General features: G+C 40.0%; 1 protein-coding gene across 1 annotated transcript; it reads right to left on the minus strand.

The window, feature by feature from the left end:
- Window positions 1-2,425: 2,425 nt before the first annotated feature.
- On the minus strand, window positions 2,426-60,538 carry SLC16A9 (solute carrier family 16 member 9). Its single transcript, XM_024561326.3, has 6 exons — window positions 60,224-60,538; window positions 33,404-33,630; window positions 22,850-22,993; window positions 10,542-10,637; window positions 4,960-5,880; window positions 2,426-4,569 (listed from the first exon to the last, which is right to left on the minus strand). Exons 2-6 carry the CDS (start codon window positions 33,597-33,599, stop codon window positions 4,391-4,393), a joined length of 1,536 nt encoding a protein of 511 aa, XP_024417094.1. The 5' UTR covers window positions 33,600-33,630; window positions 60,224-60,538; the 3' UTR covers window positions 2,426-4,390.
- Between the last annotated feature and the right edge of the window lie 8,629 nt (window positions 60,539-69,167).

The raw sequence follows: 69,167 nt of genomic DNA on the forward strand, positions 1-69,167 counted from the left end.
TTGACCTTCAGGCAAATATATGCCTTTCCTTCAGGAGGGGACCCTGCCCAGCAGTTCTCAAAATGGAACCCTCCCAGCAGCCTTAGAGACAGTATGCAAATGAGTGCTGACACTGGCCCATCATCTTTTAGAGGTTGATTTCATCAGTCCCACTTGGTCTGCTTTGTTGCTAAGGTCCTAGAGGCATTTGGGCTAGTTTTAGAAACTCCTTATTAAAGCTGTAGCTGTTCAAGAGTTTCAGATCTAAAGTGGAGAAATTACGACTTGCCTTATCACATTAGGAACTTTGCCTGGAAGAAAAAAGCTGGCGTATCTCTGTGGCTACGTAGTTTCAAGGTGACATATAGCAGGACAGCAGTTTGACCATCATTAACCAAAGGTTTTAGTCTATCACTTGGAAGAAACTGATTAAACTTTAAAATATATATACATACATATTTTTAAATCTTTGCAAGGAGAGAGAATAAAAGTAAATGACTCTTTAGAACATGGAATGCATGTAGGAAAAGGAATTAATGTCACGGAGACCTGCTAGGAAGAGAATCCCAGAAGACCTGGCGAGGAATTACACTCCCTCAAGAGTAAACCTCAAAGGCATGCTGGGAAGGCAGTGAGGTGAGGGCCCTGACCTCATACTAATTAGTGCTCAGTAAACAAATGGGAGCATTTTGTTTTCTCCCCAACTTCAGGTCTGCCTTACATGAAGCTGGGGGTAAAAAAAACAGTTCAAATTCCCAGAGCAATTCACTTTACAAAGAAGATTCTATGTGATTTGTGGAAGAACAGCCTGTGTTTTGTGTCCCAGCTTCTGAATGGCCATTCCAGAAAAAGAAGGGCTGAGTCATGAATCCTTAGGGATAAAAGATCTTGATGTGAACGTGACTGGGACCGTGCAAGAGCTATGGCAGTTATACCTGGTAGGGTTAACAGAAGGCTCCTTATTCCTCTTCTAAATGAGGCCCTTCAGTGCAAACATTTACCCCACACTTGTGCCCAGGAGCGCTTGACACCTCCCTCGGGTACTGGGAAGGCACACACTAAAGAAGAATAGCAAAAATAGTAATAGCAAACATTTACTGAGCAGGTGCCAGGCATTTATATAGGTTAGCTTAGTTAATTCCCACAATGGCCCTGTGACATGCTTGACAAGTGTAGACACTGGGGCTTTGACAGATGAAATAATTTGCTCACAGTCACCCAAGTGGGCTACAATTGAACCCAGGAATCACACCCTGGACAAGTATACATACTGCATCTCCGAACATTAGCCTTGTATTCATAGATTTCTGATCACTTTACCCACTTGTGGTTCAACTCATTATTTAAAGAGGCATCCTATTAACGGGCATCCTTCAGACACAACTGACTAGAGCAAAATGCCCCAAGATTGCTATTTATGACATATATTGTGTATTTTACATGTTCAATATAATGCTCATTCTAAGTAAAGGAAAAAATGAGACACTCTTTCCTTAGAGTTCTCTTTATTTCCTGGAATGTCCTGAGTTAAGATAATCCTATGTTCAGAGCTGAAGGCTCTCTGAGGTCACAGGACTTTCCAGCCAGGGAAAGGACTGACATACCATTCGGTCAGGACCTCCCAGGCCTGGAACTCCTGGTTCTTGGGTATTGTTCCTACTGAGGCCTTCAAAAGTTGGTGTCTGAACCTTATCCCCTGATGGCACGGTCACCCTACAGAAAATCAGATCACCAACTGACTCCTAGAAAAGAGAGAGAAGCTGAAAAGAGAAGTGAGGAAGCATTAGAGTCAGGGAGGAGGGTCCCCAGCAAACTGTCTTAGTTTATTACACCTTCCCCAGCTCAGCCCAACGCACTTGCAATGTCCAGAAATACCTTTTGAGTCACAAAAGATTGTATTCTAATCAATATAATTTCATTAAGTGTGTTTTTAAACGACTAATTCTTAAGAAATGGGCAAGTTATAAATATTTATATAAACAAGACATCTCTATACAACACTCCCAGGTAGGCCCCATATCCTAGCCATGTGAGAAAGCAAACCTTTTTCATTTTGCTTTTGGAATTGACCTACATATGTTGTCCAAACCATGACAATTATGTTTTGAAACATACAGCGACCACCATAATCCCCATCTCACAGGGCTATTAGTAGGGATAAACAATATTGCATTACTGACTGACAAGATCATCATTAAGAATCTTGAAATCTGTCCCCTCTTCTTCAAAAGAATTCTGTAGGACTGACATATTAGCTTTTCAGAAGGCAACAGTTAAAATAACTTAGCAAATTGACTTTTGCACATACAGATGTCCAATCATCAAATTCTAGAGACTAAAGTAGACAGCAGGTAAGTTATAGTTTACGTTCAAGGGAAGTTTCACTTTATGTAACTTGGGGGTGGGAAGGGAGACTGGCTAAGAAGAGAAAAAGCAACCAAACTGGTGCAAAACAAACAAAAAATATTTTATTGTTCCTTAAAATTCATTCCCCAGACAATGGATAACGCACACATTGGATCACCCTAATACACACAGTGAAGATGCATTTGGACAATTATCAACATTGATGAACATGAGGAACTCATAAAAGTTCAAACTTTATCAGGTTATTGGATTTTCTGAATATAACATTGGCAAAAGGAACTTTCAACACACGAAACATTTAGTTTTATTTAATGTCACTGATTTTATCTACTATCTTTGACAGTGACTAAAAAATGAGGTACGGAAAACTTTCCGGAAGTCTGAGTAGAGAGCAGAAGTCCAAGGCACTTTGGAGCCCCGGTATTTCCTTACTGAGCAGGATGGACTCAGTTCTGAAACTCCCCGCACTCCAGGTTTACTGCATAGAAAAGCACTGTTGACCCACCTCAGTGAGGAGTTGTGGGGGTTCATTTTTATAAAGTGCTTCAGGTGCCTTAGAAGAAAGGCGACATAGAAGTATGAAATAATCTTACATATTTCAAAAATGAAAAAATAATTTTGGCACAATGGGAAGAGTGCCTCCTCTTTTAAAAACCACACCTGCCTATTTATAAAAACCCATCACCTCAATGGCTTCTTGTTTGTTGGTTGGTTTTAATTAAGAGAATAAATGTTTCTGTTGTGCCAGTTTTATAACAGTCTCAACCCAGGCTGTGTTATCAGAATCTCTTTAAGAGTCCGTTAAAACTACAGATCTTTGGCCCAAGCCTAGAACTACAAAATTAAAGTTTCTAAGAGTGGTATGTTTTTAAAAGGATCTATAGAGGATTCTGATGCATACAAAAGTTTTTAAAACATTTCTTTAGAAAAATGTCAATTTATTAAACACTGATTTTCTTCCTAGAACATTTTTCTTAAGAATGAATGAAGTTGGATCAGGGTATCAACATCTTATTGCCCTTTCCCCTTCCCATGTCCCACACAGACTCAGAACCTCTCTCTCTCTCTCTCTCTCTCTCCCTCTCTCTCTCTCTCTCTCTCTCACACACACACACACACACACACACACTCACACACACGCACTTTTTAGTGCTGCCCTTGAGTTAAAATGCAGTAGTGGTAAAATGTGATGGTAGCAAATAGATGGAGAAGATAGGCAAGGACTTGCAATTCATCCCCACTGTGCCCAAAGCAAATGGATGTTTCCCATTTGCCAGAATGGAATGGTTTAAATATGCATTTCCAATTTGGAAACAGGTAAAATCAGCACTTCCTGGGAAACATCAGCTTGAATAAATGCTGACAGACAAAAGTGAGCGAGGTTATAGCAGCCAACCCAGCCAACCCAGCCAACCGTGAAGAACTGCTACAGCAACTTCCCCTCTGTCTGGGGATTGCCTGCATCTCAGCAAACACACGATGCCCAACGGGCACCAAACGTGTGGTTGCTTCCCCAGGGTAAATGAAACAGAATGATGGAACTGGGGACTGTAATTTAAAGTGTTTTTGTTTTTTTTTTAATGATCAGTTTCTTCCACTGCAATTCTTAAGGCTGTTTTAGTAAGTACTTTTCATTTCTTGACTGGCTCAATGTCTTCTATTTACTAGCTAGTCTAACTTAGAGAAGAGAGTGCTCGTCCCTAGAGGCCATCACACATAACTCATCATGCCGCCTGCAGTTCTGAAACAGAGGAGTCCCCCCAGGGTACCTTGCAATGAAACTAATGGAGCCTTCAGAGAAATTATTTCTTTACACAGAGGAAGTCCTCTGAGGATGGCCAAAATTTTTACCATGTCAAGAACTCATGAATAATAGCAAAACAAAATAGTCCCACTTGTTGGGAAAAGAAAAAAGAAAAAAAAATACAGGAGATAGAGGCTACATAGAGAATAGGATATGTTTTGTTTTTTTAAACTCATTCAGAATCAGCCACAGTGAAATTTAGCTATGAAAAACAGTCTTGCGCTGCCTTCCAATGTTCCTCTAAACATGAGAGGCGACTTTGTACAGAAAGGTTGTTGGAGCTGGCTTGGGGAGTTGCCTGTTGCATGTTTCCCAGGGGGGCAAGGAAGCCAGCAGCAGAACAAAACCTCCCAGCAGGACGCAGAAGCCACTAAAATAAAATGCGATGTCATAGGTCTGGGTCCAGTCATAAAACCAACCTGGAAAGAGAGTTAAGAAAACAGCAGGTTTGGTAAAGATAGTAGGAATATGCAGCCCTTCCTCTAATTTCATCAATTCTATATTCCCTTAGTGTTAGAATATATATTCCATCTACTCGCACAGTGGCCACCTGGGAATTGGAAAAGGAGAATTTCTCAAGAATCTGCACAAGCAGCAGGAATTCAGGGTTTCTCCCCAAGTAAAGCATAAACACAAATCCCTGAGCAAGAATATTGGCTTTTAAACTACAGCAAAGTGATTCTGAATAACCATGACCCTGCAGATTTATTTTGTGCAGATCTGTGATGTTATTACAACCTCAATTTCTGTATCTGGAGAAGTCACAAAGAAGAGCAGTAAGACGGTTGACTTTAGGATAAATAACTTACCAACAATTGGTGGTCCAAGGCTATTTCCAAGTCCAGCAAAGAACATTAATATCCCATAGGCATGGGCTAATTTTTCAATTCCCACAGTCTTCGTGGTCACATATGGGAAAATGGACCAATTACCAGTAAGAAACCCTAGGATCCCAGAAAGTATTGCCAAGGTGACATAAGTTTTGGCAAAAGGAATAGCACACAAGGCCAGGCCCGTGGCTAGCAGGGTAGCTATGTACAGATACAAGGTGTTAATCCACTTGAAGTCAGCCAGTATCCCCAAAAGGAGTTTACCAACAGCGGTCATGATGCCAATAATGGAAATAAGAGGCATAATAAACTCTTCTTCTTTCACATTTGAACTTCTTGCTACATCTTCCATAAGTAATGAAGGTGGAAACCCTCCGATGTCAAAAAGAAAGATAGCGATGAAGAGGGCTGAGAATACTTTGTTTTTAAAAAGAGCCACAGTTTCTCCACAGTAGTTTTTATATAATTGCCACTTCCTCTTGGCAAGCTGTTTGCAAAAATATGTCTGTTCTGCAACTTTCTTTTTGTACGTCTCAGTCTCTCTCGTGCGGTGTGCCATTGTCGTCGGGTTTTTGTGAAGCAGGCCTTCCTGTTTCCAGTCACCGTTGGCTGAAGGGCTCTTGCATGTCTCTTCACTGCTGTAGCTCTTTTCAAGAATGCTTATGTTCTCTTCTAGGTTCTTCTCTTTTTCACTGTAAGTGGAGCATCTGTCTGGTACATTCTCTGGAGCTGTTTTTTCAGGCACAGGGCAATCAGAGGACGGGAGGGGTCTCATCAGACTGCCACAGGCTAATATATTTAAAGCTAAAGCACCCACGATCAGCAGGCACCCATCCAGTCCATAGGACTCAATCAGTAGCCTCTGCAGAGCAGCATATATAAAAAGTCCAACGCTTGAACCTAAAAAGGAAACGGAAACTGTTCAACCTTAATCTCTCATAATCTGGACTCTCAGGACAAGGATTTTCAGTATCACGGCTCAATTTCTTTTTGACACTGGCACTCACACGTGCCTTCATATGGAAATCACAGCGAGAACATTCAAGGTGATGTGATGGCAACAATCACAATAATACCGATAGAATATTTATTTTAAGAATTAGCATTCGTAGTTCAGACAGTGTTAAGCACTTTAGGTTGCACTATCTCATTGAATCCTGATAATTATGATATTGTGTAGGTCCTATAATTATTCCCAACCTACACATGAAGTGACCTGGGGCTAGAAAGGTTGAAAAATTTGCCAGAGGACACGAAGCTGTAAATGGCGTTAAGTAGGAGTCACACTCAATCCTGGAGCCCATATTCTTAACAAATACCTTATGCAACTAACTTTTTTGCACTTATTGTGTGCAGGCTCCATGCTATATATTTATTCCCTTTGAAAAAGCAAATATTTATAGTTTAGTTTTGAGATAAAGAATATATTTTAATTTTTAGGGGCTATTTGCAATGGTGTGATAGCTCAAATCCATTGCTGAATCACCAGAATAAATATTTCACATTATTAAACTATGAAAAGAGTAAGAGTAAAGTGGAATTTGATGGGGTATTTAAATCACAGAATATGCCTGGTTTGCACATCCTTGCAACACTGTAAATTCTTCAGGGTTTTTGTTTTTTCATTTTGCATAGATCGCCCTAAACACACCGGGAAGGCATGTTACCTCAGCCCAATGAATCTGAAATATTTTCATGTGATTCTGATTTCAACTTTTTAAAAATTTAGTATTTAAAATTTTAAATATTATTGAAAATGTCACACGAAAAAGCAGGAGAGAAATAATTATATCTGTTAAAAACAGATAAATAGGTTGATCATACTTTTAAACTGATCTGGGTCAAATTACTTCACAACCCCACAGGATGCCACGCTTGCAGCCAAAACCCATCTTACCAAAAATCCCTACAAACAACCAAATGACTTTGCCTTAGACTTGGAAGAACACATTTTTCTTTGGGACCATGGTTGTCCCTTTCTAACATTTTAAAAATTAACCTTTTAATAATCCCCCCAAAATTATTTGCTTGAAATGTTAATTAATAGCTTGTGTTAATGTAATAGTGGCTAAAATAATATCTTTTTGTGGCTAGTTAGATAGTAAGTATCTTCTTGGCTGACACTGAAAAATAATAAGTAGACAAATTTAATCCTCCCCTTATCTTTTTAAAAGTGGCACATACTTCAGAAGTTCAAAGCACTTCAGAAAATAAACTGAAAGAATGGAAAATAGCACTATGTCACATACTTCTGTACTGCGTTTACATCCATTCACTGTTAATTCACATTTTTGTCTAACACCATTTCTTTGTAGTCTAGAAAAGTGCCCTACCATCAGATACTTAGAAATACTAACAGCATTTTGCAAGTTCTATATTTTGACCTCAAGTTGAGAAAAATAAGCAAATTCTCCATTGCCCACCAACTAAGTGTAGCTCTCAGCATCATGAAATATAAGGAAGACATATTAAATCAATCAACTGAAATTTACCGACTACCTATGATGTGCTAAGTACGTGATGTGCTAAGTACACATTCAAATTACACATGAAACACTAGTTTCCTCAGCCTCCCACAGAAATGCAGCCAAAGCTTAGAAAGATGCAGGAATTCTTTCAGGGCAATAAGGGGTAACTCGAAGCTTTTTTGTGGAACTGTGTAAACTGAAAACTATCCTTTTTAATTTTCAAAAAGAAAACTCTAAGTTAAAAATCATCAGTGTAAAGGGTAAAGTGAAACAAAGGATGATTATGCTTCCATGCACATCTAAATTATATGTTATCGAAGTGGGACATATTAATAGATGTTCGGGGAACCTGAAATAGTAAAAGACACACTCATGCTTTGATTGACTATTCATACCAGGGGCCAATGATCTTCATCTATAAAGGCCCAGAGAGGGAATATGTAAGCCGTAGCGGGCCATACAATCTCTACCGCAAACGCTCAGCTCTGCCCTTCAAGCATGAAGGCAGCCAGAGAAGGGCTGTAAAGGAGTGAGCATGGTTATGTTCCAATGCAACTTTCCTTATGAGCACTGAAATCTGAATTTCACATAATTGTCCCTTGCCATAAAATAGTCTTCTTTTGATTGTTTAAAACTATACAGAAATGCAAAAAATCATTCTTAGCTTGTGAGCTGTCCAAAAACAGGCAGTAGGCCAGACGTGGCCCATGGACACTAGTTTACCAACCCCTGTTCACCATGGAGCAAGACCGAGTCCCCAAAACCTTCATTTCATGCCGGTGTTCCTTTCCTTTAACTAGGTCACAATATTTCAAGCATTTTCACTACTGGTTTCTTTTCCATTTAAAAAAATTCTACTGTAGTTTTATTTTGCTTGTCATCTCTTTCACTGAAGTTGGATGCTGCAGACTGAATGCTTGTGTTCCCCCTCATTTAAACAGAGCCCCCAAGGGGATGGTGTTAGAAGATGAGGCCTTTCGGAGGTGATGAGGTCACGATGGCAGAGCCCTCGTGAGTGGGATTATTACTCTTATAAAAGAGACCCCAGAGAGCTTCCTCTCCCCTTCTGAAGTCTCGTGAGGACACAGTGAAATGACAGCCATCTAGGAACCAGAAAGTGGGCCCTCACTGAACTTGCCGGTGCCTTGTCCTTGGACTTGCTGGCCTCCAGAACTATGAAATACATTTCTATTGTTTATAAGACACCCACCCAGTCTTGGTGCATTGTTATAGCAACCCCAATGGACTAAGACAGTGGATTCCTGCTTCTCCCTAATTTTGCTTTGCCTAGCTCCCTGTGATTTGAAACTGAAAACTCCTTAATTCCGCCAAATCTTGACTGTCCATGGTAGCTCCCGTTTGGATTCAGTGTGCCATGGCCCAAGCCCATATGCCCTCTTCCCTAGACAGAGTGAAAAGCAAGAGCACCGTGCAATTTCCAAAGTCTTCAGCACAAATAAACCTGGACATTCAGGGAAATCTAGGTCATAACTATAATAGCTAATACTTTTACAGCTCTTGACATGTGCCTTACACAATAACTCCTTCAGTTTTCCCAATAACCCAATGTAATAAGGACTATTTTATTCCCATTTCACAGTTCAGAAAGCTGAGGCTTAACAGTTAACAGAAAAGTTAACTAACTTGCAATCACCAGACAGTTGGTGGATGACACAGGCAGGATTCAAACCAGGTCTGGCTCCAGGGTCTGTGCTTATTAGTACATTACTGTGCCTCTACAGGAAATGTACAGTACAGGTAAGACCTACTGTCCTTTAAGTTTCCATACCTACTCTCACACTCCAGGTTCTTGAAACTACGTTTCAACTGCTCTGGGTTCTCTATCTTGTTTTTTCTACTTCTTCTCCTATTTCTACCTTAGCCATGTCTTCAGATGCTGGCCCTATCTCTTCCTAAACAGGTAAACGTACATGTTTTAGTAAATTTGGCAGCTTTATCTCCCAAGCAAATTCATAAAATACTGGCTACAAAATTTCTGATAAGTTCCCTAAACTGCTTAGGGGAAAAAAATCCATCTGAAAAGTAAAACACCACTTTAAAATATCAGAGAGAGTCCAGTAATTTTATATTTACATTCCCCCCAACCAGGGACCACCTCTTGATTATTAAAGAACAGCAGGAGTAAACAGCCGTCTTTTGGATGTGCGCATAGCTCAGGGACATGTATTCATAAATCAGCCCTCTCCACCTTTTTGTGGAGATTGTAAATTTCACAATAAATGGAGGCTGGGAGCTATCAGCATCAGTCTTTCTGACAGGGGCCTCAGGGGTCTCCATCCACTTCCCTTCCACTTCTCCCTCTTTCTCGGGGACACAGGCCTTTATGTATGTGCTCTCCACTTCTTCCAGCACCATTCTCGCCAGCATGTGACTCAATTTACTGGGCCCATAAGCCTTCTTTTCCTATATTATATTTGTGGACGAAGAAAAAGGGTTCTATGGAAAGTAACCTCACAGGGTGATCTGATCATAAATCCCTAACTGGGCAGGTCATGGTGGGCAGTCGCCCCCCGGGCATATTTCTTTTTAGTGAAAGGTGTATTTTTGCCTCAAGCAAGCTCTGCCCATTGTTTCTGTGCATCTGGGTTGACACCTTTGAAATAATCACCTTCCAAAAGGCACATAATCTTGATTAACTATCCCGTGATCCAATCTCCACACTGCTTTTCCTCCCACCTCCTTGTAATCTTCCTTACATTTCCTCCTTAACTTAAATGCATAAAAGAAGCTAAAAAACTTCAAATGCATAAAAGAAGCTGCAAAAAAAGGAACTTCCTAGAATATGTCATCACTTTAGCTCAAATAAACTCTTATAAAAATTCTCTACAGGTTTGGATGGTTCTTACTTCAACATACAGGAAATCTAATGCCCCAGATTTTTCCTATATGTATCTTAGGCTTTTCTGAAAACTACACCATATTTATAGTGGAAACTGAAATTTCCTTGCGTAAAAACATTTTGCCACCTGATTGGTAGCTGGGGAGTGGTTGATTAAACATATTTGTGTTTGGTAACTTTCAACTTTGATTAGAAGGTATAGTAACAATGCTGTACTTATGTTGAAAATCTACCTGTTGAAATCAGGCCAAGTGCAAGGCCTCGGCGGCTGTCAAAATACTGGCACGTGATGGTCACTGTTGCAGTGTACAGTAAACCGCATCCGAGACCTAAACAGAAGGAGACATTGCATGAATTAAGACAGACTATATTACTTCGATGCAAAAATAAATAAATAAATAAGAGGAATAATTGCAACAGGACATTCTGTTCCTGACTGGCTAGCACTCTTCAGAGCGTGGGTTCCTGGATCCCTTCAATAGTGGTGCGCAGCTCCAATGGACACTTGTGCAGGCTCAGTTTTCACTCTACACACACCCTAAGTTCAGGGTCAAGTTGAAAAACTAATCCAATTTATAAAGTATAAATGAAGAATGCAAATTTAAATTAAGACATTATGGAGAGAGAAAAGAGGTTAAGCCACACGCCAAATAGCAAACTTTAATCAAAAGTACCTATTTGATATCTCTCTCTTCCAAGTTCTGGTCCTTTGCTCAGTGCTTTTCCTCCTCCAAGTCCTCTGAACAATGTTTAAAATCCCTTTCATCATCCCAACCTATCTTGCTAGAGCTCAAAGCCTGCAAACCTCAGTCGGCAAAACAAAGACCTGAGGGCAGGTCCTCAATTGTCCTCAGATTAACACATCACAGTGAAATGTATACTTGTAAACATTTCAAGTATCTTGTAGAGCTGCAAAGTACTGTAAACAAAAAAGAGGGAGCTATGTAATAAATCTGACATGCTCAGTGACCTAAGGTGACCTCACAAGGTGATCTGATCATAAATTTCTATTGGGGCAGGTCACGGTAAACAGTCAAACCCCAGGCCTGTAACTCCCTTAGTAAAAGGTTTATCTTTTCCTTAAAGAAGCCTTGTCCATTGTCCTTGTGCATCTAGACTACCACATCTTTGACATGCCAGAGTGATCCTCTCTTTCAGACCCCTCAGAGGCATGTAACACGCCCGGCCAAAGGAGCACATGATTGTTTCCTGTGTACATCCCTATTTACTGTAACTGTTACATGGTAACTATCCTGTACCCACCAATGTAAAAGAAGTATTTCTCTCTCCATTTTTTTTCCAGCCTTGGAAATTTCCCTGACTCACTTCTCCCACTTCCTTAATCTACCAGAAGTGGACTTCATGTAATGTTCTTTATGCCCCCTCCTTTGACTCTAAATGCATTTAAAAACAAACAAACAAAAAGGAAAAACCCTGAAGCTGCCGTCCTCAGGAGCATTTTCTCAATCTGTTTTGGTCCTACTTCTAGGCATGTCCTCAGTGTGGCTCATATAAGCTCTTCTAACAGATTGGCCACTCTTACAATGACATTACCTTAGTTCTAAGTATTATAAAATGTCGCGATATTTTTAATTTAAAGTATCTTCACAAAAAAAGAGGAAAAATACAAAAAGTATTAACTACTGTTTAAGTGGAAAGCATAGAGTTGTTTGCTATACTATTCTCTACTTTTCTGTAAATTTAAAGTTCCCTTTCTTGAGCCCCAAGGGCCTCACCCGAGGACATGCTTATGGATTTTAGAGAGAGGAAAAAGGAAGGAAAGAGAAAGGGAGACAAACATCCATTGGCTGCCTCTCTATGCACCCCAACTGGGACCAAGCCCACAACCAGGCATGTGTCCTGACCAGGAATTGAACCCGCAACCTTTTGTTACACAGGATGACACTCCAGCCAACTGGGCCACAAGGGCCAGGGCTCCAAGGCTCTTCATTTGTTAGCCTAGTTTTGCATCCCTGGTAAGCACCTGATAACCCCAGTGTGTTTGCCATAAAATTTTCCTCTGGCTTCTAGCTCATAATTTTTTGCTTTTCTTCTGCAACATCATCTGTTCTTCAGGATCGCTCTATAAACAACACAAGCTACATTTTAAAAACTGAATTTTAACCATGGCCCATTAGATGAGTTATTAAGATCATTTTCATTACCTGTAATTGCTACCTGGACTATAATTAGACAGAATACATGGGCTTACCAAATATACTGCATAAACATTCTAGGAAATTAGATCTTAAAATAACCCAGGACGCAGGTGATCATCTTTGATTGCATAAAAATTCTTAAAGAAATGAGATGGATTAAAACAATTACATTTAAATAAATCTTTTAAAATAAAGCACCCGTTTGTATAAGCTGAAGGAAGAACACTATCCCATTAACTGAAACAGGAGTTGGACTGATTTATATAGTTATCACTACTACACACAGAACACTTGCAGACAGGAAATAAGACTTGTTTCGGAAAAATCAGTGTTGTGAAGTCAGAAGAGAGTCACTCTTTACTAAGACTCTAACTCAGAAATCCTTTGGAGGAGGAATGAATTTACTTTCCTTTGATTTGGTTGTCAGGGCTCTTACAAATGTTAGGCATTTTGAGACATGAAAAAAAAAAGACATATCCAATTACTAAATGCCAGTGTAGAAAAGTAGAAACAGCAACGTTTAATTTTAGACTAAAAAGAAAGTAGATTTAAAACATTATTTTAAGGCCATGGGTTTCAGATAAGATTATCTCACTTTTTTTTTTTAATGTAGCATAAATTTGAAATGGCTTTTCTTTAAATGTTTCAAAAAGCAGAAGGTGGCATGAGAAGGACCTTAAATCAGCACTTACTAATGAGAGGTCTCCAGAGTCCCCAGGATCTGTCATGTGGCCTTTAAAGTCAAAACTGTTTTCATAATAATACTAAGATGTCCTCTGTTGTGTTTATTCCTCCCACTGTGCTCACACTCATGCTGGTGGTTTCTCCCACTTGCTCACACTCATGCTGGTGGTTTCTCCCACTTGCTCACACTCATGCTGGTGGTGCATAGAAGACGGTGAGGAAAACCAGAAGAGCCTTCACACACATCACAGGACTGGCACCAAACTTTGCACCCCGTGTGCTTCACCCCCACGCGCTCACAGTAAAAACAAACCAGACTTTAACAAATGCTTTGTCTGAATTACCACAGTTGTTGCAAGGAAAAGCACTTATGCAATTGTTTCAGTCGTCAGCTAAAACAGCCCCTTTTGCTCATGTAACCCTGGTTGTATTTGAAAGAATATCTGACAAACTGCGGTTCCTCAGACTAGGGTATTTGGCAGGTGTTTCCTTGAAAACAAATTAACAAGGGAATCGACTGACAGCTTTCCAGCAAAACTAAGAATTTTGGATGTTTGTATCCATCGCCATGAATGTGACAGGTTTCCAACACAGAAAAATTTTCTGATGAGCCTATTGGTGGCGCTAACAAAAATGATTTTTTTTGATGTCGTATAATGAAATGTGTCAAAATTTTAAAATTCTTGCATAGCTCAGTGAATCAATATTTTTGAAATAACCAATTCATGAGGTGACAAAATCAGGTTTGAATGCAAATCTACTCAAAGTACAGAATAAACAATTGGATTTAATATAACAGAACACAAAGTCTATTGCTGCAGTATCAGGTTCCAGACTGCAATAAACCTTTGGAAAACTGTCTTTGCTGAGTGACAAAGAAGAATATTTACAACTACCTAAAAAGGCTGTTAAAAACTCCTCCATTTTCCAACTGCATCTTTGTGGGAGACCAAATTTTCTTCATACGCTCCAGTTAGAAAAACATATTGCAACAGATTGAGTACAGAACAGAGAGAAGAATGTAGGTGTTTTCTATGAAGCCAGACATTAAAGATATTTGCAAAAATGTGAAACAATGTCACTCTTCTCACTTAATTTTGTTTTGTTATAGAAAATAGAGGTTTTTCTCATAGTCTGTGAGTTATGTTAACATGTAGTGTGTTTGTTATTATCTTTAAATTAATTATTAAACAAATATTTTTACTCTTCTCAGCTTTTAAGACAGTAAATCTTAACAGGATAAATGTCGATAAGTATAATCTACATAATCAAAAGCTCCTTGGGTTCCTAAACAAAGGAGTATAAAGGCACCCAAAACTAAAAAATTTGAAAACCACTCCCTTTAAGCATTCTCTGGGCTCCAGTCACTTTTTATTAGACTCCTACCAGGGAAAACCAACCTCCAGTAAAGCATAATGGTTTTTAAACTAAGTATCTAAGTGCCCATCAGCAAACGAGTGGATCCAAAAACTATGGTATATTTACACAATGGAATTCTACGTGGCAGAGACAAAGAAGGAACTTATACCCTTTGCAACAGCATGGATGGAACTGGAGAGCATTATGCTAAGTGAAATAAGCCAGGCGGTGAGGGACAAATACCATATGATCTCACCCTTAACTGGAACATAATCAATAGAAGAAAAAAGCAAACAAAATACAACCAGAGACATTGAGGTTGGGAACAGTCTAGCAGTGGCCAGGGGGGAGTGGGGTGGGGACAGTGGGAAGAGGGGATTGCAGGAACTATTATAAAGGACACATGGACAAAATCGGGGGGGATGGTAGGGGTGGGGGAGGGAGGTGGGTTCAGCTGGGGTGGGGTGGAGGGATGGGGAGAAAAGGCACACAACTGTAATTGAATAACAATAAAAATTTTAAAAAAAACCCCAAAAAACTAAGTATCTGAACTACTAGCATTTCAAAGCCCAATCATTAGTAAAATATAATTGTTTGCCTTTACTTAAATAGGTAAAAAGGAAATATATTTACATCTTTTAACATTTCCTTTCCACACCTCATGTTCCATTTCACACACCTCGGGGTGAGACCACAACTTCAAAGGCCTTTTTGTCCCTCATCTGGTCACATCGACCCAGACATCAAGCTGTTTATGACACCTACTGCTGAAGTTATGACCACGCCTCTGCCTTTCTGCACGGCCGCCGCCTCAGTTCACCTCCTCAGCTTTTCTGACCTGAACTGTAGCCCCTCCATCTCCGTCTCAGCCCCTGGCGCTCTTCCCACCGCTCCACCTTCTAAACCGTGTCAGGCGACTCTCATCCCATCTCACTCCCACACTAGAGTCCACGCAAAACCCTGTATCACCGGCCTCTGTTACAACCATGCTCTCCCATGTGTGCAACTTCCCATATGTCTCATGGGTCCCTTACACAAACATCCATGAAAAGACTGCATTCCAGTTCATGGCTGTGAGCATTTCAACCCTTGGGATACCCTCTTCCCACCACTCTCATTCCCCTTCCACCTGACCACGTCCTACCGCCCTTCCAAGACTCAACTCAAGCACAAATTCCTGCACGAAGCCCCTTCAGTCTGCCGTCTCCCCCACACATACATACTTATAGGACTGAACCTTGGTTTCATTTTATTATTGCATTTTTTTACTGTGTCACAAGTTACATATTTACAAGTCTATCCTCCTTACTAGACAAAGAGCTACCAGAGGACAGGCTGTGTCTTATTCACCTGAGTATCCCGGTTCCAGGGCTGGGCCTGGCACAGAGTGAAGGTTTTAAAAAATGTCTATTGCACTTGCTAGAACTTGTGAGTGACAATGCCATCCGGCGAGAAACATACACTCCATAGTTTGGTACTCTTCAGTCTGGCTCTCATCACGAGTTCCGGAACGAATTAACGATGAGTACCAATGTACCACTGTATTCAAAGTGATGAAAAGCAAGGAAATACAACCAAAGTACTCTATCCAGCAAGGTTAAAATTGAAGGAGAAATAAAGAGTTTTCCAGACAAGAAAAAGCTCAAGGTGTTCATTACCAAAGCAGTGTCACAAGAAATGTTACAGAGACTTCTTTAAGAAGAAGAAAGAAAAAAAATAGAGAGAAGAGGAACATAATTATAAAGAATGAAGTAGCACGAAGTATGTACCTAGAAATAATTACTTTAACTGTAAATGGAGTAAATGTTCCAATCAAAAGACATAGGATAGATGAATGGATAAGAAAACAAGACTCAAATATATGCTCTGTACAAGAGACTCACCTCAGAACAAAAGATACATACAGACTGAAAGGGAAGGAATGAAAAAAGATACACCATGCAAATGAAAATTAAAAAAAAGCTAGGATAGCAATACTTATGTCCGACAAAATAGACTTTAAAACAAAGGCTGTAACAAGAGAATGAAGGACTCAGCAATTCAACTTCTGGAGATTTACCTGAAGAGACCAAAAACACTAATTCAAAAGATATATGCATTCCTGGGTTCACTGCAGCATTATTTACAATAGCCGAGATATGGAACCCACGTACGTATCCACTGATAGATGACTGGATAAAAAAGGGATGGTACACATACACAATGGACTATTACTCAGCCATAAAAAAGAATGAAATCTTGCCATACACAACAACATGGATGGACCTAAAGGATATTATATTGAGTGAAATAAATCAGAGAAAGATAAATGCCATATGATCTCACTTATATGTGAAATTGAAAAAACACAAAATAAATGAACAAACAATACAGAAATAAACATAGATACAGAGAACATTTTGATGGTTTCCAGATGGCAGGAGAGTTGGGGGGATGGTGGAAAAGGGGAAGTGACTAAGTACAAACTAGCAATTACAGAACAGTCATGAGGATGTAACATATAGCATAGGGAATATACTTAATAATATTGTAGTAACTGTGTGTGGGGTCAGATGGGTATGGATTCATTAGAGTGATCTCTCCACAAGTTATATGAATATCTAATCGCTATGTTAGCGATTACTAATCGAAACTAATATAATATTGTGTGTCAACTGTAATTGAAAATTACTTTTTAAATGTCTATTCAATGAACCTCCCCACAGAAATTATTATACTACCTTTTCTCATAAATCTCATTTGGGTCCCCCATATTAATCCCACTGACTAATTTCAATCATTTCTATTTCTACTCTGTCACTCTTTCTTATATTCCCCTCTTCATCTATATGTCATGTGTTTTCTAACATATAACAAATGCACACACTATATAGATTCATGTATGTGTATATATTTTTATAATATTTTGTCTGTTTTCCAATTAAATTATGCTGCTTTTTTTTACTTAGACCAAAAATTAAATCTTAGCTTAAAAATATTAAATATATTTTTATTTCACAGTAATTCATATAACAGGATAGCATCCTCAGAAATACAGTATTAGAATTATATGGCCTAAAATAATGTATAACTAATTTAAAACCGCTATGCATTATAAGATGGTGCTTTGCACGAATCACACTAAACTGCATCATTTACTCATTTTTCTCAATCCTTATCTATAAACTCAAAAATACCTGAATCAATTAAACTAATAAGAGAATTATAAGAAGACATCACTGAAATAAAATTCTGTAATATTGTGAAATGCTTCTTAATCAGAATATATAAAGCAAGCACCTCTAAGGAACTAGCATGTAAATAAAATCATGCAAATGAAATATTTTTCGGGAAGAGCAATAAAACATTTGAAATTATGTACACATTTTGAAAAGTATCATGAATTATTTTTAAATATCCTATCATTACATACATTTTTGTGTATAACTAAGCAGACACCTATTGAGCCCCTGCATTTATAATATAAAAATTTCTCCCTGCAATATTATTTTTATGAAAATAAAACATTTTCTTAACAGTGCATTCTAATATGGTGGTGACTTTCAATATTTTTCATCTCGTGGCACACATAAACTAATTACTAAAATTCTGCAGCATACCAAATATATTTATATTGCTTGGCGATCTGACAAAAAAAAGGTATAGTTTTGATTCATTTATACCAGGCAGCTATTATTGTGTTGGTGGTTGTCATTTTTTTGACAATCTAAGGGAAAAGAGGTCAGTACCCCTGTCTGCATGTTTTAAAAATTCTTGTGGCACACTGGTTGGAGAATCATTGTAATATGGGAATCTTAAGAAGCGATAAGTATACAGATGCTGGAGCTACAGCACACAGATGCTGTGGTGGGGGGAGGAGAGCCAACTCATTCAGATTCACCCAGGAATTTCCTGGTTTGACACCTAGATACCTCACATGCAGGAAAAGCCCTTAGTCCTGGGCAAACTGGGACAGTTGGTCACTACAGCATGGGGACCTGTCACTTGGTCATTTGGAAGAATTTTCTGTATATTCTGAAACAAGCATTTCAAAGCCTCTTTGAATATCTGAGCCAGGTTTATATTCCTGTTCAAAGGTTAGGATAAGCAATTGCAAATAGTATTCCAGAAATATCTACCCCTGGAAATGAAATTGTAAGAATGTAACTTAGGATGCTGAAAAAGATAAATAAGGTTACAGTAGCCAAATGTAGGGTAGCTAAGTGTGGGTACTGTGATGCTTCTGGCCTAAGACCTGTGCATGGAAAGGTAGAAAGTCCAAGGCTATTTTTTGGCTATTTTTTTTTCATAGACATGGCTCTAACCTTCATATACTTAGCCTCAGGACCCTGAACATTGACTGGTTAAAAGCACAGGCACAGATTCAAATCCCAAATCTATCACTTATTGTGTCACTTTGGGAATTTTAGTTTACTTAAACTCTCTAATTCTTAGTTCCCTTATCTTTAAAATAAGATAATTGTAAAGAACATAAGGTAAAAATTGCTAAAAGTAAATATATAGGAAATAACCTTAATCTCATTCTTCTACTAAAGTAGGAGAATCATCACAAATGTGGCTTTACCCTCCCCAAGCTCAATGGCCTATGAAGCTGTTACCAAGAAAAGGAAGGAAAAGAAAATTAAATTTTTCCAAAAATCAAGAAGAGAGTATTACGGAAACAGTACTATATTGTGAAGGAAGAGAATGAAAGAAATTGATTTTGAGTCGTTCTTTTCAGAAAAGCAAGAGAAATTATTGAGAAGGAGCTTGAGCAATTCATTAAGGGCACATTTCCTGTACCTCCTCTTCCCGCCCCAACCCCAGTCTCCCCCCACACTTTCTTTCTCTGATTAGAAAGGCTATTGGGCAAACAGGAGCCTGAATTACCAAGTTTGGAAGCATGGTTTATAGTCACTTAAAAGACTGGCAAGCTGCCATTTATTTTAGCTACAAAAACTGAACAAGATAACATCCTATGTTCAAGACGTATTTTTTTAAATATCGATTAAATGGCAAAAACAAAAGTATGCCAATTATCACACTTCAGTATTCTTTTGATTTTTTATATCATAATTAAATATATGTAACTTTATTTTTCTATATACTTTAATCTGTTAGAAAAATAGTTCTGATTCAATAGAGCTTCTTTAGTAGGAAAAAACTGCTGCTGTGGTCTTGAACTAAGAGGACAGAAATAATGTAGGGAGAAGAGAACAAATGTGCATTCAATACCTGTGCATGCTTCCCTACATCCATTATCTCGGGAACAGTCACAATACCTCTGAACTTATATTAGCCCCATTTTTCAAAAAATAAAAATAGAAGCCAGAGAAATTAAATAAGTTTCCAAAGTCACAGAACTAATAAAAATGGTTAAGTTAGCTAATATTACTGCATTACCTCATCAATCCATAAAACCCTATCGTTTGGACGCTATTATTTGTTCAGTTTTAAAAATGAGAAAACAAGATAAGTAACTTGCCTGGGGTCACACAGCTGGCAAGTGGATCTAATAGTGCTAACCCACGTGGTCTGCCTGCTAGCGCTTGCTCCTTCCCTATGCCATTCTGTCTGTCTTACCAGCCCCATTTCGTTCATTCCTGACGAAGGAAAATGCTTAGAATACAATTCTGCACAGAGGTGGTGCTCAATGAATGTGATCATTAGATTGAATCCTTCTTGGTTTTTTTCCCCATAAAGAACTCATAATACTGAAAGGAGAATGAATTCATACCATGTAATAATTTCCTGTCACTTTCTTTTCAATCGGGTACTGTACTTCAAATGGTGACAGAATGGAAGTGTCATTATTCCTTATTATTCCATTTATTTATCCCACAAATATTCTATGAGCCCTAGATTACAAGCCTACTATGAAATAAAACCACAAAGAAGTCAACCATGGAATGAGTACTAATAATCTGCTAGCAAGGATTATCTCATCGGGCCCCAATAATTGCCAGAGTGAGGTTTTTTATTACTTGAAATACAGCTCAAATCTTTTCTTTATTTTATGTTTTTCTATATTTTGCTTCACTTCATGTAGTCCCCACAGGACCTATATGGGACAGGATGCTAAGTCTGCCTTCATGGATGAGGGGACAGTCACTTGTGGAAATCAAGGTACTTGCTCAAGCTCACAGAACCTACATGTCCTGACCCAAAGGCCGCTGGTCTCGCCATGAGCTGACAATTTTATTCTAGTTGCATGAATTTAAAACTATTCCCAAATCAGAGTAATACATATTCTCCAGACCTGAGCTTGTTTCGTGACCCAGAATCCATTAACTGTGGGGAAGGCTGGGATTCCAGGAGGAAGGACACTACAACAAACACTATGACAAGCAGATGATTATACCTTGAATCTTTAACCAAAGGGAACCATGGCCGTATTTAGGTAATAGTACACTGGGGTAAGTAGGATACGTTTTAAGCATCACTGGACACTGGATATAAGCTGACATTGTTAACTAGGAACCTGAAGCATTTGCATGGTCTTCCCTTAGGGGGTGCCCAGGTCATTAATGGGGGATCATGGACCAGGTCTGGCTCACAGTGAGTCTGCTGAGTCCATGGACCCACCCAACAGTCATTTCCCCCAGTTGCTGGTATTTAATTGGGGCGCACATACACATTAGTGAGCATAACCCCCTACATATTGTTCCTTGGACGGCAGAGTAAGAGTTACCAAGGTGGGGAAAGCCCAGTGGGAGCTCTGTAAACCCACCATCATCACCAGCAGCAGCCAAAAGTGTAAATCAAGACTAGTATCCAATTAATCGAAGACCATGTATTCGTAGGGGAGGAGGAATAGGGTTAGCTATTGAAAGGTTCCAATAACATGAGCAAAATCAAAATCCATTTCACAAGTTGGCTAAGCTCTCTCCATTGCTACAGATATTTTAAAATTTCATTTTGGCAGTTAGTTAATTTTGTCTTTTTCTTTCTCTACCCTTAGATATATTCTGATATAACCAAATGTACACAAATCTTAAGACAATATCAGCTAATATTTTTCTTTTTAAAAATTCATTTGTATCTCTGGGTTAGGCAAATGTGATGCTATCACTCACTTTTCGCTACTTTTTCGGCCAGTGAGAACTTGGGATATGTACTCACAAAGGCTTTCTCTAGAAACCATGAGTGGGAGTAAATCCCTGTGAAATTTTAAATGGTTGGTCGAGTTTGGTGAATATACCCAAGTCATATCAATGGCATAATGATTCAATTTTCCATATAAAAAGAATAATCCTAAAAGGAATTTTGTCCTAAAAGAAATAATTTGTCCTTTTGTCCTAGGTTCTGAAAGGAATAATATCATTCATGAACACAGATATCTACATTTTTACTTTTATTATTTTAGACAAGAATACAAACTGATTCTTCAATATATTTGTAGCTATGGGTTCAAAACTGTAGTAAGCTCTATAGGGAATATAAAATATTAAATACACACTATATGCTCTCAAGGAACTAACAAGCGGCCTGCTTATTTAGATTACTATCTGAGTAGTATTGGGGCACTTAGGTAAATTTAAATGAACTTTGAGTTCTGAAAGCACTAAAACCAATTACGGAAATGTAGAACAGTCGGAATGTGCCGTCGGACTGAGCGGACCCAACCCCACATGTCTTCCCTGGGCTGCTTTAGTTGGTCATGGTGATGTCATGGTTTAGTGAGTCTGGTGATGTTTAAGGTCAGATACTATTAGTACAGTGCAACACAAAAGCATATCCCAAGCTCCTCTCCAGAAAAAAACTCTCAAGCCCTAAGCCCTCTACTTTTCCTCTCCTTTAACCAAGATCGTCATCGATCATCCCACCACTCAGTGTTCTTCAATCATGCCTTATCTTAAAAAAAAATGACCTGCTTTACAATCTACTTCTTACTCCTGCTGTGACTTTGTGACGGGGTCCTGGCGACAGAGGGTGTAAAGCAGCAGGATATTTAGAACACAAAAAGCTCAACAGGCCCTGCCTAACCGACCCATGTGAAAGGGACCACTTCCTAAGTCAGTGAGAAGTGACAGATGTCAGTCATGGGCAAGTCGCATACTCGCCCCGCCCTTTTGCCCTTTCATGTGCTGTGGAGACAGACAGGTGCTGAACTGAAAAACCTTCCTGTGCCTGCAAAGAAAACATTGTGTCCACTGTTAAAAGACGTTTCTCCTTTCAAATATTTTGACGCACTGGCAGACCATTAGCCAAAGCAACAATTTTTGGTGAAGGGCCACTGGAAGTAAACTATGACTGAACATCTTCACTAAACTTCTATTAACTAAATGATGAAGCTCACATTGGTAAAACTGGGACTAACTCTTGAAGCTTAGAAGACTTACAGGGACCAGGTTTCTTACCTACAATGATGCCGTAGGAAAAAAACAGAAAGTAGATATTAGGGGCAAAACCACTCAACATGAGGCCTCCGGCCACCATGAAGCCACTGAAGATCGTCACGGGTCTGGCTCCAAAAGACGAGACACAGAGGCTGCAGATGGGACCTAAAAAAAATAAAGGAAACCTTAACTTATTTAACAGCAATCTTATTTATTTATCATAATCATATTACTCATCTCATCATAAGCTTCAAATGATTCTCTCCATCTTAAAATAACAACACTAAAATAATAATAAACAACTCCCGTGTATTTACTATGTGCTGGACACGGTGTGAGTACTTGATATAAAAAACCTTATTTCATTTTAACCTTACTGCACCCCTGAGAGGTAGATACAATTGTTACCCTCATTTTTTCTTGTTACGGAAATTAAGATTTCAGGACGGTAAGATCATGTAATTAAGAAATGGGGGTTCTGGAGTCAGACTCTCTTCAAACTTGAGCTCTACTCCTTTCTGGCTCTTTGAATTTGGGCAACTTATTTGACCTCCGTGCCTCCGTTTCTTCATCTGAAATTTGCACTAACAATAGCAGCCCCCTCCTAGTGGTACTGTGAAGACAAGTGAGAGCACAGATGTGAAGCTGACCGCAAGGCCTGGCACAAGTCACCGCCCAATCAGCGCTCGCTCTTCAGTGATGTGAGTGGCGGCGGCGGCCGCCGCCAGAACAATTGCAGAGCAAAATCCCAGTTAGTCTGACTCCTGAGCCCATGGCCTGAACCCCCATATTCTGAGGATTTTTGTCTCCTGTATGTCCCATGCACGCTTCCTATCCAGAGCTCCTTGTCAGCACAAGGCCAGTTATGCTGTTGGCGTTAAAAACAGATGTGTTGATTGACTGAATACAAACAACAGCAACCCTGTAGAGGGAAGAGGTGGGGGTGAGGTAGTTATTCTTCTCCTACAGAATATTCTGGCAGGTGGGGCTAAATGGAAAAGCACCCTATTCGTCCAGGTATAGGTCTGTCTGTACCACTGTCCTACCTGGACATATGTAACCTGGAATCGGGGGAAGGAAGCACACTGTTGATTGACAGGCAAAAGTGACCATTGCCGGGACTTGTTCTATGCTCAGGTGGGCAACTTCTCATGTAGCAGCATTTAAGTGCTAGTGAAATTCTTTCCCACTAGCACTGTACCTGGAAAGCACCTATGATCACAGAGCTTAGCATATTAGAAGTAAAAGGATATTAAGGGATATTCAGCCCAATAGTATCATTTATGTGGAGGGAAACAGTAAGTAAATTTGGTATGGATTATTGTACGGTAATGAGAGTGAATGACTTAAAACCACACAGAACAATACAGATGTATCTCACCCACACTGTGGAGTGAAGGACACCAAACACAAAAAAGTACACATCATGTAATTACCATTATAAAAAGTACCCCCCAAAGACAATACTAATCTACGACTGGAGGTCAGGATAGTGGTTATGTTTGGTAGGAGGTGAGGCGTCATAACCGGAAGGGAGGGGAGCCCAACTTCCAGGGCCCTGCCAGCGTTCTGCTTCTTGACGTAGATGTGCTCATTTCAGGGGTGTATTCAGTTTGTGAACATTCCATTGGGCTATATACTCTCATGATATACATACTCTTCTGTGCATATTTTTTCTTTTACTTCATTTTAAAAAATGCTTTCGGAAACCTCAATTGCAGCAGCGATGCAATGTGCAATCTATGGTCTCACTGTAAGTGGCAGAGCCGGCACGCAATGACCCCAAGCCCACATGCTTGCCAATTACAGCAGTCACCCTCACCCACACTTTCCCCTCCCATAGTTTCGGTTACCCTCAGTCAACCGAGGTCTGAAAACATTAAATGGAAAATTCCAGAAATAAACAATTTATACACTTTAAATTGTATGCCATTCTGGGTAATACAATGAAATCTCTCGCCACCCCACTTTGTCCAGCTAAGGATCTGAACCAACCCTTTGTCCAGGGCTTCCGCGGTGCATGCTCTCCATTAGCGCGTACATTAGGCACTTGGGAGCCATCTTGGTTATCAGATTGCTGACTCAGTGTCGTAGTTCTTGTGCTCAAGCAACCCTATTTATGTACTAATGACCCCAGAATTGTCCATATGGCTATTCTTACAGTATATTGTTATAATTGCTCTATTTTATTATTCATTACTGTGATCTTTTAATGTGCCTAGTTGGCAAACTAAACTTTATTATAGCTGTGCATGTATAGAAAAAACACAGTATAAATAGGGTTTGATGCTGTCTGTGGTTTCAGGCATCCAGTGGGAGTCTTAGAACATGTCCACCACGGACATGGGCACTCTCCTATAGCAGAGAATCCCTTACGAGCACATTCAAGAGCAGGTTACGACCCCTGAGACAGCATATAGCTCTCAGTGCCTGTGGCTCTCTCTCACTGCTCCCTGGTCAGGAACTGGCCCCCGCATTTCAGGTCCTCTCCAGTGTGCATCACTCCAGAAGAGTACACTGATACATTTATGTGCCAAACGGGAATGTTCTGTGCCAGTGTTTTAGAGGGAAAATACATTTGAAATACCAAACTTTTGCAATAGTTGAGCTGTCTATATACGCAGTGAGAAATAATTTAGATACTTTAAAGACAGAAATGATTTTAAGATTCAAATCTCGTAACTGGTTCTCTGACACCATAAAGGCATGACCCTTCTCTGCTCTTCACCAAATTGCATTGGCATCGAGAGTCAGTGTTTACAAATTTAACCAGCACAATGGAATTGAAACACAGAGATTATTACTGGCATATCTGAAAAGGTTCCAGCTTCATCCTAAAAGACTTCAAATCTATGTTCCTTAATGCATATTATTAACTCCACAAGGAAATCTAGAGTTTGGGAAGCTGGGGGTGGGGATGAAGGGTAAGAATTTCCATAGCATGTACAACCAAACCCACTATTTCATAAAATACATAATTTATTATCAAGTATCTAATAAATTCTTAAAGCATTTTTGCCTGTTACATGAATCTTTGAAAAAAGTTAAGCTTAAGGAAAAAGTGAGTAGAAATTCTTTGACAGATAAAAACAGCAAATTGAAAACTGCTTTTAAAAAATCCTCTTTTCACACTGCCACCTGCTACTTAGAGAAAAGCTAACATCATTTTTTTTAATTTATTTTTTATTTAGGTGTAGTTGGTATACAATCTTATATCGGTTACATTAGTTTCAAGTGCATAGTACAGAGATTCAACATTTTGAAACTTTAAAATGTGGTCACCTCACTAAGCCCAGTAATCATCTGTCACTGTGTAAACTTATCACAATATTGTTGACTATATTCTCCTTCCCCTTTTCACCCATTCCCCCACCCACTCCCTTCTGGTAACCATCCCTTTGGGCTTTGTTTCTATGAGACTCTTCTTGTTTTGTTTATTTAGTTTTGTTTTGTTTTTAGATTCCACGTGTAAGTGAAACCATATGGTATTTGTCCTTGCCTGACTTATTTCATTCATCACATATGCTCTAGGTCCATCCATGTTGTCACAAATGGCAAAATTTCATTCTTCTTCATCGCTGTGTAATATTCCATTACATATGTCTATCACATCTTCTTTATCCATTCATCTACCAATGGACATCTGGGCTGCTTCCATACCTTGGCCATTATAAATAATGTTGCAATCAACATAGGGGTGCATATATCTTTTCAAATTACTGTTCTCATTTTTCTTTGGATAAATACCCTAATGTGGAATTTCTGGGTAGTATGATATATCAACCTTTAGTTTTGAGGAATCTCCGTACTGCTTCCCACAGGGTCTGCACCGGTTTTCGGTCTGAGCAACAGTGAACAGGCGTTCCCTCTTCTCTGTATCCGCTCGAACACACATTATTTGTTGACGTTTTGATAATAGCCATTCTGACTGGTGTGAGATGATATCCCACTGCAGTTTTGATCAGCGTGTTTTTGATGATTGGTGATTCTGAGCACCTTTTCATATGTCTGCTGGCCATCCGTATGTCCTCTTTGGAGAAAGTTCTTTTCATGTCCTCTGCCCATTTTTTGATCAGATTGTTTACTTTTTTGTTATTGAGTTGCATGAGCTTATTATATAGTTTGGATACCAGTGCCTTATCACATATATATCATTTATGAATGTACTCTCCCAATCAGTAAGGTTTCCTTCACTGTATATAGGCTTTTTAGTTCGATGTAGTCCCCTTTGTTTATTTTTTTTCTTTTGTTTCCCTTGCTGAAGGGGACATTTCCAAAAAGATATTACTCAGACAGTTAAATAGTTTACTTCCTATTTTCTTCTAGGAGTTTTATCCTTTCAAGCCTTACATTTAAGTCTTTAACCCATTTTGAGTTTATTTTTGTATATGGTGCAAGAGAATGGTGCTGTTTTTTGGTTTTTGGTGGTGTTGTTATTGTTTTTTTGCATGTACCGGGCCAGGTTTCCCAACACCATTTGTTGAAGAGATTGTCATTACTCCAATTTATATTTTTACTAGTTTACCTTTGTCATCGGTTAGTTGACCATAGAAGCAAGGGTTTATTTCTGGGCTCTCTATTCTGTCCCATTGATCTGTGTGTCTGTTTTTATGCCAGTATCATACTATTTTGACTGTTATAACTTTGTAGTACAGTTTAAGACCAGGGAGCATGATAGCTCCAACTTTGTTCTTCTTTCTCAAGATTGCTTTGGCTATTCCACATCTTTTGTGGTTCTGTATAAATTTTAGGATTATTTGTTCTAGTTCTGAGAAGAATGACATTGGTAGTTTGATAGGAAGTTCATTAAATCGTTAAATTGCTTTGGGTTGTATGGTCTTTTTAACAATATTAATTCTTTCTATCTATGAGCATAGTATATTCTTTCATTTATTTGTTTCATCTTCAATTTCTTTCTTCAATGTCTTATAGTTTTCAGAGTAGAGGTCTTTTCTCTCCTTGGCTAACTTTATTCCTAGGTATTTTATTCTCTTTGGCACAATTGTGAATGGGATTGTTTTCTTCATTGATCCTTCTGAGTGTTTGCTATTAATATACTGGAATGCAACAGGAAAACCTGACATCCTTCGTCTAATCCAGGGTTTAAACCACAAGGCAAAACAAACATATATAAAAACCTAATGACATGGGCAATAAACACCAAAAGAAAGGTCCAGATTGTGTGTTTTTGGACTTCAGAAAAGGGAGATTACCACGCACTAAGGAACTGAGCCTTGAACTGGGCCATGAAATAGGATTATGTCCACAAAAGGGGAGAAAATATATTCTAATGGAGGGAACAGAAACCCAATGTGATTTTCCAATCTGTAATTATCATTAGACTGCCTTGGGAAAGTAATGATTCCCTTTGTGGAGTAAATTAACTTCTATGTCCTTCTGTCTTCCAAAAAGCTTCAGAGTCCCAAAAGTGGTAGGATGGCCAGGCCTGCTGCACTGAAGCCGTAAGTAGGCCGGTGATATGGTGAAAAATAAAATATAGCAGTAACCAGGTTGTGTGACTCCAGTGGAACAAGGATTTCCCAGCAGAGTAGAGCGGGCCCACGAGAGTCCTACCCCTGCACCTATAATGCAGGGAGCCAAACAAAAGAGCAGGTTCCTCAGTCTTTCCTCCCTGAAACCAGGAATCTTAAATTCATCACCTCCCTGAGGAGGAGAAAGGCACTAAGGAGCCTCGTCCAGTCAAATCCTTCATTCCATGTATAGTATTGTCTGCCTTGCTTGTTGGTTGATTTGGCAGCATTATACAGAGATGGAGAAAAGCTTAACTAAAACCTGCCATACTTCTCACCAATCCTGGAACTGCCTACCACACTGTGAACTGGCCACTGGAACAGAATCCTTGTAGGGGTCAGAACTTCAGTCCTACTCGAAAGAGGTAAAAGTTTGGGAGTAAAAGCATAAAGATAGGATCACACCCAGCTCTGCCAGCACTCACAGCTCACTCAGCAAGCCTGCTGGCCATACTGACTCACTAGATTAACCTAGGGACAGGTTTACTGACTCAGCAATGGGAGGGCCTTTGGAGAAACAAAAGATCTCCCTGAAGTTTCAGCAACTCTGTTGTCTGAAAAACGGTCCCACCCTTATTGAACTAGTTCAGTTACCTTTCATTCCTTCTGTATCATTCAGGTTTCAGCCAGAGAAATAGAACCGGAAGAAGACATACATGTATTAAGAGGTTTATTACAATGAGCTGTAATTACAATGATGCAATTGTGGGGTCTGGTTAGGCAAGTACAACATCCACAGTGCAAGATGCGAGCAAAGGCTGATCAGAACTCACTGGCACAGGCTGCAGTTATAGCCCACAGGCAGAATTCTTCGTCTGGAAAAGTTCATCTCTTCTTTTACGTCCTTTCTACAGATTGAACTGGGTCCACCCAGATTGTATAGGATAACCGTCATTTCTTAAAGTCAACTGATTATAGTTCGAACACACCTACAAAATACCTTCACAGCAACACCTGTATTAGTGTTCGAGTAACTGGGAATGTTGCCTAGGCACATTGACACTGACCATCACACCTCCCAACAGTCACCATCTCTCCTCTCCAGACAAATTGCCTCGACCAGAATGTGCCGCCTGCAGTGCAGAGTCCAGGCCTTTGCAGACAAGGACTCTGCGTGGCCTGCCCTCTGCATGACCGTCCACCTCACACAGCCCATCCTCCCACGTGTCCTACCTATCTCTACAAAACTCCAAAAGTTGTCTTGGCCTTGAAATTCTCCTTGGTATTTGGGATGTTTCAAATTAACAGTAACGATTTTTTCTGTCTCTTCCCTGAGACTACCAATCCCTTAAAAAGCAGATGATGCCTTCTATTGAAGCATCCCTCGCACAGAGGAGAGGAGACCGTATGGGTAGATACAATGACGGTGAGCTTGTTCTCCATGTAAAACCCAGAAAGGTAGGCTGCTTGATACTCAGCTGTATGCATCCCGAGGATCATCTGCACCAACAGTTTAGGCCAGAGGAAGGAGTATGTTCTCCTTAATTACTCAAGTTTCAAAGAGAAGGAATTAAGAGTATTCAGAATGTAAAGTTAAGAACTGCATGTCTTTTCAGAGTTCTAATATGCTACCCTGAGCTACAGTCCAAATCTAGGTTTGTCAGACGCAAATGTTGGGCCTTTAAATTCCAGATATTTAGACACAGTCTCGACAAAGTTCCAGCTCTCCCTCCTGCCCGCTCCCCCACAAATGCCTTTGTCTTTCATCCTGAAGGGACCCTTTCATTTGTAGATTCTTTAGCACTGCTTACACACGTAATTTTATTTGTGAGTGATCCTGGTCCTCTAATAACCAATGTTTGTTGAGCACTTATTACCGTGTGCCAAGTAGCATCTCAACTGTTCTACGCAACAATCATATAAGGTAAGTACTTTTATTATCTCCAATTTAAAGTTGAAGAAACAGGCTTAACAGGTTAGAAAAACTGGGACTCAGTTGTCGCTTCCTCTTAAGAGAACGGGCTTCTGATTGGGTAGGTCAGTCACCCTCGAGGACAATAATGCCCATCTCAGTGCACAGTTTTCAGGACCAACTAAGATCCAGAAAGTGCAAGTGGCTGGAGCCAGGCACACGAGGGGCACTTAGTGAACATAAGGGGCAAGCACAGGAAAAACAGAATTTGTCTATTGCTTGTCAGTTGTAATTATTCTGCTGTGCCTTGCTCAATTATAAAGTTCCATGGGTCCCATCACAGAACTAGTCAAAGATGGCAGCTACCATGCCTTCCCTGGACAAAATTGAGGAAAGAAAATAACTCATTTTTCTCAGACATGATTTGGCCTGCCTGCATGAGAATCACCTGGGGAACTAGTTAAAGGAGACTCCTGGGCCCATCCGAATTGCCACACCACTCACAGATGGGTAGCAAAGTGGTTTTTTAGACAAGCTCAAGAAATGCATACATACCCCTGAATTTAAGAGCAACTGTATATATTTTACACATATATGTAAGGCCCATCTTTTATCAAAAAGATGTCCACATATGTACACATATGTATACACACATATACATTATCTTTTATCAAAAGGATGCAAAGATGTCCGTTTACACGCATTTTTCAGCATAGCCCCACCAGAAAAGGACTGTGGGGCACCATTTATTTTCTACGATTTACATGGCATAAACAGTGCCACACGCAAGCAGAAACATACAGTAATTCCCTTTATAAATAAGTCTAAGCAAATCACGCAACAAGGAATTATCAAAAAGCAAATATTAAAATCTAAATAGAGAGGCCTTAAACCAGTCATATTTCCCAACTGAAATCACTTTTGGGGATTTAGAAAAATTCACTTTTCTGGGCCCCATCACAGACTGACTGACTACAGCATGCCTAAGGGTCAAATCCAGGTGATTACATGCTGAAATTTCTCCATAGATGATTCTAATTATCCCCCTGGTTAAGAACCACTCATAACCATCTCAGTCACCAACATGAGATAGACTTTTCCCATTTCCAAGTTATTGATCTGTTTGTTTATCTGTAGAACAAAGTTTTCAACAAAGTAAAGGGTTAATGCGATTCACACACTTGTAGACACCTCTTGCTAATACTACATGACCATCATTTTCAGGATTTGTCCTTTAACTTATGCTATGAAGAGCCAAGGGAAGGCAACACCACATCTGTTGGGTGGACACTAACCAAGGGCACACACACATAAGTGGTAGCTCTTCATTTCCCACCATTTCCTCATTCTTGAACCCTTTGGTCTCCTTACTCTATGCTCATCTTTAAAAGCTTTCATTAGCTGGTCCAAGTGCCTCCTCATCTAGCTGCTGACATGACAGTTAACTGATTTGCACAAGTTCCCTCAGCTAAACAGTGGTACAGCCAGGAGTTGACTTCATCTTTGACTTAAGACCAACACTCCTCACCTCCCAGTACTTGTTGTCTCCACTGAACTTCAGTGGGATGCTCTCTCCATCCAACCTCAGGCAGGGCTGGCTTCACGAGGCTATGATCTGTGCAACTGCACAGGGCCACACACTCGATGAACCAACTGTTCTGTTGCTGTCTTGAATTCTTAATTTTTTTTAACAAGAGGCCCTGCTTTTCTTTGTTTGTTTTTTGCACTGGGGCCTGCAAATTATGCAGCCGATCTTACCTACAAGAAAAGGGGACTGTTCCCGGCCCTTGAGACAGAGTGAACTTAAAGAAAGTATAGAGCTGCAATTCAGTTTTCAGAGTCTCAGCCTCAGCTCTGACCGTCAGTGGATTTACATTTCAGTTTAACTTATTTGCTGATAGAAATGATGGCCAACTGGAGAACATTAAAAAAATTCTCTCCCCTTCACATTAGATCATTTTCTCAAAATCCATACCTTCAACCCTCTTTATTAACATGTCGATTATCATCCACTTGTACTTTGCAGTTTTGCAAACAATTCACATTTTGAAAAATCCTTTCAGATGAGATCATGCACATTCATGGTGGTAAAGCATCAACTGGAAGTAACTGGTTTTGTTTTGTTTTAAGAAGTCCCCTTAAGGGTTCAGGAAAGACAACATTTTAAAAAAGCAATGGCTTATTTTAGAGCTGCAAAGCACCTTACAAATCTCCACATTCAATGTCCGTACTTCCTCCCTAAGAATAGAGATTGTGATTAGCACAACGAATCACCAAGTTCAGAGCACAGAGGAAGAGAGAGACCAGACCCCGAGGCGGATGACTGACCCTAGATCGCCGTTTTAGCACACCTGTAAATTGTGCCAACAGAATTACAGTGATGATCACTAAATATTACCGCACAGTTGAAACTATTACTCCAGAAATTGAAGTGTCATATGATTTTAAGTCTTAAAATGAAAACGAAAACCTCTCTGCTGTTCTCTGTAAAGATGATAGGAATCACCATTATATAAGATGGAAACATTTGTCAAACATATTACTTTTAGAGACATTATATGAAGGTCACACAAAATACATCACATATATCTCATAAATAACACTATATTAAAATTCTTAATAGCATCATCATTGTGAGAAGGGATTACCCTTTGCCATGTAAAACTTTTCTTGTAAAGGTGACACAAAGGTAGGACGTGTGATTTGATCACAGTGGATCTGAAGTGGAGAGACATAATTATGCACCATGTAAGAATTTCTTACAGGAACGCTGCATGTCATTTGGTCCTTTGGTCATAGCATTCATTGGACATACCTGAATCACTACTCTCCTTCCCCTGTATCGTTCTCACTCATGAAAGTGTGTCTCTCACTAGACTGTGAGCCTCTTAAGGACCGGAACGATGTGTCTGCTGTCCATCTTTTCATAGTCAGCATCTAGCACACTGCCTTGCGTACAGTAGCACATAAATGGATAAAGAAATGAATGAATGAATGAATGAATGTCTTATGCAATTTCTGTATTTTCAATTTATTACAGTGAAAGAATGGTTCTATAATCTCAATGAAGGCAAGAGAATGTGTGTTATGCTTTAAAAACAAATAGCCTACTATGCTTTATACAGTGTTAGGATGCAACAAATACAATCAAATGACTAATGAGTGAGGAGAAGCATAAATTTATCCACTTACTTGCAAGCAAGCCAACTCCACTTGCAAGGGATCCGACCCAGGCTGTTTTTCCTTTTCCTTCGCCAAAGGCATCCAGCCATTCTATGTACAAGACCCCAACTGCTACTGGGGATCCATAGCACAGAAACTGAGTAAAGAAGGAGACGAGCACAATCACCCAGCCCCATCCGCCATCAGGTGACTTCTTGATTTCCATCGTGAGGAGATCAAGGTGCTTCTCTGAGGGTCTTAAACAAAAACAAACAGAAAAGCATGTTTAGAGTATGGTGGGGCACAGTATTTTGGACTTTAAAAATCTTCTAAATTAAAACATAAAGATGTTTTTGAAAAATACATGTGGAAAGGCATAAAATATCATTGGCATATTAATTTAAATTTTTTTATTTATGAATTAAATACAGAATATATCTACATAGCTCAAAAAATTTTTTTTAATTATAAAAAAGCATAGAGTGAAAAGTCTCCTTTCAAGTTAGTTCCCATTCACCACATTCCCAGCCTTATCCAGCCACTCAAGTCACTGATTTTGGTTTCTTGTTACACTTTGGGTTCCCCAGGAAGACTCTTAGCAAGAAAGTTCATTGAGAGTGTTCTCTTCCTATGAAAGGGAATGGACAGAAGAAGGAGAGGGTAAACTACCATGTGACATGAAGGAAGGGAATTTCTAAAATGAGGATGACCATTTAGAGTTGCCCAACTTGGGAGCTGGCCGGTGTTGATCATTCCCTCGGTAAGGACCCCCCAGGAAAGAGGCATGCACGGCCTCTGGAGAGGTGGCTCTCCTCAAAAGAGGCCATCAGTCTCCAAAGGGGTTGTCAGCTGAAGGCCAACTGCCAGCAGCCCTCTCAGCAGCTTAGGCAAGGAATCTTTCATTTTTTGAAGGGCAGCTGGAGGGGACCTGGGGGCACATCACAATGTTCACCACCTTGAGTATCCTTCCTGAGCTTCTTTATGCATATACAAGAAAAACCCAGCAAATCGCCTTAGATTTCCCTCTTTATTGACAAAAAGCAGAACATCGTACATTGTGTTCCATACCTTGTTTTAGTCACTTAACCTCCTTAGAGATTTTTCTCTATCAAAACTAGACAGCACCCTTATTCTTTGTGTGTGTGTGCGTATACAGCACATACTTTATATATATATATACACACACACACACACACAGTAATATCACCATATGACTATACACTTGTTTATTTATTTACTTATTAAATAGGAAAAAAATCACATGGTTCAAAAATAAAAAGATAACAAAGGTATAGAGTTTTCATCTATTTCCTGCCTAATTCCCATATTTTCCATGCTTATTTCTTTTATATCCTTCTAGAGATTATGCATACATATGTAATTCAAATATGGATTTCTTCTATTATTTTACACAAAGTAGCATGTTATATACACCTGTATGCCTTGCTTATTTTTACTTCACAAATATCTTTTTTAGAGTTTTTAACTTGACAAATATCTTGAAGACCCTTCACATCACTGCACAGTGACCTTCCTTTTTTTTTTTTTTGCTTTCTCTTGCATTGTGTTCCCATGTAGGTTTTCTCTGAGCTCCCTAACTGGCCCCCTATGGCTAACAGGGAAGAACAACGCTGCAATAAATAACCCTACATGTCCATGTCACTCTCTGCATGTGTGCATGTCTGTCAGGTAAAACCCAAAAAAGAATCTCTGAGTCAAAGGGTATGTACATTTGTAACTGAAATTAGCATTAGCAAATTGGCTTCAAGTGATTGAACCCATCTATGTTATCCCCAGCAATTTTGGGTGTGTTGTGAAAATTTTGGATTTTTGTCAATATGTTGGCTTTAAAAGAGTATTTCATTATAGTCTTAATGTGCATTTCTTAGCATTCTCTGAAATGCCATTTGTAATTCCTATCTAATTTGGGGGTATAAGTGGGTGCATGTCTGGATTTTCTATTCAGTTCCATTTATCTATCTATTCGCTCCCATTACCACATTAGTTTAATTACAAAATCTTTTTTAAAAGTCTTTTAAATATATTGTAAGTTCTAGTGGGTAAGTTTCCTTCTCTCTCTCCATCATTGCAATGCCTTTCAGTATTTTCTGAGCTCTTCTTGTTTATTTACTTTCTTATATAAATTTCAAAATCAGTTTGGCTCTAAAAAAAACCCGATGGTGTTTTCATGAGGACTGAATTAAATTGTGTGTTGATTTAAGGAAAATGAATACTTCGATGATGTTGACTCTCTCTAAGAACATGGCGCTCCTTTCCATTTGGTCAAGGCTACTTTTGTGTTCTTAGTTTTTAAAGTTTTCCCCAACAGATCTTTTTATTTTATCTTTAGATATTTTATCCTTTTGGCTAACATTATAATTGAGGTTATTTCTTTGATTTGTCTGTCTGTATGTTAATTTTGTATCCCACTAACTTACTAAATTCTCTTATTTGCAGTAGATCTTTGGACAATTCTCTTAGGTATATACAACATACAATAAAATATAGTTATATAACTCATCTACAAACTGATCGTTTTACCTCATTTTGAACTTTTATACTCCTCATTTCCTTCTTCTGTCTTTGAATTGAACAGGACACTCAGAATAAAGGTAAATAATAAGTGTACATCTTCGTCTAGTTCCTAACGTCAGTGGGAATGCCCTCAGATGTCCTGGTACTGCCTCGGAGGCTTAGATAAGCTTATTTCACAAAGTTAAGAGACCACTCATATTTTTCTATTTTTTGATTGATATAAAGAATGCTTATGACATTTTATCAAATGCACTTCCAGTACTCAGGGAGATGATTATGATTTTCTCCTTATAACTTTTAATCTAATAAAATATGTATTTTCTACTATTAAACTATCCTTGAATTACTGGATTAAATCTTTCTTGGTTAATGCACTATTTTGATTATATCAATCTACATGGGGGGATTTTTAAATTTGTAAGTGAGATTTGTTTATTTTTAATTTTTACTAGGTGTTGGTATCAAAATAATATTTTTTTAAATTTGAAAATGTTTCTTTTTTTCTGTAAGTTCTGAAACAGTATATGTGGCAATGTATTTGGAGGCCTAAGGCCTGATCTCCCCCAGACCCCAACAGGGTCTCCCACTTAATCTACACCCTGTTGTCTCTTCACCCTGCCAGGTTTATAATTACATCCAGCAGAGTCTTCTTCGCTCAAAGATTTTGCCAAGCTATTGCCTTGGCTGTGGTTTCATCAAATAATAGGTAAAGACATTAGGAATATCGTTCATGCACATCCTTAATTAGATGGTAAGACTTTTGGCTCCCTGAAAAGAGGCAGAGTTACACCCATCAATTTGCCTAAGCTTCAGCAAATACCCTCACTTTGCCTTTTAGAGCACTGGGCAAAAATCATGTCCCCGCTTGCCACAGGCCTTTGTCTAAATACCTTCAATATTTAGTAACTAGATATTCGATATTTTAACATTCACTATTTCAATATCAAATAACTGAAAACTGAAAGATGTTACAATCTGTGCACAACACTTTGGGACTCTAAATGCATCTCTCAGACCACACTATGGAGTTAGCAGACAGAATGCTCCAAACTTCCAAATATCAAAATCCTTGGAAGTAATCAAGCATGTCCCTTCTCTAGAAGTTTACTCCCTCGAGTACTTACTCTGTTATAAAACAAACAATATAATTCTGGTCCTTCTCACGACAATTTAGTACTTTGCAATTTTTGTTCAGAATCCTTTTTAAAGAAAATAATAAGAGTCTTAATTCCCCAAACTAGATAATATGTGATAGCAATAGCCAAACATCTAATGAGACTAAAAGGTTCTGTTAAAAAAAATATATATAGGCATATGAGCCCTGGCTGGGTGGTTCAGTTGTTGGTCGTCCCATGCACCAAAGTTTGCAGGTTTGATCCCCAGTCCGGGCACATACGGGAGGCAACTGATCCATGTTCCTCTCTCACATGGATGTTTCTCTCTGCTCCCCCTCTTCCCTAAAATCAATAAACATATCCTCAGGTGAGGATTTTTTTTAAATGCATATAAGATTCTCCTTTATTTAAATCTTCGAGTAACAGCACATTAGGAACTGTATTCATTTAGATAGGCCAAAAAAGCAGAATCATGAAAATGCCAGTATTTTCTGGAGGGGGTAGAGTGAAAGGGTGAAGAGTGGTATCTTCCTTCCCAGTTTTCAGATCTAAATAGAAAGAAATGCCTTTATACACCAAATAGCCCTTTCTTGCCTTGCCTTAGATGACATTTCAACACATAGGGCAGGAGACGGAGAAATTCTTAGCACAGTAAATAGTTGGGAGAACAAACCTTTGAAATACAAAGCTCTCATGTATATCAACTCTGACTAGAAAGATGAATTTTTATAAAGTGTTGACTAACAGCTTCTGACATTTAATTGTTTCATAGTCTGAGATACATGAAGCATCAATAGAACATGATGGAAAATACCATTTTGTGATTTATTGTTTTCTGCCAGGGTAATAGCTTTCTCCTGTAGTTTTATCTCTTCCTTAGATGACTCTCATTTGCTATTTCCCTGGTATTCTATACTCTGTAAGGTGATTTCACAAATAGACTAGTTTCCATTTCCTCCCTTTTGCAGTGGTACCCAGTCTCCTTTGGGGGATTTGGGTCTTCCTTATGGGTAAACAGCCGGTGGGACTATTAATCAAGTTATTTGATCTTGACCTGTAAAGTGGTACCTGACCCAAGCAAGGCCAGTAGGAACTCTCTCCCAGGACCCTGAATCTTGAGTGAAATGCTGTATATAATGAAAGAAAAATATTTGGAGTGTATTGATCCCAACAGTCTTGCATTGAAGAGATCTTCTGTCAGTCCGTCTACCTTGACTCCCTAGGGACACCCAAGCCTAGTGTCTCCAACCTTGCATTTCATTCTGTCAACTGACTCAGTAAATTATTTTGTTAATTTAGCTGGTATTCATTGCTTTGTGTGCAATAGAATAAACAAATGGTGAGTACGCAGTAATTTCAAGTTGGTAACTTTACCTAGCCATACCCCACTTGGTCCCAAAAAGTTGACTTGGACCAAAAATTAAGCTCCTGAGTCCAGTCTATGACCACAAAATATGGGAAATGTAGATATATCTTTTTTTTCCTGAAACTTTCATCTTATTACCCTTCCTTCTTCATCTTATGATCTAGTATAAATTATCTTTTCTGGCATTCTTTTAAATAAAAACTCTAAGTTAACTAAAATTTCCACTAACCCACTTATCCTAGTGTTCACAGAAATATAGCATTATGAAAGTAGAGTTCATTCAGAAAGTTTTTTGATCACTTAAAATTTTCCTAGCTGGTGTGGCTCTGCAAATTGAAAGCTGGCCTGTGAACCATAGGGTCGCTGGTTCAACTCCCAGCCTAGGGCACATGCCTGGGTTGCGGGCTGGGTCCCCAGTCAGGGTCAGGGGGATGTGAAAGGCAACCACACAGAGACGTTTCTCTCCCTCTCTTTCTCCCTCACTTCCCCTCTCAAAAAATAAATAAATAAAATCTAAAAACAAATTTTGAAAAAGGTTTTGATTCACTTACAATTTAAATTGTATTGCACTAGATACCAAGGGAAACCAGAAGAATTTGCCCTAGAGGGAAATAGGGCAATAACCCAGTTAGGAAGGTATGATATATGCATAAGAGGGTATGTGGTTGAGCACCAAAGAGGTGGATTAATATTGAATGTTTAGGAGTCAGAAGGAAATGAAAGTAATCAAGTCAGGAGTAGGAGAGGGAGGCCTCGCACAGCAGGTTAGTGCTAAGGAACAAGGGAGAGACTCACAGCAGGGTCGCTCTGGCAGGCAGACAATGTGAACAAGGGTGAGGAGTGAGGACAGGGCTGACAGATTTGGTGGAAAATGGAGAGGGATGGTTATGTAGGGCTCAGACAGGAAAACAGAAATAGAGAGATGGCACTCTCAGCTGAAACTTAAGAAAAGGAAAGTGTCTCAAGAAGCCTTTATTTTTAACCCCCAAATAGAATTTGCAGTTATGTAATAAATCCAGCATGAATAATCCATTTATATTATCTAACTGCCAGATTTTTTTTCCTAAAAAAAAAAAAAAAAAAAAAAAAACCTAAACAAAAACTGAAGCAACAAGTTATGTAAGTTCCAGAAGGTATTGTTTTATTTGGACTAGCAGGCCATTAGTATATTCAAAATTTGGTGCTCTTATTCATTTGCTTCTAGGGAACACATACATTGTAGTATGTTGCTAGTACACTCTTTGAGAATTTGGAATCTTTTAACTAGAGTATTAACAAACCTGGACTCTGTATGACAAGCTATCTTGTAAAACTCAAAACTAGAAACTATTTTGAGAGATACACTGTAAATACACTGTAATTTAGGGGCAATCTTGTCACACATACCACAGGGTCTGATGGGATATCACAAAATGTTAACTTATGATCTATGTGTATTTCTTATCTTCAACTTAAATATATTCCACATATTATAAATCTCCCTTAAAGAAAAGGGCATAAATAAAAATAACCATAATAAGATAGTGTTATTCAACAAAATTTGATGATCATTACTATAAAAGATTGCATAACTCCTAAAGCTACAATGTGTTGGTAGAGGATAAGGAGAATTAAGCATTTTCCCAGACATTTCCTTCAGAAAATGAAAAGGACTGCTGAGGAAAAGCTTTTCAGTCATGGTATAAAGCTTTTAAGCTCCAAGGCCTTACACTGCATTTAGTTCTGTTGAAATAATGCCAATCCTTTGTTATTTCCTCAACTCTACACTGGCTGAAAATTTCTATTCTCCCAGATACGGGATGTCAGAATTGCATATTTGACACTTACGAACATTTAATATTGACACAAAAGCTTTCTGTCCCTGAAATGCACCCATACACACGATACTATTTTGGCACATTCAGATGATTTACAATTGTTTGATCTTATTTTTAGTTGACAGTTCTGTCTTGCCTTTGTCGCACCAACGATAAGCATTCTTTTGAATGGTATCTATAAACATCTCATAAAAGTTACATTTTTCACTTGAATTATGGAAGGAGTTAAAAATGGCAAATTTTTATTTGAAGTTCAATCACTACCAAATTACCTGGTGCTTAAGCACTTTATTTTAATCAGGAGCCTAGGCTGCTATGACTACATCTTAGGGGAAAAAATGCTTGATTCCAGGTTGATTTTGTCTTAATCTGGTCATCTGTGAGGTGAGTCACAGGTCTCTATCCCTGGCGGTCCTGCCCTGCCTTCAGTTACACTGATGCCCCTCTCCCTGTGCAGAAGGCTCTGCCCCGTGGGCCAGTAAGGAGACGGCAGAAACCCTCGTGTACGGCTGTGGGGGTGAATGGCTGGAATGGGGAATGACCACTAAAGGGGACAGGGTTTCTTTTGGGGGTAACGAACATGTTTTTAAATTAGTTCAAATGCTTTAAAGTAGACTGCGGTAGGTACAGTTTACGCAACTCTTGAATAAAATCCACTTATGTGTAATATATTAATTAAATGGGTGAACTTTAGCATATGTGAATTTTTATTGCTCAAATGAAGCTGTTAAAATAAAACACATTCGAAAGCTACAGAAAATCACGTTTTGGTTCTGACTCCAATACAGGTTAACAAGTTTCATAAACTAAACGGCACACCTGTTCTGCCGGAAGCAGTTTCCATCCATACTGGCCCCGCTCTTTCCCTGCTGTGACCTTTGCCCCTCCAAACATCCAGCATTTGTTGCCCACCACTGCGGTTTGGGTGAAGGGATTCTGGGAATTGAGGAACAATTCTCTGGGAATTCTCACAAACATCTCATAAAAAGAAAGATAAGTAATTCTTTGGAATTCTAATAAAATATAGGAAAACAAATATACTTAATATATACTGAAGCTCGGACTTCAAATATAAATTATTATGTATTTCCTTTCATGGGAGACAAGCAGAAGAGGGGCAGTTAAGATGTTAAGGTGCATATCATAAAAGGAGAATCTAGAAAATGAAAACGGAACATAATTTCAGGGTTTCTAATGTAAACATCAGTGACCTTTGGCTGCCTTATGTACATACAGAAGAAGGATGTAAGGAAAATGGTAGAGAGCAAGTTAACAATATTGTCAATTGCTCGACGGCTTTCCTTTACTCCTCTTAATTTGACCGTAAAGATGGAGTAGAGAGGAAGAGGGGATGGTTTTCTAATATCTGGTTCTCATATGGTAGGCATGGAGTAATGGTTAAGATCATGAGCCTTGTTAGAAGCATATCTGAGTTCCGATCCAGCCTGGGCTACTCACCATGTGTTTTTGAGACTATTAATTTCCCCGAGCCCCAGAAGTCTCATCTATAAAATGGGATAACAGTGAATTTAAATTATAAAGATCAGTGACTACTACAGCAGTAAAAAATGTCAATAAAGACTAGCAATTACTTTAATAACCATATGGGATTTCTGGTAACGTGAAAGCCACTTTCTAAGGAGTAGTTACTAGTTAGTCACACCAGAGATCTACAGTAACTGGTTACCGAAACATTTATAAATCGTTTTAATCTTTAGTTATTTCTTAATACTTAGAACTTTTAAGCCAGGATCTGAATATTGGCAGATTGCAATTTGGAGTAATTCAAAAGAGATGTTTATTAGTAGGATTTGTTTTCAAGTTTCAGACTCAAGGCCTACCAGGGGTGTCCAACCTTTTGGAAATCTGCCCCACACTGGAAGAAGAAGAGTGGTCGTGGGCCACACATTAAATACATCGCGACACATAATCACAAAAAAATCTCAGGATAGTTCAAGTAAACTTACAATTTTGGGTTGGGCCACATTCACAGCCACCCTGGGCCGCAGGTTGCACACTCCTGGACTGTGTTAGGATTCTCAGAATTTGCATTTTTAGAAAGTCACCCTGTGATTCTGACCTGTGCTGTCTACAGATGCGCTGTGAAAAACACTGCCCAGCCAGGGTGGTTCTCAACCCTGACTGCACAGAATCACCTGGGAGTTTTTAAACATCCCTGCTGCCAGGTCCCACCCCCAAACCTCTCTAGGCTAGAGGCTGTCTCTTCCTGTCATTCTAATGTGCAGCCAGGGCTGAGAATCACTGCCCTGTGGGATGGGAGAACGACTTCCGACCAAACGTCAAATCTCCTGTCCCAGCGGAGGAAGGACTTAGGTGAGGGACGGAAGAGGATAAGACACAGCTGGGAGTAAAGCGGGGGCTAGGGGTGAGGATCTGCTCTCAGCCCACCCACCCCCAACGCAGCAGCCAGCACCTGGCTGGGGTTTTTTTAGCTGTACTCTGTCATCTATGTTGTCAAGGACAAAGCTTATTTGCCCCTGAAAATCTAGGTTTCAAATAGAAACAAAGCAAAAATTCTTATAGGAGTGATGACCAAGGCAAAAGTTATTTTCTTGACTTTCTCTAAATGTTTGGGAAAACACAGAAAGGGATCATTGTCTAGGATACAAAATTTAAAAATGACTGCATCCACTTGTTTTCAGATTTTTAAGTTTTTTTTTAATGAAAATAGAAGAAAGTGGCATAACAAAGTATCAAACAACTCAAAAAGAAAAACCTTCTAACATGCTAACACACCTAAGTGAATAGGAAGGTGATAAACAAATAAGCATCTCTCTCCAAAGAATCAAACTTTTACAAAACAAGGGAGCAGAATAATTGGACCTTCTCAGGAGGGCATGAATTATCCTTCCCAGCACAAGGAGTGCAGAGGGAGGACAAAGGAATGGATAGTTGTCTGCTCCCTCTTCGCTTGTGACATTTGGGTCTGTTCCCAGCAGTGGTGGCAATGCTATTAACCCCACATGTACTTTGATGTGGCAAATCCCCAAAATTTCTAGCTGATGCGGCTAAAGAATGAGCTCAGTTTCTTCCTTGTGGCCCCAGAACAAAGACATGTCGTTGCCAGCCAGAAGAGAGAAAAGTCTTTCCTGTCTCTTTCCCATTTTCCCAATGGCCAAGCCTGGGCACACTGCCTGTAAAGAGCCACTTATCCAACCACAGTGCTGCTCTCTGCTGTACAGCAGCCCAGGTGAAGGTGTGGGGAGAAGCAGCTCCCAGAATCTCCAGGCAGCCAGTGCCAAAATAGTCCCCCAGGGGTCCCAGCCACACGCCCAGCCAGCCGCTGCAGTCCCCAGGACAGCAGGCATGGGGGAGGCAGGTATAACTCTGGGAAGATTCTAATGATGATGAGGAGGATGATGATGATGGTGATAATCATAATAAAGCTTTCAACATGATGATGGAGTCACCTATTAATTTGTTCAAATTAGCAAAACAACCTCTCAGTCTGGGGGAAATTAGTGGGGCAGAAGCTGGGATCTTTTGGTAATAGCATCATGTAGTTCTGAAGAATAGTTAGAACAATTTCTGCATTTTTTGTTACATCAATAGCTTCAATTTCATCAAGTACACACATAGACATTTATTTCTATAAATATGTGAAGACATATATTCTGGAAAATTTAGTATAAGGAAATAGGAGCATGGGCTTGGGTCCTAGATAACCTGAGTACACACCCCAGCCCTAACAGTAGCCAAGAATGTGACCATCATCAAGTCACTTAAATATCACGGTGCCTCACTTTCTTCATCTATGAACTGGGAGAATGACAGTACTTACCTCATCAGGCTGTTGTGATGAGTAAGTAGGTTAGTTTATGTAAAGCACTTAGCACAGCGCCTGGCATACAGTAGTCTCAAGATAAATCATCATTATTTTTATCCTTTTAAATGTAATTGATTGTTTTAAAAATGTCCTTTTAATCTTTATGTAGAAAGTACTATCCCTACAAACACATCTAACCAGACATCCATGCCTCCCCTGCTTCCTGACACAATAGTGTACACGCACATGCACACACACCATTTTTACCAAATTCCTCCCTCAGAAAGAAAACAGGGATATGGAAATGGCATTTATCAGCACCTTGGATAATTTCCTGACAGTAAGACAAAGCCAGCGAATGGAAAGAGGGAAGTCTCAGTGAGCAACACCCGCAGTGACAGAGACAGACTGCTCTTAGGTCACCTGGGGCTTCGGGTCACCAAGAGCCAAGAGAAGACAAAACAAAGAGGCACTGAGGTCCAAACAAGGTTGGCCTCCGTTTCCTTTCTTTCAATTTCTTTCTTCCTCTTATTTCCTTCCTTCCTTTCGGGTGAACTCCGGAAGCCACCTGGCTTACTAGCACCCCTTTCCCACATGCCGCTATGCAGTTATTCAGGTATTTGTTGGTAGAATGGAGGTGAGAATTAATCATCACAGTTGACAAAGGCTACAAGTGACTTTTTAAAATCAGCTACTTCGCCTCTTACACACCGCATGAAGTCAAGTTTGTCTTCACAGTCTTCATACCCCAGTTTTCTACTCTTTCCCCAGTTCAAGGAGACCTCTTCCTTATTCAGAAGACACCTAAGCTCTTCCTTTCTAAACTAGTTCTCAGGAAAAGGTGGTAACTCTGTGTGCACCAAAAAAGCAAACAAAGGATCCCAATTGAGGGCTATGTCTCCCCATGAGCGTGTCTCTCGTCACCAAAGCATACACTGAGATCTGCACGGGACCTCTCGCTTGGCTGCATTGTACAATCTCCTTTGGAGGTTAAAATGATCTCGGCCTGGGCCCACCCTAGACACCGAAAACAGCATCCCTGGGGTTGAGGCCAAGCGGTTAAAGGGCTCAAGGTGACTTCAATGTGTAGTTATTGAGCAAAAGGACTGGGGTATAGCACTCTAGACCATCTTAAATCATTGCCCAGCCGAGTGTAGAAGCATAAAATGAAAGACTTCACTGCTGTTACTTATTTAAATTGATCTTTTCACCCACTTCAGTCATGGCTGTGGCAAACATTTCAAATGTCTTTAAATCCCATTAATGGTACCATCCTTTCTGAGGAATTCCCTAAATAGTGAGATTAAGAATAGTACCTTTCACAGGGTATCTTTTTAAAATACATCAGACTCTATCAGATAAACATTGATACTGCCTCATTCTACCCCAGTGTCTACAGGCTCTCTGCTAGATTCTATTTAAGGCTCTCTCCATTTAAGCCTAGGAGTTACCACCTAATGCAGGTTCATAAATGTCCCTATGCTCACATTCTTTTACTCTGGAAAGTTGACTGTAAATTTCGTTTAACGGATACTCCTTGATTAATTTTAAAACTTTTTGAATGGGTATTTTTTAATATGACTGAACTTGCTCACATCATTCAGGGGCTTATAACTAAACAAAATGATATCAAAATAACAATAATATTACTTTGACATTCCTTTGAAAATAACACACAGAGTATTATGGTCTTTAAATCTCCTTTAACCTCTATTCTTTGAAGTCTTTTCCAAAGACATTTCTATTGATTTCATAAAAGTCTTTTAATGTTCTTGCAGCACAAAAAACACTAAACATTCCCAGTCAACATATATTTAGAGTCAGTGTTAATCACTGCTTCCTCTACGTGCTACTTATACCCCCTCTTTTTATTTCATTGTGGCATACATTCTAATTAGTCACTTATTTGTCTTTCTTCTTTTTTCTTCACTACACTGAAAATCCTCTGGGCTCAGGGCTCATGGTCTAACTCCCTAAAACACTGGCAAAAACAGTTTGATGGTGAAAACGATACTACTGGGAGCTATCTCCAAAGGTAGTTCCCCAAGTATAGTAAAAATGCCAAATCTGTACAACCTGGAAAAACCTAGACCTCGATGGGGCATTTCCCCTGCCTTTAGGGCCCTTTGAGGTCCCGCAAATGGACGTTATTTACTTATCCCCTCAAGGACACACATCTGCGTTAGTAGTGATTTGTTGGGGGGTTTTCCCGATGGGTGGAAACGTTCCCATGCCACAGAGCCAAAGCATCAGCAGTGAGTAAAATACTCCATGGGAAGAACTTCCCTACTTGGGGAATCGCCTCAGAGCTCCATAGTGACCAGGGAACTCACTTCACAGGACAAATCATACAATCTGCAAAACCTGGCTGATTTGATAAATTGTGCTATCATACCCCGTCCTCTGGTCTTGTAGAATGGACTAACAGGGCAATCAAACTCTATTGACAAAACTTACAGTTTTTCAGTCTACCTTGGCCTAAGGCTCTTCCTTTGGTATCACTCAACCTAAGATCTACCCTCCCTGGCAAACACAGACTGTCTGTCTCCTTTACAAATTATTACTGGCAGACCCATGAGATTTGATCAAGAACTCGCACTGCTGAAAAGAGGACTCCTGATTTACTATAAAGAACTCATAAGGGCCCTTAAAACTAACTCACAGCTCGTAAGGCAATCTTTCCATAGTGTGCTCCTTGGAGACAAAGGGCCACAACATCCTGATCCCCAGTCAGGAGATTACGTCTATTGAAAACACTTTTCTCTTCAGCCAGGAAGGAAAGGGCCATATCATGTCTTACTACTAACCTTGGTGCTGCTAAACTAAAGGGTATTTACTTACGGATTAATGTGTGTCATTTAAAAAGGACACCTACACTTGAGTGGTCATCTCAGCCTACTGGAGATTTTAGGCTGAAAATCTCTAAACAACACAAGACCAGCACTGGAATTCTCATTCTAGGACTGAGGCAGATAGCACCTGATGCAAACAGTTCTCTCTAAACCCTGGACCAGGTTAGTCATACACGATTCCAACCAGCAACCCCTATATTTGATCTTCCTTTTCACCATGTTTGTTTTACTTACTGATTATATTGCTATTATAACTTAATTTGTATATGAACAAAACTCTTAAGAAAACATTCTTCCTTTTCCTAGATCTTTAGTCTAATTTCAAGATGATCATACTCAGATTCTTATGTTTGCTTACAATGACTCCCCTATTTGCTCTTCAACAGTTACCCAACAGTGCCAACTTAACTGATTCTTGGATATACATACCTGAGCTAATCATACTTATGATGAACTGGAGTTAGTGGCTTGGCCCTCAAGCCTTGAAAGCTCACATAACCTATCTTGACACAACACTAGATTTAAAGTAATTTTTTATTCTCAAATCTCAAAACAAAATGTTGATGAAATACATGACCTTTTATCCATAAGATCCCCCCAAGCCACAAGGGATTACCCATAAATATAATCTGGACTCTGACAACTTGTCTATCTGCTTTGAAGATATGAATGGTTCAGGTGGAATCTTGGGTTTTGTCCCTTTAAGCCTGGGTAACTACACTCTTCTATATTATTCAAATGACCAGGAGTTCATACCTCAATGGGCCTTAGGTGACTACAATGTTACCTTTTACAACGTCTCTCTGATGTGGGGAAATTCCGGAAAGAATACCACTCAATCCTGGAAAGTAGATATCCTTCCACCCTGGGATACTACTTGGGGACTAGATCAAAAGTCTGGTGCTTGATGGAAAACAAATGAAATCTATCGCTTAGGGAATCAGCCTGAAAACTAGGAACAATCAAATGCTAATCTTTCAATCCTGACCCAAATATATAGAGTCCTCAGGTGCTCTTTTAATCACTCTCATGATAAATCACATGATGACCTTAATGTCTTCTGCATGGGTTTGATCATCCAACTATGGTGAGGGGGAAGTCTCTGCCTCAGAAATAGGACTTAATACTTCCCTCAGGTTTGGGGGAAGTATTAGTTACACACCCTCACTTGAAAACACCAGTCGTTTCCCCTTATATGGGACCCAAATATATGCTGCCTTACCAACCCGATGGTGAGGCAGATGTGGTATTTTTATGCTAGTACCTGATGTTGTTCGCCAGAAAGCCTCTCTCATCCTCTACCATTATCCCTGATCTATGCTCTTTTGTCAATAAACTTCAGTCAACATGAATCAAATAGAATTGGGATTTTGGGTATGGTCTTTTTGGTCCTCTCTCCACCCAAGACCCCATAATAGACTGAGGCTTTACGCCCTTGCCAGAGCTTTCTTCCCTTGGTATGGAGTAGCTGAATTTAACAAGCCTATCAGAAATCTTCTTATTTGTGCAGCACAGCACTGAACACTACTCCAGCTGATCCTGAAGAACAACAAAGAGCAATTGGCAATCTGGGTGAAGTAGTACAGCAGAACCAGGGGCTCCAGTTGTGTTAGCCAACCAAGAAGGTGGTACTTGTGCCCTATTGGGAGACAAATCTTGTTTCTATGTCAACAAATCAGATAAAGAGAAACAACAGCTTGAGATTCTAAAACAAAATGTTAAAATCCTTGAACAGAAAAAACATTACGCTATAAATTGGGATTGGACAGACTTATTTAGCTGGCTGCCCACAAAAATAGGGACCTGGCCTTTTCTATTTTCAGGCTTTAATCACACTGGATTTTGTGATTATACTATTTAGGTGTCTTACCAGATGCATTAAACAACAACAGCTACTACCAGAATAAGGTAAACTAATACCCAGAGACATTACAACAAATAAATCCAACTGAGACCACCTCTACAAAGAACTTTTGATTTGAGGGACATGAGACTTAGCTGTGCTCCAACAAGCCTCCTTGTTGCCCAAATGTGACCACTGTACCCTCAGGAAACTGCTTTCCCTCCTCTGTGGGGCATGACATACCAGGAATGAACCTCCCTTGATGAGGGATCAATGTTGCTTTTCAATGATGGACCAATAATATTTCCTCATGGTTGATCATCAATGTTTTTTAAGAAAAAAAATCTAGATCAAAAGGGGGAAATGTGAAAGATGAACAGCAAAATGAGGTTTATATTGTCGAGAGAGCAATCTACATGGATCTGTAGAGTAATGGTTATAAGAATACTCAACAGTATAAAAAACACACAGAAACCATAAAAAAAGGATCAGTCAAAAATAAAGAATGAAATATATGAAATAAATAATACACTGGAAGGAATAAAGAGTAGGTTAGATGAAGCAGAGGATCAAATCAGCGATTTGGAAGACAAAATAGAAAAAAACACCTGAGCAGAGCAGCAAAAAGAAAAAAGAATTCTAAAAAATGAGGAGAGCTTAAGAAACCTTTGGGACAACATAAAGCGTAACAACACCCATATCATAGGGATAAAAGTAAGAGAAGAGAGGGAACAAGGGATGGAGAACCTATATGAAAAAATAATGACTGCAAACTTCCCTAACATGGTGAAGGAAAAAAAAAAAAAACCTCAAGTCCAGGAAGCACAGAGAGTTCCAAATAAGATTGACCCAAAGAGGCCCACACCAAGATATATCATAATTAAAATACCAAAGCTTAAAGACAAGGAGAGAATCTTAAAAGCCACAGGAGAAAAGCAGTTAGTTGCCTACAAGGGAACTCCCATTAGACTGTCATCTGATTTCTCAACAGAAACATTTCAGGCCAGAAGGCATTGGCATGAATATTCAAGGTGATAAAAATAAGGTTGTAACCTACCACCAAGGCTACTTTACCCAGAAAGGCTATCATTAAAAATTGAAGGAGAAATAAAGAGCTTCCCGGACAAGAAAATGCTAAAGGATTTTGTTACCACCAAACCCGTATTGCAACAAAAGCTAAAGTGCTTGCTTGTTTGCTTAAAGAGGAAAGAGAAGAAGAAGAAGAAGGAGAAGAAGAAGGAGGAGGGGAAGGAAGAGGAGAGGGAGAGGGGGAAGGAGAGGAAGAAGAAGGAGGTGGAGGAGGAGAAAAAATAGAAGAAAATAATTTAAAAATAAAATGGCAATAAATATGTATCTATCAATAATCATATTACATGTAAATGGCTTAAATGCGCCAATCAAAAACATAGGGTAGCTGAAGGAATAAGAAAAGAAGACCAATATATATGCTGCTTCCAAGAGACTCACCTCAGAACAAAAGATAAACACAGACTAAAAGTAAAGAGATGGAAAAAGATATTTCATGCAAACGGAAAGGGAAAAAAGCTGGGGTAACAATACTTATATCTGACAAAATAGACTTTAAAACCAAGACTATAGTAAAAGACAAAAAGGGACACCACATAATGATAAAGGGGTCAAGAAGAGGATATAACCTTAGTAAACATTTATGCACCCAACATAGGAGCACCTACATATGTAAAGCAAATACTAGTGGAAATAAAAGGAGAAATCAACAAAAATACAGTCATAGTAGGGTATTGTAATACCCCGCTGACTTCAATGGGTAGATCTTCCAGACAGAAAATTGACAAGGAGACAGCAGCCTTAAATGACACACTAGATCAAGTGGATTTAATTGATATCTATGGAGCATTTTGCCACAAAGCAGAAGAATATACATTCTTTTTTTAAAAAATATTTTGTTTATCTATTTTAAGTATATTTTTATAGATTATGCTATTACAGTTGTCCCATTTTTTCTCCCCTTTATCCCCCTCTGTCCTGCACCCACTCCCTCCAGCATCTGCCCCCCTTAGTTCATGTCCATGGGTCATACATATAAGTTCTTCGGCTTCTCCATTTCCTATATTATTCTTAACCTACCCCGGTCTATTTTGTGCCTACCAATTACGCTTCTTATTCCCTGTACCATTTTCCCCCACATTCTCCCTCCTCCCCCTCCCGACTGATAATCCTCCATGTGATCTCCATTTCTGTGATTCTTTTCCTGTTCTAGTTGTTTCCTTAGTTTTTTTTTGTTTGTTTTTGTTTTTGTTTTTTAGGTTTAGTATTTTTGAAGAGGGAGAGAAACATTGATGTGCGAGAGAAACATGGATTGGTTGCCTCTTGAATGCCCTCAACCCAGGACCTGGACTGTCCAGGCATGTGCCCTGACCAGGAATCAAACTGGTGACCTTTTCGTCTATGGGATGATGCCCAACAGACTGAGCTATACTAGTGGGGGCCAAAACACACATACTTTTCAAGTGCACATGGAACATTTTCTAGGATAGACTACAGGTTAGGGCACAAAATAAGTCTCAATAAATTTAAGAAGATTGAAATCATACCAAGCATCTTCTCTGACCACAATGCTATGAAACTGGAAATCAATCACAATAAGTAAACTGAAAAACACACCAAGACATGGAAGCTAAATAACATGTTATTAAACAATGAATGGGTCAACAATGAGATGTAGGAAGAGATAAAAAAATAACTTGAAACAAATGAAAGTGAGGATGCAAGAACCCAAAATCTGTGGAGGCTGGGAAAGCAGTCCTAAGAGGGGAATTCTTAGCATTATAGGCCAATCTCAAGAAACAAGAAAAAGTTCAAATAAACAATCTGACTTTAAACTTAAGGGAACTTGAAAAATGACAACAAACAAAGCCCAGAGTGAGTAAAAGAAAGGCAATAATAAAGATCAGAGCAGAAATAAATAAAATAGAATCTAAAAAAATGATACACAAGATCCATGAATCCAAGAGCTGGTTGTTTGAAAAGATAAAGGAGATTGACAAACCCTTAACTAGACTTATCAAGAAAAAAAACAGAGAGGACTCAAATAAATAAAATCAGAAATGAAAGAGGAGATAAAACAACTGACACCAAAGAAATACAAAGGATTGTAAGAAAATATTATGACCAACTATATGCCAACAAGCTGGAAAACCTAGATGAAATGGATAAATTCCTAGAAATCTACAATGTTCCAAAACTAAATCAGGAAGAATCAGAGAATCTGAATAGACAATTTACACCTAGAAGACTCACAGTGAAATTGAAACAGGAAATAAAAAAACTCCCAACAAACAAAAGCTCTGGACCAGATGGCTTCACAGGGGAATTTTATCAAAGATTCTGAGAAGAACTAACATCTCTCCTTCTCAAACTGTTTCAAAAAATTCCAGAAGAGGGAAGGCTCCCAGGAATGAGGCCAGCATCACCCTAATTCCAAAGCTACATAAAGACACCACAAAAAAGAAAATTATAGGCCAATCTCCCTGATGAACATAGATACTAAAATCTTTAAGAAAAAATTAGCAAACCAAATAAAGCCATACATCAAAAAGATCATACAGCATGATAAAAATGGGATTTATTCTGGGAATGCAAGGTTGGTACAAACATTCACAAGTCAATAAATGTGATACACCACATAAACAAAATGAAGGATAAAACCACATGATCATATCAACAGATGCAGAAAAAGCATTTGATAAAATCCAGCAGCCACTTATAAAAACTCTCAGGAAAGTGGGAGCAGAGGGAACACACCTAAACATAATAAAGACTATATATGACAAATCCACTGCCAGCATCATAGTCAACAGGCAAAAACTACAAGTGTCCCCCTTAAGATTGGGAAAAAGAAAGGGATGTCTGCTTTCATCCCTCTTATTCAACATAGTACTGAAGTCCTAGCCACAGGAACCAGACAAGAAGAAATAAAAAGCAACCAAATCAGAAAGGAAGAAGTAAACTCTTTATTTGTAGATGACATGATACTGTACATAGAGAACCCTCAAGATTGCACCAAGTAACTACTAGAATTGATAAATGAATTCAGTAAAGTAGCAGGATACAAAATTAATATCCAGAAATCAGTTGCATTTTTATATGCCAATAACAAACTACCAGATAGAAAAATTAAGAAAACAATCCCATTCACAACTGCTTCAAAAAAAAAAAACCTAGGAACAAACCTAACAAAGGATGTAAAAGAACTGTACTTTTAAGACACTGAAGAAAAAAATTGAAAAAGATACAAATAAGTGGAAGCATATACCATATTCATGGACAGAAAGAATTAATACCATTAAAAAGTCCATACTTGGGGTGGGGTAGAGGGATGGGGAGAAAAGGCATACAACTGTAATTGAATAATAAAAATTTTTTTGAAAAAGTCCATACTACCCAAAGCAATCTATAGAGTCAATGCAATTCCTATCAAGGTACTAATGACATATTTCACAGAACTAGAACAAATACATCAAAAATGTTTATGGAACCACAAAAGTCCTAGAATAGCAACAGTGATCTTGAGAAAGAAGAACAAAGGTGGAGTCATCATGCTACCTAACATCAAATTATACTATAAGACCACAGTCATCAAAACAGAATGGTGCTGGCATAAAAACAGACACATAAATCAATGGAACAGAATAGAGAGCCGAGAAATAACCCCACGCCCTTATAGTCAATATTTGACAGAGGAAGCAAGCACATACAATGGGCTAAAGACAGTTTATTCAACAAATGGTGTTAGGAAAATTGGACAGATACATGCAGAGAAATGAAACTAGACCACCTTCTTAAGCCACACACAAGAATAAATTCAAAATGAATTAAAGACTTAAATGTTAGATCCAAAACCATAAAAATCCTAGAAGAAAACAGTAAAATCTCAGACATTGCTCATAGCAATATTTTTTTCTGATATATCTCCTTAGGCAAAGGAAACAAAACAAAACATAATCAAATGAGACTACATCAAACTAAAAATTTTTTGCACAGAAAAGGCAACCATCAACAAAATAAAAAGACAACCCACAGAATGGAAGAACATGTCGCTGATACATCTGACAAGGCGTTAATGTCCAAAATTTATAAAGAACTTATAAAAGTCAGCCTCAAAATACACACTGAATAGACAGTTCTCCAAAGAGGACAGACAGATGGCCAACAGACATGGGAAAATATATTCAATGTCACAAATCATCAGAGAAATACAAATTAAAACCACAATGAGATATCACCTCACACTGGTCAGAATGGCTATCATCAGTAAGTCAAGTGGTGGTGATTTGCAAAGTTGGTGGGAATGCAGATTGGTGGAGCCACTGTGGAAAGCAGTATGGAGATACCTCAAAAAATTTAAAATGGAACTGCCTTAAGACCCAGCAATGTCACTTCCGGGAATTCATCTGAAGAAACTTGAAATGCCAATTCAAAAGACTATAAGCACCCCAGTGTTAACTGCAGTGTTATTTGCAATCACCAAGATTCGGAAGCAGTGCAAATGTCCATCAGTAGATGAGTGGATAAAACAACTACGGGACATTTACACAAAGGAATACTATGTGGCCATAAAAAAAGAAGAAAATTTTACCCTTGCAACAGCATGGATGGACCTGGAGAACATTATGCTAACAGGAATAAGCCAGCCAGAGAAAGACAAATACCACATGATTTCACTCACACGTGGGATCTAATGAACAAACTGAACTAACAAACAAAATAGAGACAAACTCATGGATAGAGAGCAGGCTGACAACTTTGGTGGGGGCAGTATTAGGGGGTGGAGGAATTGAGCAAAAAAGAAAAAGGACTCATGGACATGGACAACACTGTGGTAATTGCAGGTGGGAGAGGGGTATAGGGGGGATAAATGGTAATTGATTAAAATACAATTAAAAAATACAACATTAAATGGATCTGGGAAGCCTTCAGGAAGATGAGCTAATACACTCCCTCCATGTGAAACTGAACTTTTGACCTGGGAAAAACCAAATGGCTACATCCCAATACAGTCCTGGAACTGGCTCTGTATCACTGAACTCTCTATCTAAATATATGTATATTTTTTCACCTAGCAATAGACACAGGGAATTAATTACATATAACATACTGTAAGTCAGCTTGCCAGCACCAATCACAGCTCTTTCAAAGCCACTTGTGTAATCCCTTAGGAAAGCCCCCCCTTTTTTTTGCCTTTAGAAACTCTGTCCCTTTCTTTCCACCTCAGAACACAGCTGGGTTTCTACCCAAATCTGTGTTTACAGAATTGCAACTCTAAGAAAGGCCCCCAAATAAAGCTTTTGTTTGCCTTGCAGTTTTTGGTCAAATTGATTGACATCCCTGATTCCTTGGAACTTATAGCCTGAATCTGAAGGGCTAGCAAAATACATGTGTAAAAATCAAGAAATTGATGTTTTGAATTTCACTTTTTTACCAATATCACATTAGATAGTATGTCAGATGGTTTGATCAAATAACTACCTGATTCTTTCCAAACTGGTTTTAAATGTTAAATATCCAGTGATAGGTAACACACTCTCTGAAGTGCAAGGGAGAGTTGATTCATCACTGGGGCCAGGACAAGAACAAACTGGGGCTCAGAATGGTCATTCACAGGCTTCTGTTTGTCCTCTCACAGTCCACCAGTCCCAGTTAGGTGTGTGCTTTCTCCGAACATCGCTCTTGTTTTATTAACTCAGTGCTTCTTTCCCACTGTAAATGTCTGCTCTGAGCTTTTCAGATAGAGTCAGGCCCACTTGTCTGTAAAATAGCTCATTGAAGTAAAGAAAAGAACATATCTTTGCCTGTCAAATTCAAAACTTCCAGCTTAAAAAAAGTTTGATTGAAGAATATGACTGCATAGTTCTCTTAGGAGCTAGAATTATTAAAAATAATTTGAGATTGGAATCATGTGAAAATTCATTACTTTTGTTTTCATTATTAATTTTGGAACCATATAAGTATGCTTTAAAAAACTAAACTGCTGTACTAACGTGACTCATAAAAATCAAGCCTTATCTTATTCACCTAGTTGCAATTCAAGGACATCCTGAGACAGCTCTATGTTTAAGAAGAGAGACAGACTAGGTAGTGAAATCTTGCCAGGGTTAAGATGATGAAGATTACTTTGTCTTAGCACCATGAGTCAAGCCTATAAATACACCTTGTCCAAGTGGAAACCAGGATCAATTCCCCAACTCAGTTATGATGCCACATTGGGGTGAGAAGGAAGAGCAGGAAGGAAAATGTTTAGAGAAACAACTCTGGGTCCTGGAATCAAATCATACTAATTTTCCCTAAAAGGAGTAATTAACACAAGCAATTAACTTCAGGGGGCTCTGAATTAAGTCCACAGCATGGCCATCAAAAAAGGCATCCTGTGATCTTACAGGCCTTATGGATTTATTGTATATCGTCCAGCCACGGCAAAGAGCTCCTCTAAAGTTATGATAAGGCAGATCTGGTGAGCACTGAAACATGTCTTAGTAAAGGGGAAGAAATGGGTTAGAGACAAAATGGGTCAAGTGTAAGATCATGGAAGTCTGAAGCCAAAAGGAAACTTGGAAATCATGTAGAAAATTTGCAGTACTCAGCCAAATCTGATTTCTAGACCTCCAGAGGTGTTTTGTTTGGCCCACCCAATTTTTATTTTATTTTAATTTAATTTAATTGTTAGCAATTTTGAATGAATTTCCAATGTTTTAAAACTGGGAGATTTTACATAAAAATATAAATTTCCAGATTCTCTTGAAAAATCAGAAGGTCTGGCAACACTGGGCCCTCGGTCTTAGGTGAAATCGTCTAGAACTGAGGAACCCTGGCCCTCATTGACTGGGCCTATTCTCTCCAGCTCCTTCTGCTCCCTGACGGCTCCCTGACACAGGACCAAAATCGACTTGCATTTAGAGTCTCCCCTGTGCTCTCCTGACATCCTCCCACCCCAGTCTGCTTTGCTGGTTTATGATGCCTGTCCCCACTGGGTATACTTGTGAATTTGGTGCCCCTGATCTTATCAACACCTCACTTTCCTTATCTGTGTGAGGAAATGGGTTTAGAGACCTCATGCCAGGGAAGACCAGTATCAAGATCCCTTCCTAACCAATCCAGCGGAACAGTCACCACCTATTCCCACGTCCTGCTCTCCGGTTCAGAAGAGAAAATGGCAGAATTTGTAAATCACCCAGAGTCTGAAAATAGAAGAAAACATCTAGAGATTTCACAGATTGAAGGATAGGCAAAACGAGGACCAGACATTCAGATACTGGTTGATCGGTATAACAACAGCCTCCCTATATCCCAAACTCTTATCTATGCTCCCTATACTGCCAGGCTCGGTGGCTTCTTGTCTCTGCTCTGCACAACCCATACCCCTCGAAGCCTGGCCCAAATGACAGTCGTGTTCTGGTGGGGAAATCTATGATAGTGCTCTCCAAGCCACTGTGGTCTTTTGTGTAATATGATTTTCATAGTTTGTACATGATAATGTGGAATCCAGTCAGCGTCAGACACACACTTTAGTATGTTATGTGCAAACTAGTATATCTGCTATATCGCTTTCAGAATAAAAATCAGGACACATGGCAACATACATGGGATGCACAATACAAAAGGATCTAGTGCAATTTGGGTGTTTATCGAACAATGAGAAGAATATGTAAAATGGATACTCTTCCAGAGAATCTGGCAGGTCTGGTTTAGTGTTTTATGCTGTCACATCTGTTAGTGTTTTTCTTATCCCACATCCCATCTTTGCTCAGTGCTTAAGAGTGTCTTTTCAGTGGGTCATAAGTGTACAAGACCATATAGTAGTTCAAAGATGTGTTAGCACATTTAGACATGAAATTATGTAAAGTAAAAATAATCAGAATGTTGTGTAAGGTACAGCATGATGATTATAGTTAACTGTATCATATACGTGAAAGTTGCTAAGAGAACAGATCTTAAAAGGTCTCATCAAAAAAACTGTAACTGCATGCAGTGGTGGATATTAACTAAACTTATTCTGGTAGGCATTTTGATATATATATATATATATAATCATGTTGTACACCTGAAAGTAATACAATGTTATATCTCAATTATATCTCAATTAAAAAAACAAAATAAAATAGTCAGAATGACAGGAATCAGGATGCAAAGAAAAACATAGAGAAACACTCCTCCTACAGGTAGCAGGCCCAGTTTCTAACTTCTGTTAACGACAGTCGTCATGTGTGATGCCCTTGTTATGTGATAACCCAGTCATCCAGTGGACAACTCAATGGATTCTCAATGGAATGAGAAAATCCTTTCCTTCCTCAAGTCCCAGCTCAAATGGGACACCCACCACAAAACTGGTCTTAGTTCTTAACCTTAAGTGAACTTCTCCTTTTCTCTGCCATTTAAGATCACACTGTTGATATCTCTGCCATATGACGCCAATCACAATGTCGGGTATTGAACATATCTGTAAACATGCCTCTCTTTTCCCACAGGCTAAACTTCTTGAAGGCAGGGACCACATAATTTTCCCAGGAATTTAGATTTAAGTTATAGGTCAGTCTCATGATCTACAGGGAATACTCTGATGTTTACAAAGTACCTCCAAAGATAAGCCAACTAGATCAAAAGGTATACATTCTTCTAATTTTTAATTAAAGTGACCAGGTGATTCTTGTAAAGCTGCAGTTATATAAGCAAGACACTTTCTTTTGCACTTTCCCACTGTCGTTCCATACCCAACTGCATTCTGTGAATTAAGTTCAAGAAATATCTCACTTAAGGAAAAGACTACAAAAGCTGGGGATTTAAAAGAGTGAGGGGTTAGGAAATGATGCTTGCAAATCTGACCACATGGGTCTAATTGTCATCCTGTAGCTCGGGGTTCATGATTAGATCCACCCCAAAGCACCATGATCTGCCGTGATACAGGTCCAGACAGCAAACAGGGCACACCAGCGGCACCATCTTCCCAAAGCCGTAGTCAGAAGTCGGAGGAGATTTCCCAGTGCCCTGATGTACCACCCATATCTTTTGCCCTTCCCTATGTTCATCTTACTGATGTGAAGGGTCCTTGTTACACCACTTGCCTACTCACAAAAGAAACAGAGAAAGATGTTCTTAGGCAGTCAGTGGTGCTAAAAGTCTGAGTTGTCACAAAATTGTAGGTTAAACTATTTTGCCATGTAATTTCCACCTCTTGGGGCTTTAAAAAAAAACAGACATTTTGGCAATGACATGGGTACTTAACCCTGCTACTTGCATTCACGTGTTATTTAAAAGGAGATGTAATTGTATAATGAATAACTGGTGCTTTCACTTTAGAATCTTGTCTAGCTTCCTCAGTCCTCTGCCTGAACCAGCCAGAACAATTTTTCACAGCTGAAGCCAACCCAAATCTAAGAAATTGTTAAGACATATACCAATTTAACAGAATTTGATGGAACATCTGACTACTCTTGGGTCGGGGGTGTAAATCTACCTACAATTGGAGCTACTATTCAGGTTAATTCAAGATTTAAAAAATAAAATACACCCAAACTCACTGTGACACAGGAAACTGGCCAAAAATGTTATATTAAATAAGTTACTATATAAATAGTATATTTAGTGTGAATCTTGCCTAAACTTTTAAGATGGATCGAGCTGTGCTGGGTTAGACCTGGCATCCCAAGAAATGTTGATTTGTTTTTTGATGACCAACTTTTAAATGATTCTCAGTTGTTTCCAAAGCTCTGAGCGCTGCTGAAGCCAGAGTAGGTCGTTACCTAGGGTGAGCCACAGATGGACCGATCAGCACCAAGTCCTCCCAGGTTCCTGCTCTGTGTCCGGCAGGCCCAGGTGCCAGTGTCTTCCCTGGCATCACGGAGGCTGGGCTCCTTCTCTAGCCAGGGCCGACCTGGTGGTGCTGAACTTGGCGCGACAGTGCAATATCCGTCCGCCCCTAGCACTGCTTTCCTCACAGCCCCTGAGAATCCCGGGTGTCCCAACCCCGACCCTCCTTGGGGCACCTGTGAGCACCAACTCCCAACCAAGGCACTTAGAGGCCTCGATGCCCTCGGGGAAATAGGGGCCGACCTGAGTCAAAGCCTCCCCCACCCCCGCTCTGCAGCACCACCAGCAGCCCCAGATAGTATCTCGGGAGTCCCGGGACAGAGCTCCACTGTGAACCCAATCCGAGGACACCGTCCTCCTCCAGGACCCCATTTCTCCCTCGCTCTCCCAACTCCGTTTAAAATGCAGTCCTCACATTGCTGGGAAAACTTGCCCACCGCGGAAACGCACCCCACCAAAACAAGAGGGCTGTCAAAGGGTGGGCGCGGGCGCACCGAGTACACTCTCGGACCCCCCACCCCGGCACACACCCCAAACAAGAAACTGGTTCCTAGCTCTTTGGCCACGGGTGACAGCGTCGCTGCCGCCTCCCCCTCCTGCTCAGAGTCGGAGGAATTACTTCTAGCCTCGGGGAGGCTAGACCGCACGGGCGGCTGCCGACCCTTGGGACCCTCCCCGCGCGCTCCAGCTCTTTACCTGGACTCCGGGGCGCAGCACAGCACACGTTGCCCGGGTGGGCCGGGCAGGTAGTGCAGTGGAGACCTCGGCCGCCCTGTCCCCTGTAGCTCCGGGCCTGCCGGGCGGCTATTTATTCGGGGGCCAGGCCCGGGCCCCTGCGGGAGTATTGGGCAATCGGTCCCGCTACGCGCTGCCGCGGGAGCCTCCACCCTCTGCCCCCGCCGAGCTGCTCCGCGGCGGCGGCCACATGGAGGGAAGGAGCCAGCCCCCTCCTCCGGGCTCCACCTTCTCTTTCTCCTCCTCCTCGGGAAGTTATTCCCCGTGTTCCCCCCTCCCCACCCCACCCCACCTCCACACACTCCTCGCTTCTTTGCGTGGCACCCTGGCCAGTCTGAACCGGTTATGAATGCGCGGGTTGCTGGGCGCAAGAAGGAGGAGGCGGAGGAGATGGAGGCGGAAAAGCGGGCGGTAGGGGCGCTGCTCCAGCTCCCGCGGCCCGGTGCCGCGCCTGGCCAAGCCGGCCAGGAGGAGGAAGGGCACCGCCAGGGCCCTGGCCCGGGCCGGGAGCCACCGAGGCGGCAGAGCTTGGCACCACCGGCCAGGCGCCCTCTCCGTGCGTACACGAGCGTGCCCTGGCGTCGCTGCGCCCCTGCTGCACACCGCGTGCCCGCGCCGTTCCTCCGAGGACGGGTGCCCATTTCGGGGGAGGCAGGGTCTAGAGATGAATGCGAGTCGCCCCTGGTCTCCCAGGCTCCTGGGGCCCCTGGGCGTCTTTCTGGCCAGAGCTGTATACCCCCGCTGGCAGTGATCCCAGAGAAACGGGCACCAGAACCCTTTGGAGTTGGTGCCCCTGGGCAGGGAGGAATGAGGATGCCAAGTGCTGTCCTTTGTGACAGCTCGGAGGAAAGGAGGGCGCCCCCGCAGTGCACACAGCGTGCTGAGAGGGAGAGGTTGCATCTAAGGACGTTCTGTCTGTCCTGCAGGTGGACGGCACTGACAATGCACTCATACCTTTGGCTGAGAGGTATCGGGCATGGGCGCCGTGGTGGATGTGTGCTGTATCCCCCCAGAGAGTCCCCGAAGCAAACTAAGGACAGGGGCTCACCTGGTGTGGGAAACCTCTAGAGGAATATGCACCTTTTGTTTCCTGTGTGTGTACGGATTTCTGGGAAGGGGCGCCATACCTTCTACTAGCTTTTCAAAGGGGCTGGGGCCATCGATCACCGGGAAGGGAATTCCTTTATACGCTGAACGCCCTGGTTTTGATTTGGACAAAGATCCTACAGCTTGCAAAGGGTTGGTTTCTGAAGTCCAGACTAGGCTGTCGGACCTTCCTGAGCCTCCGTTTTCTCGTCTTGCCTGTGAGATGAGAATTCAGAAAACAAACAAACAAGCAAAAAACCTGTGGACCCTGGACACACATGTCAAGTTTTCCTACGGATATGAAAACAGCAGTTTGTCACTTTGTCCCACACCATTCCTTTCTACCCAATTTGCGGATTTTTGGATTATGGGGAAGAGAATGGCCAGTGTTAGCTGATATTATTTTGTTTTGTCCTAGGAAGGAGAAAGATTCGGGAGAAAAAATTAAGTAACGGTAATAATAAGAGGGAGGTAGCTCCAGGAATAGTTTCTGGAAATAAAAATGGAAAAGGGATGCTGTCAACACCTAAACTTTATTTCTTAGGAGAAGGCATACTATGAGGGCTTCTCCTCATGTTCTAGTTTTGAACATAATGGTTACTCACGCAGTGTGGTTACTCCATCAAGTGTGTCCGCGGCAACAATGCACTGACCTGTGCACTGATCATTGTTTCCCTTTCTATGTTTCAACAAGAGATATTTTTAGGAAGTTTTTCTTTGATCCTAATACCCCCCAACCACCAGAGCAAATGTCCTCTTGACAGTTGATCAGACCAATCAACATATATGAAATTATATTGGGGGTGGTGATGAGGAAACCTTGCTTGAAAATATTTGTGTTCACCAACTGGCTTCTGCAATTGCCATGTGCCTGTGCTCATCCCCACCAAATGTTCCCAGATTTCTTCTAAAGAGAGTTTATGGCCAGCCCTCCACGGCTGCTCAGGCCAGTCCACACCTACCAAGTAAGAACTGAAAAGGAGTTTCCCCGTACACAGCATGGGCCAACTGTAGTGTAAGACTGATCTCAGGGGTCAAAAACTCAAATGTCTGGGAGTCCAGATTCAATGTAATGCATGAAGTGGGGGCAGGGAGTGAGCCTGGAGAACGTACGGTGCATGGAAGCTGGCTCTGGGGCCATTGGTTTAGGGAATTGCTGCCAGGCTGGAATGTGAATATCGCCCCCACCCCCTTGTGAAGGTGCATTGTTCAGTCACACCTCGGCAGGGCATTTAGACAGGCAAGAGAACTCAGAAATCTAATCCCCGATGCTTTACCTATGAATGGAATTTGAACCAGACAAGCTAGGGATGTGGATCACCCCCCAGGGTGGAGTGGGGTTGGGAGGAGGCTGGCAGAGATAGGACTGAAACCATCTCCCTACCACCCCCCCCCCGGAGTTTTTACCCCCCAGTGACATAAGGATGCAAGATCTGCTTGCAAGGTGAGAGGCAGATAAGTTCAATGTTGCTGGCTTTTCAGGTGTGTGTAACCCCTGCCCTTTGTGTCTCTCTTGAGCCCAGGACTCGATGTACTTTCAACAGGATGAAGTGAGAGGAAAAGGCAGGTCATTTAAATGACCCTGATTTACACCAACCTCCCTTGGGAAGAAATTAACCTGAGGGAAAACATTTAAAGAAAAAACAAAGGAGTTCATTCTTTATCTTACGTTATTATGAAGCATTCATTAAGAAGTTTGTGATTTGTGAAATAGTCAAAGGTCTCCTCTTTTTAGACAACTTGTTGCCTCAATCTTTTAGCAAATTGGATGGAAAGATAAGCCTGAAATTGTTCCGTTGTCCTCATCCCAGCAGAAACAGAGGGCAGAGGAAGGCATGAGTGGGTCAGAGGGGGTGGGACGTTTGCACAGCACCTGAGTTGCTGGTCCAGTACCTGCCTGGCTGACCAGGCTTTCCTTCCTGACTTACTATACCAGGGTATATTTCTTTTCTTGGTACACATGTTTTCCCCCTGCTTATGAATGATAGCATAGCTGTATATGCACTGCACTTTGAAATAAAAATAAGCAAGGAAAATAGAATTTAGAGTTTTTAAAGTAGTTAGATTAGCAATCTAAAATCATTCTGTTAATTCCATTTCATTCATTCACACTCTAACAGATAAGAGATCAGAAAATAATAGAAATGACTAAATCTTTCCCTCTGAAGTTTGTAGAGCTTTTGTTGAAAGGACAAATTTTCAAATATTAAAAATAACCTTTGTTGTTATTACATGCCATATCATATTTTTACTTGAAGTTCTCCAGAATATTGTTTCATATTTTCCTACTTTTACTTTCATCATAGTATTTGGCTCAAATGATTTTAATTTTAAGAGAAGGAGGGAGAGGGGTAAACACTATTTTTTGAGCACCTAGTAATTGCCAAGAACTATGCTATTTCATTTACCCCTGAAAGCAACCTTATGTGGTTTATTGCTCCATTTTACACATGAGGAAACTGGAGATCAGAGATATTGAACTACTTACTGGGTCAATCATTAAGTGACAGAGTAGGATTCAAGCCCAGGTCCGGCTGTGCCCTTCCCACTCTATCTTAGAAAAATGATTCCAGACTGGTAAGAGCTAACACTGAGGGCTGACTCACACATATTAACTCATATTAACTCATCCAAGGCTCACAATAAACCTAAGAATTAGGTGCTGTTTTTACTGGTGTTTTGCTGCTGATGAAAATGAACTAGAGAGAAGTTAAATAATTTGCCCCCAATCACACAGTTAATGGGGAGTAGGCTGAAGTTCAAATTCAGGCATCCGGGCTACAGAGAACCATGCTCTGAACTACCACTCTCTCTTCTCATGAAAGTGGAAATCAGAAATGTAGACTTGCAAAGAATATGCATGTCCTGTATGTGTGCGTTCACATATATAAACTTTCCAGTTCTTATCTTTCTAACTTGCATTACACAGTTTCAAGGCCACAGCCAACCTACAAGGCCAAAATCAACCTACACCTTCATGTAAACCAGTTTCCAAAGCACCCAGTATATTTCCTTGTGCAGAACTCACAATACCTGTAATGCGTTCATGTATGTTTGCACAGAGAAACTATAAACTCCTGGGAGCAGGTGCCAGGTCTGTCCTGTCCATCACTGTTCCCCAGAGCACAATGAAGGACCAAATGAGCAAATGAATGAATGCCTGTTCAAACTGGCAGTGATTTATTTTTGCTGCAACATATCATTCAATTTTTCAGTTGCCCTACATGATGGAGAAAACGCGTGACCTGTACTCTATGTACGGGTCTGTCGAGTCCAAAATTTATGGACAGTCCAAATACTTGGTCCCATGGTTCAGCAAGTGAATGTTTTTTTATATGGTCACTGATCAAATTAGATCTACTCAACATGCTGCAGCCATGTTTTGTTGGGTATGATTTAGAAAATGGTTGCTAACTCATGAAACTAAAAGTTATAAAGAAAAAAATGCACCCTTGAGGGGAAAATGTAAAGTGAAGCATGTTCCGTAAGAATTTGAACATAGACTGAAATTGGTGTAGGCTGAGTCGAATAACAGGATAAATGAATTTTATTCAAGATTCAAAGTCCCAGAAGGAAGAGTGTGACTGGCCTGACTTGGGCACTATAACCATCTCTCAATTAGGAAAAGGCAGGGCACACTTGGCGAGCTCTCACTGGGGAAGGGGTAATTCTCAAAAAGCAAACTGGGCTGCAGATTGGACAAAACACAATAAGTGCCCCCCACAGTGGGTTAGACCAGGAGAGTTCTCTTCTCCATATGAAGGCTTTCGCCAGGGAGCAAAGAGGATTCTAACAGTGGGGCGACTGGTTGGATTTGTGTTTCAAATGCTCACTCTTACAGTTCCCATTGGAGAATGGACTGGGAGGGATAGGAGTTAGAAGGTTGATTTAATAGCCGAAGCAAAAAATTGTAAAATTGTAAAACCTATAAACTATTAAAAGGTAGGGGACCAATTTGAGAGCTTAAGAAGTACTGAAGTAATGAAACTGATGGGTATGGGGGTTAGTAAAAAGAAAGTTTTGGTGTGACTTCCAGCTTTCCCAGAAGAGCTTCTAAAGAATTGCTGGAAATTAGGAAAATGTGTCCTACACTGCAGGACCCTCTAGGATAGCCCTAATTTTCAATATTATATACATCTCATTGTTCCAACAAAACATAAAAATATTTAAAACACCCCAAGTCTAAAATGTTACCTCCAAGATAGTTTTGCGAGTGGGAATGGTAGCAAATTATTTTGTCAGCCTCAAGTTTTCTGATCTGTGATTTGGGTGCAATCATACATGGGCGAACATATGCAACCGGAAGAAAAAGTGGGAAACCTATTCATTACCAGCATCGTGAGTAGTGGTGCCTGTAAAGTAAATGCTGAAACTTCACTGGAAATAGGCCTGAGCTAAGCATGAGGAACCTTGGTTGATTGTTGTTCAGTAGATCTTAGAAGGAAGAGGCAGCAACAAGCAAATATCAATCAACACCAGTTGTACAGCTGGCTCAGAGAGAGCCATGCCAACAGCTCTATTGTCCGCAACCAAATCCATCACTCTGTGCTTAGAGAAAAATCATTATATTTCTAAATCTAGAGTGGGATGACCCACGGTAAAAGTACTTGAATTGTGGCAGCCACCGAATGAAAGCTAATTCAACATCATGTACAATGATAATTACGGTCATTTTCTGCCATTGAACCTGGTCGTCCAGACATACTTGGAGGTTCAAAGAGGCTGCTTCTGGGTGTTTGAACATTCCCAGGATAGTTTGTGCCTTGATTATTTCCTTTAGCCTCACATGGTCGTGAATGCTTTTTTTAAGGCTGTTGAATTTGAATCAGTCTTAGAACCAGAATAGAAGGATGTTGGAGATTAGCAGGTATTGAACAACCTCACCCTCAGCGTAGCATTTAACTTCTAATTTTCAGATGAAGAAACAGAAATCCCAAAGGTTGAATGATAAGAGGCAAAGGGAGCCCTGGCCAGGTGACTCAGCTGGTTGGATTGTCGTCCAATACAGCAAAAGGTTGCGGGTTTGATTCCCAGTCAGGGCACATTTGAGAGGCAAACCAATCCATGCTTCTCTCTCACATAAAGTTTATCTGTCTGTCTATCTATCTATCTATCTCCCTTCCTCTCTCTCTAAAATCAACAAACATCCTCAGATGAGGATTTAAAAAAGAGGCAAAGGGAATGGAGGATTAGAGCCCACAGCCCTGAAGCCAAATTTACCTATTAGCTTTGTAAACTCGATGAGGTTCCTTATCATCTCTGTGTCTATTTCCTCATCTACAAAAATGGGAGAGAATAATACCTATCTCATTTGGCGGTTGTGAGGATTCAGTGAATTAAACTGGATAAAGTAGCCTAACACATAGTGCTCTATCTCTGCTTACTTTCATGAATATACCAAGGAACCCTAATTAGGATTCCCATCTGCCCTCTCCTATACATAGTTAGAAGAGAAAAATTGTATCTATTGACAAATTTACAATGATTGTGAATGGTTGTCATATATAACTTCCTTTCAGGACGTCTTGTCAAAACCTGCATCTGAGTTTTTGAAATTCATTCAGGAAGAGTTTCTGTAGTGGCAGGCAGGTATGACGACCAGTCTAGGAAGTCAGCAAAGTCCAGCAGCCAACCAAGTCTGAAGATTTGCCTTTTGACCAAGAAGACCTGACTTTAACTCCTCGGTGTCAACTTGGGTCCATCTTCTGTCAACAGTGGTCCTAGTGAACTGAAGGGTTGGATTCTGACTTAGATGTAATTCTTGGACAGGCTATTAGTTCAACTTTTCTTTGGCTGGTCAAGATTATTTTTCAACAGGTTCTTTAGCCAATAGTGATACGCTATATCACAAAATAAATCAAGAAATAAACTTTGCCGTGGTCTGGAAAAAGAAACATCCAATGGAACTTCTGTCATGCTGAAAACTATAATCTGTAATAAATTTTACTCACTAAGTGTGGCCCCAATAGGACATTTTATAAGGAGAAGTATGCAGCTAATGAACAACAAGTGCCAAAAACTCAGTCTGCAAAGGGTCTGCTAACGGAAAGGAGCTATGAGAATCGTTTGTACAGTACAGTACTCCTCCATCCACACAGCTAATAAAGTGAACCTTGCCCAGTAAAAAACAGCAAGGAAATACGCAGCACCTCAAATATGCCTGGCTTAAGTGGGTATTCAATGAATGAAGACTAATTGAATAAACCTGATGTCCATCAATGAACGAGTCTCCCATGTTAACTGGGATGTTTTTTATCTGCCCAAAGGTCCTTCAAGGAAATGTGAGGAATTTCTTATGTAAGTAACTTTTGGACATAAAATGGGGTAATAAGGAACCCAAATAATCAGCTGTGATTGCTAGATAGCATGGAGACTTAAAGAAAATAGATGGTTTTAAAACTCATATCAAATTAATAATTTTATCTTTAACCTTCATTTCTTAACCTATTACTGACATTTGAAATCCTGAGGATTATCATGGTGACAAAAATGTCCTTCTTCTCCTAGAGATCAAGAGAGGACCTTTCAAACACTGTAGATGTGGGGCCGCCAATTTGTAAAACGATTTGCAGTTCCTTAAGGTTTGGAAGTAGAGTTACCATGTGGCCCAATATTTCCGTTAACAGGTAAGTACACAGGAGAACTAAAACCATGTGTCGTCACACTCAAACAACATGCACCTGAGTGTCCACGTCAGCATTATTCATAATTGTTAAAAGTGGGAACGATCCAGATGTCTGTCAGCTGGTGAATGGATAACAAAATGTGGTGTATCTGTACAATGGAATATTATTTGGCCATAAACAAGCCAAATACAAAAGGCTATACAGTGGAGCCTGAGTTCTCACTGTGGAAAACTATTCGACAAGCAGTTTGCTCGAAAACTGAATCTCCTTTGTTTGTTGCCTGGGAGACGCACAGCTGATCATACAGGTGTCAGCAGGAAAGGGCTGTTGGGTAGAGAACCGAGACCCAAAGTTTTGTTAAACAACCGAGACATTTTTTCTGTGAATGACTTGGTCAAGAACCAAATTGTTTGAGAACTAAGACATGTGAGAACCGAAGTTTGACTATATATTGTACAATCCTATTTATATTAAATGCCCAGAGTAGGCAAATCTATAGAGACAGAAAGTAGATTAGGGGTTGCCTAGGTGTGGCAGAAGTGAGGGTTTTAATGGAGGGTAGGTTGGGGGAAAGTGGGGAGTAACTGCTCATGGGCCCTCATGAATATGGGGTTTCTTCTTAGGGTGATGAAGTATTTTAAAATGGATTGTCTGAGCAACCCAGACTGAACATAATTGAAACCCAGACTAAACATAACTGAATTGCACACTGTAATAAAATGAATTGTATGGTATACAAATACCTCAATAAAGCTGTTATAAAAACTACAGCAGATAACATTTGTGCTTTGCTTATGGTTTTTAAAAAGCTGTCCTAAAAACACAGATTTTTAATTTACCTCGTAGAGTAATGGAGCCACCTGACATTGCGACAAAGGGCCCAGAACGCTCAGTCTGGAACAGCCGTGGAAAAACTGCAACCTCCAGGCAGAGGGTTCATTGTTTAACATACGCTGGTGCAAAGGACACAGAGCACCAGAGGTCCTCACGTTCTTTCCATATTCTGCCATGGCCAAGTCTGCCTAACCACCCAGGTTGTGGGACAAATGTCAGAGAAGTTACATAGAAGCTGACTTTTATCGATCCTGAAAAATGACCTCCTGTGTTTACTAAGTTGCAGTCCCACTAAACTTCCTAAATTTCTGCTGAGCTTTACCTACCTCAGGGCCTTGGTACCTGCTATTCCCTGCATT

The sequence above is a fragment of the Desmodus rotundus genome, chromosome 4 (genome assembly GCF_022682495.2).
Source record: "Desmodus rotundus isolate HL8 chromosome 4, HLdesRot8A.1, whole genome shotgun sequence".
NCBI classification, from domain to species: domain Eukaryota; kingdom Metazoa; phylum Chordata; class Mammalia; order Chiroptera; family Phyllostomidae; genus Desmodus; species Desmodus rotundus.

What these genes read in the sequence shown, in the direction of transcription:
- SLC16A9 (XM_024561326.3), bottom strand. Translation starts at nt 33,599, where the DNA reads ATGGAAATCAAGAAGTCACCTGATGGCGGATGGGGCTGGGTGATTGTG. An exon ending in TGGAGTTGGCTTGCTTGCAA is followed by an intron (nt 22,994 to 33,403) that starts GTAAGTGGATAA and finishes TATTTTTTTTAG; the next exon opens with GTCCCATCTGCAGCCTCTGT. An exon ending in ACTTGGCCTGATTTCAACAG is followed by an intron (nt 5,881 to 10,541) that starts GTAGATTTTCAA and finishes TTTCCTTTTTAG; the next exon opens with GTTCAAGCGTTGGACTTTTT.